The sequence below is a fragment of the Hevea brasiliensis genome, chromosome 4 (genome assembly GCF_030052815.1).
Source record: "Hevea brasiliensis isolate MT/VB/25A 57/8 chromosome 4, ASM3005281v1, whole genome shotgun sequence".
Taxonomy (NCBI): Eukaryota; Viridiplantae; Streptophyta; class Magnoliopsida; order Malpighiales; family Euphorbiaceae; genus Hevea; species Hevea brasiliensis.
Window position 1 is genome coordinate 103,957,862 of NC_079496.1, and position 72,089 is coordinate 104,029,950.

Consider the following 72,089-nt stretch of genomic DNA (forward strand, 5'->3'; position numbering starts at 1 on the left):
TTCTTGACTCACCCGACCTGTAATCACAGAATATATCCACTTGGGGAGCTCAGAATACTCAACACAATAATTTAATAAAATGGGAGCTTAGCTCCCTCATCCAAGATAAATACTCATTCCTTATATCCATACACACAATAATATTAGGTTTAAAATTTCAAAAATAAATAAACTATTATAGTCCCAAACTAATTAAAATACTTCTAATACATGCAGAGTTCTAGATTTGTAATCAATACGATATAATACTGATCTTTGCTAGTAATAGACCTGTGAGGAATGATGCAGGTTAAACAAAAAATGAATTCTCCTATATCCTGGAAAAAAATGGGGTGAACAAGAGTGAGCGTTCGACTCATAGAGTAAGATATTAATTTTAAATACAATTTCTATAACTATCTAGAGCTAATGCATCCCTAAGGATGAAATGCAGCATATATCAACACATTTAATCAAGTTCAAACAATATTCGTACTAAGAATAATTTGGAGCACTCACACACCCGTGTGTCACATCAATCAAATATATATATATATATATATATATATATATATATATATATATATATATATATATATATATCCCCTACACAGCTTTCTTAATTCCAACCTCTGCCAGGAAGATCAACTCAAGCCGGACTTCTCTTAATAATCTAAATGCGAGAGTCAGCAAGATCAACTCAAAGCTGTACTCACCCTGACTTATCACAAAAAGGATCGGGCCTCAAGCGAGACTAGCTCAAGCCGATCTGCCCTTCCTATCCATATCCAGTACCACATCTCATGCATGCTGACACATGCACACAGCTCTAAATTATCCTAAGGCGACACCCACATCAATTTCATCAAATAATAATGTAATACAAAGCATGCCTATAATAGCTATATACATATAATTATAAGTGAATGTATGACCATGCCTTGTATGTATAATAATATTGAAATTATAAATAAAATCAATATCTACTCACAGTCACCGAGAATCACTGTGGTGACTGAGTGGAGGAAGATAGCTGACCCTAATCATCTAAACAATTATATTATAAATTTATTAACACTAACTCAAAATAAGACTTTAAAGAGTTAAAAGATACCCTAATTTATGTAAGAAATCCGACAAAGTTTTTCCTACACCTAGGATTTACCCAACCTACAAAGTAGATCCTAGGTTTACACTTTTAAAGTCACAAGTCAACATCACCTAGCCCCTCCTGGGCCCTTCAATTTAGACAAATCTCACATAGTCCAACAATTCAATTATAAGGCTTAAAACTGATATTTTGCAAAAGTCATTCAAACTAAATCTAAAAATTCTAAAATTTTTGATTGGCAGACCTTAACAATGCTGTAACGATCGGGCTCTAACCACTAGAGGAATTGTCCGCTTTGACCATAAGCCTCACAGTTTTGTCCCATAGGAGGAATGGAGAACTTCCCAGGAGGTCACCCATCCTAGGATTTCTCTCAAGCGAGCACGCTTAACCTTGGAGTTCTTTCAACTCTCCAGGCTATTCCACCAAAAGGCGCTTCTAATGATTAGTTCTCCCATTTTATATATCATTACTTTTTGAGCCCAAGACCATCTCCGTGCTTTGTCGAAGTGGGATTTGCCTAAGGGACTTTTGGGCTCTAACCACTAGAGGAATTGTCCACTTTGGCCATAAGCCTCACGGTTTTGTCTCATAGGTGGAATGGAAAACTTCCCAAGAGGTCACTCATCCTAGGATTTCTCTCAAGCAAGCACGCTTAACCCTGGAGTTCTTCCAACTCTCCAGGCCATTCCACCAAAAGGCGCCTCTAGTGATTAGTTCCCCCATTTTATATATCATTACTTTTTGAACCAAAGACCATCTCCGTGCTTTGCAAATGTGGGATTTGCCTAAGGGACCTTTCTCCCCCCCTTTCGAGACTCAACATCCTCGCTGAGGTTTGCCCCACCATCGCCTAAGAGGACACGCGAGCGGCTCTGATACCAATTGTAATGATCGGGCTCCAACCACTAGAGGAATTGTCCGCTTTGGCCATAAGCCTCACGGTTTTGTCCCATAGATGGAATGAAAAACTTCCCAGGAGGTCACCCATCCTAAGATTTCTCTCAAGCGAGCACGCTTAACCCTGGAGTTCTTCCAACTCTCCAGGCTATTCCACCAAAAGGCTCCTCTACTGATTAGTTTCCCCATTTTATATATCATTACTTTTTGAACCAAAGACCATCTCTGTGCTTTGCCGATGTGGGATTTGCCTAAGGGACCTTTATTATCTAGCTAGCCACCTCCCTCATTGATTTCGATTAGTGGGGTGAGTTTACCTTGTCGTGGTGTACAACACGGCATATTTGGAAATTTTGTGTCATGGCCTAAGTTGTGTTATTGATTGGCAACACTATTATTATTAAATTGTTTGATCAAATTTGTGTTATATTAAGTTTTGAAATTTGTGAAATGTTTAAATTGTGATTTGTTATAAATGTGATTTGAAAAAAATTTGTGAAATAAAGGTCCCTTAAGTAAATCCCACATCGGTAAAGCACGGAGATGGTCTTAGGCTCAAAAAGTAATGATGTATAAAATGGGGGAACTAATCATCAGAGGCGCCTTTTATTGGAATGGCCTGGAAAATTGGAAAAACTCCAGGGTTAAGCGTGCTCGCTTGAGAGAAATCCTAGGATGGGTGACCTCCTGGGAAGTTCTCCATTCCACCTATGGGACAAAACCGTGAGGCTTATGGCCAAAGCGGACAATTTCTCTAGTGCTTGGAGCCCGATCGTTACAAATGCTATAAGACTATTGTAAAAGGAATCATAATTTTCTTACCACCATGAATATTTTAAGAATTTTTTTTCTAAACTCCGTATTAGGCAAAAATGAATAACTCGAAGTTCATATTTATCTACGCCAATTCTGACGCTTGGAATGCATAAGGAGCATCTGAAAATAGTTAACCCATTTTTGGGGTGGCTCCGGCAGCTCGTCTGTCCAGCCCGAAAATGCAGATCTAGGCACTGCTGGAATCTCCACGAAATAAAGGCGCGAATCCCACAATACCAAAGGCTAGAATATAATTTTTATTTAAAAAAAATTCAGGATGTTACATTCTTTCTTCCTTACAAAAAATTTATTCTCGAATTTTACATAAGGCAGAATAATAATACTAAGTTACATACTAAACAAATATGGGTACTTATTGCGCATATACGGCTTTGACTCCAAAATACATTCCTCCACAAAACTTTAACCATTAAGATTTATTTTGATCGAAGTTGTCTCATTTGATAGTCTACTATAGGTACTGGATGTTCCTCAAAGGTCAAGTTCTCATTCAATTTCACCGTGTCTGGTTGCAGCACATGAGAAGGATCGAGAATATATTTCCTAAGTATGGAGATATGAAACACTAGATGGACATGAAAAAGGTTTGATAGCAACTCTAACCAGTATGCAACTACTCTCACTCTGTCTTTGATCTCAAAAGGTCCTATGTAATGGAGTGCCAACTTGCCTTATATAATGGAGTGCCAACTTGCCTTTCTTTTTAAATCTCATAACCCCTTTCATGGGAGAAACCTTTAAGAACACATAGTTGCCCACTGCAAATTCTACATCTTTCAGTGTCAGATCTGCATAACTCTTCTGCTTGCTAAAAGTTGTCTTTTTTTTCCTAATTAAAGAAATCATCTCTAAAGTGTACTACACTAAATCTAAATTATGTGTTGTCGCCTCTCTAACTTCTGTCTAACACAGAGGGGACTTCCTGCCATATAATACCTCATATGCTGCCATTCCAATACTGGAATGATAGCTATTGTTATGAGCAAATTCTACCAATGATAACTGATCATCCTACTAACCTCCAAAATCCATGACACACATGTGAAGCATATCCTCTAATGTCTTTATTGTCCTCTCAGATTGCCCATCTGTCTGTCGGTGGAAAGTTGTACTAAAATTTAACTATGTGCAAAGTGCTTTCTTAAGCTTCTTCCAGAGCTGAGAAGTGAACTGGAACCCTCTGTCAGATATTATGAAAGCAGGAACCTCATATAATCTGACTATCTATTAGATGTGCAGCCTTATATACTGAGCAATAGTATAGGTGGTCCGTACAGGCAAAAATTGAGCTGACTTGGTCAAATGGTTCACAATCACCCATGTGGAACATACCCTTGGGTAGTATGAGGTAACCCAGTCACAAAATCCATAGTGATCATTTCCCACTTTCACTCTGGAATGGGAATCTCCTACAACTTCCCTAATGGCCTCTGATGCTCAAACTTTACCTTCTGACAAGTTAGGCACTTGGACACAAAATATGCTATGTCCCTCTTCATGCCATTCCATCAGTATCTATCTTTTACACTATAGTACATCTTCATGGAGCCTAGGTGGACACTGTAGGGTGTATAGTGTGCCTCCTACATAATTTCATTTATGAGGTGGTCCACATCTAGCACACATATCCTGGAGCCTTGCATAAGGATACCATCTCCACCAAACCCAAACTCATAGTCTTCTCCTTGCTGTACTCTTTCCATAATCCGCATTAATTATGGGTTCTTACGCTGGAAAACTCTAATCCTATCCTACAAGTGTGGCCTTACTCTGAAATGTGCCAAAAGTGCACCTGAATCAGTTATATCTAGGATCAAAGCCTGATCCAACAACTCATGCAACTCCCAAATCAATGTTCTCCTCTCTGCTGATATATGTGCCAGGCTACCAGAAGACTTCCTGCTTAAGGCATCTGCCACCACATTGGCTTTACCTGGGTGGTACTAAATGGTGTAATCATAGTCCTTTAGAAGCTCAATCCATCTCCTTTGTCTCATATTTAAATCCCTCTATTGAAAGACATACTTTAAACTTTTATGATCGATGTATATCTCACACATTTTACCATACAGATAGTGCCTCCAAATTTTTACTACAAAGACTACAGCCGCTATTTCTATATCATGAGTGGGGGAGTTTTGTTTGTGCTTCTTTAACTACCTTGAAGCATAAGCCACCACTTTACCATGTTGTATCAAGACACACCCCAACCCAACTATAGAAGCATTGCAGTACACCGTATATCCTTTTACACTCACAAGCAAAGTAAACACAAGAGCTACAGTTAAACAGTCCTTAAGCTTCTAGAAGCTTTCCTCACACTCATATGACTAGAAAAACGAGACATTCTTTTGAGTCAACCATGTTAGAGGAGTTGCTATCCTAGAGAAGTTCTGTATAAAGCGCCTGTAATAACCTACTAGGCCTAGAAAACTTCACACCTTGATGACTGTAGTAGGCCTCAGCCAATTAGTTACTACTTTAACCTTCTTGGGATACACTTGAATACCTTCACTAGAGACCACATGTCCCAAGAATGAAATACTCTCCAACCAGAACTCACACTTTAAAAACTTAACATACAGCTGATGCTCCCTCAAGGTCTACAACACTATCCTTAAATGCCAAACATGTTATTCTTTAGTCTGGGAATATACCAAAATGTCATCTATGAAAACAATGACAAAGTGATCTAGGAATGGCCTAAACACCCTATTCATTAGATCCATAAGGGCTACTGGTGCATTAGTGAGTCCAAATGAAATAACCAAGAACTTATAATGATCATACTTAGACCTGAATGATATTTTAGCACACCCTCACTCCTTATCCTCAGCTGATGATAGCCCCACCGTAGGTCTATCTTAGAAAAGTATCTTACTCCTTATAGCTGATCAAATAGGTTATCAATTTAAACGAGCGGATACTTATTCTTAACTATTACCTTTTTCAATTGTATATAGTTAATACATAACCTCAATAACTCATCTTTCTTCCTTATAAATAAAATAGGAGCACCCTAAGGTGATGTACTTGGCCAGATAAATTTGTTCTTTTAGTTCTTTTAACCTCTCTGGTGCCATCCTATAGGGTGGCATAAAATTAGGGTTTGTGCCCAGCACAATATCCATACAAAATTCAATCTCCCTATCAGGTGGCAACCTAGGAAGCTCCTTAAGAAACACATCTATAAATTCTCTAACAACTGGTACATTTTTCATACCAACCTTATTTTGCACTATTGTCTAACCTAATATACCATCTTTATCTTGTCCCTTGCCTTCTGGTGTATTTTGGAAGAAACCTCTTATTAACAAATTCTTCTAGAGCTAGCTTCAATCATACCTACTATCATTACTCTGATCCTCATACTTACCAGTGACTTATAACTACTTATACCTGTCTTTTCCTATTCTACCCCCTATACTACTCTGTCATTATTGCTTTACTGCAAAGTGGTTCTGTTGGTCACACTGAAGACATTAGCCTAACATTCATAACGAACCTTTAACTACCTTCTCATTATTTCAAAAGTCTAACCTAAAGCTTATGTGTCATTATTTATCACTCTCTTCTCACGTCACGCCTATTTGATTTATTAGATTGACTTTTATTCAACTTACAACTTACTAACTTCTTTTCTCTGTTTGATAAGATAATTCAGAACACCATTGCACACCTTCTAGCTTTTGCTCATTATTATTGTATTCCTTGCCTAACCTTCTCGATACAGTTAACAGGTTAAAGAAATCTTGCCCCATTGCTATCCACTTCACCTAAGGAATGGAGAGCAAGTAGAGGCTGATCCAATCTTATAACTTCAAGCTCCACATTTTGGCCCCTAACACTGCCCCAACTATGAACTGCTCTGAGTCTTGCAATGGTAGGTTATATATGTTGATAATTGTTCTCAGTGATGTGGTCCTATCCTAGGCTCTTTAATTTTACTTTTTAATTCACCTCATTTACCTTATCCATACTAACACTTTGACTATTGTATTTTTTTTTTTTTACTATCTTTATTGCATCATCTATGCTTCTATGTTACTTAGATTTGATCCTTTGACTATTTTGATTAGTACCCCACTAGTAACTGAGCTTTTCACCCTCCAATCAATAAACCTTAAATATCCTGCACCCATCTTGTAATGACTTTTCACCATTGTCTATTCTGATCCTGAAATTCAGACCCTTAACTACCTTGATGAAGAGATCTATATGAGTTCCATCTTCCATTCTACTTAATCAGTCGAAACTTAGGGTACTAGGTACCCAATTCCCATCCCTAAGTTCAAAAGACTCTACATCTGTCATGATTTGATCACTTATGACTCCTATTATGGAACTTGTATCCTCCCCAGGGTACTCAGGCCAACAACTTTCTATCATAATACAGTCGCATCCGGGACGTCATTCTGTAGGTCACTATACTAGTAGTAACCTTTTGTCTCTCTTGAAAAGACACTACCATATTCTACAGCACAACTAACTGTATGAGAGGTACTACATTTGTTATATTGCCACAATTATGTAAGGCCATATACTCTCTTATCACACTGCAAACTTTTCTAAAAAGTCATTTCATAGGCTATGAACATTATTCATAACCTTGGGTCTCCTTTAACGAGTAAAGCCATACTCTACACCTCCCTGCCACACCAAGGAGATGCTACCTCAATAAATTATAAGCAAAACATCCATCATAATGGCAAAATTATCCAAGATCCCATACAAGAAACTAGATGATCTGTTATACTGTAACCATACTAAAACTTTCAATCTCGTGGTAACTCAAGCTATAACATTGTGCTTAGGTTAGGATAACCAAGTCACTAACTCTAGTTATTGCTTAAAAGCATTAATTAATACTCTATCCTAAGGGTTTTAAACCATAATTAGGAGCTTCCTAACTCCTCTATAAGAATGAATTCTATTATGGCTCAACTGTACCAAAAAGAAGCTGTTTGCAAAGCCTTATCATAAAACACCATGGGTATGTACACAGCTCTACACAATAATCTCATGTCCGTATTGTAATCTGTAGTTTATAACACAAACAACAAGAGCACTATATAGGTTACTTTGGTACATCCCAATAAATTGTCATCTATAAAGCCTTACACCTCCATAAAAATCATATGGAAAATTATCCTGATAGAACACTTATTTAATATCATAAACTTGCCCTAACTAGGCAGTTCATAGTGGTACCCACACCCTCACTTAAGGCAACTACACTATCATGACTCATTCTATGTACTCATACCTTACATTAATTAGAGATGTCAAATGGCCCTATACTGACTAATCACATCATCTCTTAAGGCACTTTTCACTATGGTAGATATCGGCACATCCGCTAACTCCAATTATATCACTTGTAGTCCCATGAGAACCAATATATTGGACACACATCAAGAAATACTACTGAGAGAAACACTAAAACTAGAAGCAAGAAATTACAGAAAAGACAAAACAAGATCCTATTCTCCACATGTGCCAAACCTAAAACAATATTTCCCATGAATTTAGAGCCTAAGCTCTGATACCAACTTTGTCATGACCCAAATTATGGGCCGGACTGAAATTAGGACTTAAGTCAGCATAAGGCTCTCAAAGCTCGTAGTAAACCTAACTATCCTAGCCCAACCATGAAGTCCATACTCTAAGTCCCAATTCAAGAAACTAACTAAATAGAGTTCGTCCATAACCTAGACTATCCAACAAGGAGTTCTTAATTCACCTGACCTATAATTAAAAAAATATATCCATTTGGGGAGCTTAGCTCACCCTCATAATACTCAACATAATAATTTAATTAAATGAAAGCTCAGCTCCCTCATCCAAGACAAATACCCATTCCATATATCCATACACGCATAAATATTAGGTTTATAATTTCAAAAATAAATAAACTATTACAGTCCCAAACTAATTAAAATACTTCTAACACATGCAGAGTTCTAAATTTGTAATTAATACTATATAATACTAATAGACCTACGAGGAAGGAAGTAGGCGAATCACAAAATGAATTCTCCTGTATCCTGAAAAAAAGTGGGGTGAACAGAAGTGAGTATTCGACTCATAAAGTAAGATATTGATTTTAAATATAATTTCTATAACTATCTAGAGCTAATGTATCCCTAAGGATGAAATGCAACATATATCAACACATTCAACCAAGTTCAAATAATATTCACACTAAGAATAATTTAGAGCACTCACACACTTGTGTGTCACATCAATCAAATATATATATATATATATATATATATATATATATATATGAGAGCTAATCCCCTACACAGCTCTCTTAATTCTAACATCTGCTAGTGAAATCAACTTGAGCCAGACTTTTTTTTAATAATCCAAATGTGAGAGTCAGCAATATCAACTCAAAACCGTACTCACTCTGACTTATCACAGAAAGGATCGGGCCTTAAGCGAGACTAGCTCAAGCCAATCTGCCCTTCCTATCCATATCCAGTAACACACCTCACACACGTTGACACATACACACAGCTCTAAATTATCCTAAGGCGACACTCATATCAATTTCATCAAATAATAATGTAATACAAAACGTGCCTATAATAACTATATACATATAATAATAAGTGAATGCATGAGCATGCACTATATGTATAATAATATTGAAATTATAAATAAAATCAATATCTAATCACAGTCAACAAGAATCACTGTGACAACTGAGTGGAGGAAGATAGCTGAGCTTGATCACCTAAACAATTATATTATAAATTTATCAACACTAGCACAAAATAAAACTTTTAAGAGTCAAAAGTTACCCTAATTTATGTCAGAAATTTGGCAGTATTTTTCCTGTACCTAAGACCTACCCAACCTGCAAAGTAGCTTGAATTATACTTCTAAAGTCATAAGTCAACTCAATAGCATCACCTGGCCCCTCCTAGGCCCTCCAATTCAGACAAAACGCATACAGTTCAATAATTCAATTATAAGGCTTAAAACTGACATTTTGCAAAAGTCATTCAAACTAGCTTCAAAAATTCTAAAATTTTTGCTCCATAGTCCTTAACAATGCTATAAGACTATTGTAAAATGAATCATAATTTTCTAACCACCCATGAATATTTTATGAATTTTTTTTTCTAAACTCCATATTAGGCAAAAATGAATAACTTGAAGTTCGGGTTTACCTACTCCAATTCTGATGCTTGGAACGTGTCCGAAGCGTCTGAAAATGGTGGCAAGAACTCTAATTTCAATTTGTTTCCAGGGCAGCTCCAGCAGCTTGTCTGTTCGGCTCGAAAATGCAGATTTGGATATCGGTGAAATTTTCGCAAAACGAAAATACCTATGCAAAGCCCACAATACTAGAAGTTAGAATATAATTTTTATTTTAAAAAAAATTGAGATGTTACAATTCGTCTCATTGGGTATCACCTTAAATTCAATGGTAGGTCATTTCTATGGGGTTAGGTTAAATCGAGGATGTCAATCAGTGACTCAAGGCCTCAGATCTAAAGAAATTGTGATTGTCATATCTAAAAATCTCTCATTTTTTGTAATTAAAAAAAAAATAAGGATGAAGCAAAAAAAGAGTAAAAAATTTTACAAGATGTTTGCCCTTCTAACTTAAATTTTTTTAATTACAAAAAATGAGAGAAGCAAAAAAAGAGTAAAAAATTTTACAAGATGTTTGCCCTCCTAACTTAAATTTTTAGCTCTACTATTGGCAATGGAAGTGATGAAACTTTTTGTCAATGATAAATAATGGTAAATGAATTCTACATAAAGTGTCTTTTTCTCTTAATATAGTTGGCATAATATTAAATATGTAATTAAAAATATGATTCACACTTAAAATAAAAGTAGATAAAAAAAATAAAAAATAAAAATTCCATCCTATCTAGTACCCACTACACCTACTCATTTCTCTCTCTACACTTAAAATAAAATAGATAAAAACTGAAAAATAAAAATTCCATCCTGTCTGGTACCCGCTACACCTACTCATTTCTTTTTCTCTACTTCGACTTCTGTTCCATCATTGTTTTATGCAATGTAAAAAAATTTTGTTAAAAAAAATTAAGATAATTTGAGATAATTTTATAATTCATATCATGAGATTTTTTTTGTAAAATAATTTTTTTAAATATTTAATTATGAAGAATTTGTTAACTTAATACAAAAGTCAAAATTTTCAAGTAAAAAAAATATAATATTTTTTTTTTAAAAATCCAATAAGTAAATTACATGTGGTAAATTTTATTTAAAAATTATAAATATAAATTATATTTACCAACGCTAATAGATTACCTTTACTCATAATTATTAAAACATATTATGTGTTTCTTATTTACTTTATCATTTTCATTAAACTAATAATTTTTTATAATTAATTATTTTATAAAAAATATTATTTTATAAAAATCTCATGAGATTGAATTGTAAAATTTTTTAACTAATTTTATTTTTTTATAACAAGTAATTTTACTTTATATAAATCAAATAATCATTGAAAACATTTAAGAGAAGAAATGGACTCAAAATGGAATTCAAAAAGATGTTATGATTAATATTAGTGTCTGTTTGACGTTTCGTTTAAAGAATTAAAATTATTTTTTTAATAACAGTAGCACAGTACCATGTTGCTAGAAAAAATTAAAAAAATTATTTTATTATTTTATTATTTTTATAATTAAAATTTATTAAATTTAATTTTTAATTATTTTTTAATACTATGTAATGTGATTTTTTTAATAATAATTCTAATAGTAATGGTAAACAGACTCTTGAGAAGTTGACAAAACCACGTTGAAATTCAAGTTGACAAAGCTAGCAGGTCCTTACTGGGGAAATGAGTAAAATTAAAAATTCAAAGAATACCCAGCAAGGGGCTCAAAATCTCAAGAAATACCAAACAAATTCTTCAAAAATTTGAAGAATTCAACTTCTCTAATATCAATGCCCAAAAAGAAAACAGAGCAACTTCTCAAGCAGGACTTATTTTTGCAAAAAGGAAAGAAAGAATTATTTTTGCATTATAGACTTGTACCTAAAGCTTGAGATGGGAGATGAAAAAGAAGAAGCAGATTTTGAGAGATGGGAATTGTAAAAGGAATATGGCAAAAGCTGAAGAAAATAGTTGAATTGGATTATTCTAAAGAAAAGTTGAAAAAATAAATGGGGTTTGGTGCGATTAATTTGATATTTTTATTTTTTTTATTAAATTAAATATTTAATTATCATAAATAGAGATAATACCTATTAAAAATATTTTATAAGACGATTCGTACGAATAAGATTAGTCATAATCTATTGAAATATTCATAAAATAAATTGAAAAAAAAGGAAAAGAGAAAAAGGAAACGTCAGTGTTGGTACGACCCAGTTAAAATTTTCAAAATGCATTTATGTGTTTGCTTAATTGCATTTTATTATTATTATTATTATTATTATTATTATTATTATTAAGGCTTTTTATATGAGCCATTGAGAAATGAATTAAATTTCAAATGGGCCACTTGAACTTTTAAATTAAATAACGATGATTATTTAAGCCATTACGTAAAAGTAAAATAGTTATATAAGTTTTATTGAATAAATAAATTTAGTTTTAAATCTTTAATAATTAATTTTATTAATAAATTATGTTAATTTTATGTTATTAATAAATAAAAAATATATTTATAAAATCCATAAAATAAATGAAACATTATCAAAAATTTTATAAATATTTTAAATTTAAATTTATTTAAAATGTAAAATTCTTTTAATTCAGCGAAACACAAAAAAAAAAATTTTTAATTTTCTTTTCTCATCAATCAAAAAACAAAATTTTGAACATCAAAACCTCCTTTAAAAATTTTTAAAGTATTATTAAAAAATATATAAATATTATTAAATTTATATACAATATTCTATATAATAACAAAACTTTGATAAGTTTTAGATATTATTGAGCCATTTTCAAAAAATAAGAATTTAAGTGGCTCATTTAATTTGATCAAGACTTAAGTAACTTTTAGTCCATTTCTCAAGGATTTAAAAGATTCTTTTACCTTTTTTTTCTTTTTCACATTAGCTTTTTTACATAACACCAATATAAAATCTCTATTTAATTTTTTTTTTTTAATTCAATAGAGGTACTATGAGCCGAATATAATTGATGGACTATACAGTGGGTAGCCCTCTCTTTTACTTATTATAGCAGTGAAAAATCTTAAAATATACAAATAAGAAGACTCGAATTCAATACCTCTTTTGTTTTTGCGTCTTAAAGGTGGAGAAAAATTAGCTAGACTACTATTTATTAATAATATAAAAATATGAGATATTACTTTATCACAAAATTAACCATAAACTCTTAATTGAAAAAATGCCTAGATAATTCTCCCTAAATTTTTATATGGTCATGTATCAGAAAAAATTTCCAAAAAAGCATGTTATATGTACAATATGCCAATGAAAAGTGCTTGTTATTTTTTTTTAATGTTTAAAATATTTGATTGAGGCTTCAATTATTAATATCAAAATTGTCATTTTTAAGTTTAAATACCAATAAGAAGAAGAAAAAAAAAATATCCCTGAAGTTTGCTTGGTAGGAGTGCATTGGATTGGCCAAGTCCCAACTACATTGGTTTTAGGCTCAAAACTAGATTAGAATCGATGCAATCAATTTGAAAATCAGAACCGATCAACTTCGCAGGCCTAAATTGAATTAGAGTTACTTTGGAAAAGGTCAGTCTTGTTCTCTTTTCCTTTGAATCTTGAACTCAAATCAGAAATCAAAAGTTCCGTAAGATGGTTTAATCTAATTTGACTAACTAATTTATAAAAAAAAATTAAAATTTTATTTTGATAATTGAATTGACAAAACCTAAATTGAATAAAAATCATCTTTGAATCCAAATTACAATCGAACTAAAACAGTCAAAATCTGAAATATGTTGATAATCGATAATTAACCTACGGGCAAGTCTAGCCATTATTATTATTTTTTTTAATTTAAAAGTAAACTTTTTTTTAAATTTATTTCTGAAAATTTAATTTGTATAACTTTTCATAAAGTATAGCATTTCGAATTCTTTTTTAACAGAAAACGAGGCCAAAGTTTGAAAAAAAAAAGTAATTATCACAAACCGTTGATTTAATTTTATAAATATTTTTATACAAATTAATAAATTTAATTTTTTATATATTTTATTAAATTTTAATTTAATTTTATAAAAATTATTATAATAAAAAATTAAAAATTTTTAAGTGAATACGATTATTTATTAATTATTTTATAAATAAAATTATTTAATTATTAACTGTGGATAAAAAAAATTAAAAAGGGAGAATTTGTCAATGAAAAGATAGTTTAGCATAATTTATACATTTTATTTTTTAAAAAAAATTAATAAAATAAAATAATTTTATTTATAAAATAATTAATAAATTAATAAGTTAATTTAATAATTTTTTATTTTAATTATTTTTATAAAATTTAATTTATAAAATTAAATTAAAATTTAACGAGTTTTATAAAAATAAAATTGCAGGAATAAAAATCGAGTGACCACCTGATATATTTACAAAAAAAAGGTAAGGGGGTAAATTTATTTCTAGGACGTGCCATGTGCAGTTCAATAAATAATTGACGCGTCATATGATGCGTTCGATCTATTCAGAAGTTTGCTTGTCTGCTTGCCATAAATGCATCCCACCATTTTGGAAAACAGTCCAAGCCCTTGTCTCTTTCATAAGTTGTATCAATTTCTTGATTGCTCCCTCTGTTTGTTGTTCTTTCTTTCACTCCCTTGATGGCTGTGTTTGGAGCCAATCGATCGGTTTTCAAATGTACATTGATAATTCTCTTTAGCTTCCTGTTAGCTCCTTCTGTTTTAGTTTCTGCTAAAAGAAACATCCAACATGAACAAGTGACAAGATTGAGCAGAGAAGAAGCAGCAGCAGCTGAATCCAATTTCCTTGTCAAAGCTTCAAATTTCTTATGGCAGGCAGACCAATCTCGCTATCAACATGTTTGGCCAGTAAGTCTGAAACTCAGGTTTCATTTCTCCATATGTTGTGGAAAACTATATTAGTTTCTTTTGCTTGTCAATTTCTTCTTGCAGGACATGAAATTTGAATGGCAAGTTGTTATTGGAACCATAATTGGATTTTTTGGAGCTGCCTTTGGGAGTGTCGGTGGTGTTGGTGGCGGAGGCATATTTGTTCCCATGCTAACCATGATTATTGGGTTTGATCCAAAATCTGCAACAGCCATATCGAAGTGTAAGTGAGAAGCAGAAGTTGAAGAAGAGATATACTTTTAAATTCCCATATCATCTCTCTTTTGTTCAGGTATGATCATGGGTGCTGCAGCCTCCTCCGTGTATTATAACCTGAAACTGAGACATCCTACACTTGATTTGCCCATAGTAGACTATGACCTGGTGCTGCTTATTCAACCTGTGCTCCTCCTGGGCATCAGTATAGGAGTAACTTTAAATGTCATATTCCCTGATTGGGTGGTCACAGTTCTTCTAATTATTCTTCTTCTAGGTAAAGCCAGTTGAATAATTTCTGTTTGCTAGTGTAGATTTGCATGATTGATCCTTATGGTGGTTAATTTGCAGGAACATCTGTCAAAGCATACTTCAAGGGTGTTGATACCTGGAAGAAAGAAACCACATTGAAAGAGGTATCATTAAACGCACCTGAAATTACTTTCAAATGGGTCAACTGAGTTAAATCTCACTTGGTTTTGATTTCAGAAGGCTGCCGAGAGTCTAGTGCCAACAGGTGAGAGTTCATTTGTTATTCCCTTTTTGGGTTTCTGTAAAAAGACAGCAAGTGTAATTTGCCCAATTCTAGCAGGTGGTAATGAGCAAGTGGAATACAGCCAGCTTCCAGGAGGCCCAAGCAAGAGTCCTCATAAAAAAGACACCAAGGAACGAGAGGTTACCCAATTTTATATACTCTGGAAACTTTAGCACAACAGAGTTATGCAATATGTGTAGTTTAATGCAACACTTGCAGGTTACAGTTGTTCAAAACATGTATTGGAAGGAATTTGGACTTCTTGTTTTTGTTTGGATGGCATTCCTTGCATTGCAGATTGCCAAGGTTTTCTAATTTGCCTTCCCTTCTAGAAAATTATGCATTTTCTCTCTTTTCACATTATATCCAGGACAAGCTAATTACTCGAGTCTTCACCTTGGCAACAGAACTATACAGCCACTTGCTCCACAACATACTGGCTATTGAACCTGTCGCAGGTAATAGCATTGAAGCATGAGTTTTGATCTTGTTAGAAATCGCACAAATTTAATTCAAATATGATTAGAGCCAATTTTTTTTCTTTTATAGGTCCCTGTCTCCATTGGGGTGTTTCTGTACGAGGCAGTTGGACTTTACACAGGAAGGAAAAGAATTGCATCCAAGGGAGACGAAGGCATCAATTGGAAAGCACACAAGCTGCTTGGCTTTTTCGCTTGTGGTTTGCTGGCTGGAATAGTTGGTGGATTGCTTGGACTCGGTGGAGGATTTGTTATGGGTCCACTATTTTTGGAGCTGGGAATCCCTCCTCAGGTATGCTATCCTGCTGCCATTTTTGTTTGACTAAATTACAAATTAAGGATCTATTTGGCACTGCAGTCTAAGAGCCAAAAAGCTAGTTTCATCCCAAAAGCAGGTTAAGAATCTGTTTAGATAATTTTGAAACCCAAGTTTTGAGAGCTCGAAACCCCAATTTTAAAAAGTAGCAGGACCCTCCTTTTTTTTTTTTTTTTTTATGTCAATAAGACCCTCCTTTTGAAGAAACCACAGTATCAGCTATTTCTCAAACGCCAAGGTGATGAAACCTTTTGTAAATTTTGTTCTGTTCTCAGTTTTTTTCAAGGATTTATCTAAATTATTAAATTATTATTTTAAAAGTAAATTATTTTTTAATTATAATTTCTTTATGTAGAAACTATCTTTTATAATTTTTTATAATTCTATTTAAGTCAATATATAAATTATTTTTTATCAATAATTAAAATAAAAAATTAGAATAGATATTTATACTTTCTAATTAGGTAAGTGACGTATTAGTTTGATAATTCTTTTGAAAATATAGGTAAAATATTTTACTGTTGTTTATTAATGTTTAAAAAATAATAAATTTTTTAAAAAATATATTTTATTATATAAATTAAAAATAATTATAAAAATTCATAAGAATAAAATTAATAGTTAATCATAATCAATAAGGGAGTCAAAAATTTAGTTTAGAGGGTCTCAATTAAAATATATGATTTGTTAATAAATTACTTATTTAGATGTTGATTTAAAAGATTGATTGACTAATAATGATAATTCTATATAGTAATAATGTCATTTCATAATTATAAAATAAAAATATTTAATAAATATAATAATAAAAATAAACACTTTATTTTTTTTTTTTAAATTGATTTGCTAAAAATTAAATAAAATTACTATTAATTTAAAAATATAATGAATTATTAATTTCGTGAATTGCTAAATATTGATAGCCTAATATTAAAAAATTTGTCTAATTTATCTCAATTTTTTAAAAAAATTTATAAAAGTAAATTCAGTTAAAATTATAAATTCAATAAAATAAATGACCTGATTTAACTTATAATATTATGAAAGAAATTTTTTTTTCTTTTAACTTGAATATGGAGATATTTTAGCAAGGAAAAAAAATCTAAAATAGTAATGAAATTATAAGAAAAAAACTACTAATATTTTAAATTGATGAAAAAAAATGAAAACATTATATTAGACTTTCTTTTAATGATATTATCCAATAATTTAAATTTTAAAGAATAAAAATCATAATTGTGAATTTGTTAAATGAAAAAATGATAAAATAAAATCGATGAAGAATGCAAGGCCAAGAGACAATGATGATTTAGATTTTTTTTTTAGTACAAGAATTTGTATTTAACTGTTAGTATCATTCTTTTAATAAAAAAATTTAGAGTTTTTTTTTATATAAAATTACTATTAAACCCACTTAAAATTTTCAAAACTCTCAAGGGTCTATACTCATCAAAATTTAATATAAAAATAATTTTTTTTAAAAAAATTACTATTAAATCCTTGAAAGTTTTCAAAATTTAAGGGGCCAATGTCTTCCTTGGCTCAAACATAGCTCTGTCCATGATTATAATAAAATTAGAATAATATATTTATAATTTAGTCTTTTTGGTATTTTGTGCATTTTAAAACATAATTTTAACTAAACACATAACAAATAATTTTTTTTAATCAATTGGAATTTTTTATTTTATTACTAAACATGTAAATTGTTTTTTCAAAATAGTAGTTTTATAAACAGTAATTTCAAAACAACAATAATATAATTCAACGGCAATATCAAACAGGGTTTAAATCTTTGAGGTATAGCATGATTTATAGGTTAGAGATTCCTAATTTATTTTTGAGTACCTATTTATTACTCATTAACAAACTGGTTTCTATCATAAACTAATTTTTAATTTGAAACAATTTAATTCTGAAATTTTATTTTATTAATAAAATAATTCATATATATAAATTTTATATTTAAATAATTACATAATTTACAAAATATTAAATAGATAATAATTATATATATTATGATTTTTCAAACAATTAATATAAATGGAAATTTATTTTAAAATGTAATTTTTTTAGAATATATATATATATATATATATATATATATATATATATATATATATATATATATATATATATATATGTATATATTAGATCATGACCATGTATTATAAAAAAAAAAATTATATTAGATCATAAAAATAAACTTTTTATAAAATTTTTTCTTGAAAGTCATAAAAGAATTTTTATAATTATTTATTTATTAAAAATATTACTACAATTAAAATAATCTTTTTTTACCAAAAGTTATAGATCATAGTATAAAAATTTTAAGAATTTAATAATAAAACATATTGTCTGTATTAACTATTTTTTACTATTTTATATTTAAATAATTATAAATATAAAAATAAAAATATTTTATAAAATGTATAATTATTTTAAATAATTACTTATAGAGATTATTTTATTAATAAAATAAAATTTTAAGAATTAAATTATTACAAAAATTGAAAAATAATTAATAAATTTAATGGTCAATTTAAATAATAAAAACTAATTTATTAATGAAATTTAAATTTAAAAATCAAATAATTACTAAAAACAAATCAACATATGGATTTTGCTATACCTTATAGCTTTATTTTAATTTGCCCTTTGATTTTGTTCATGATGAATCAAATTATTTAACAATTATGCCACTGTCAATATTATATACACAGAACATGTGCAAGACCCGGCAATTGAGGGCAATCAGTCGGAGATTTTAGGATTTTTTTTTAATTAAATTTGTTTATTATAAATTAAAAAAAAAAAAAAAAAAAAAAAATATATATATATATATATATATATATATATATATATATATATATACACACGATTAGATTTAGATAATAATTTCACAAACTGCTGCAAAAGATTTTTTATTTTTAAAAAAATATATTTTATGGCTTTTTTAATATCTTTTGTGCAGGTGACAAGTGCCACAGCTACGTTTGGGATGACCTTCTCATCATCCATGTCTGTTGTAGAATATTACCTTCTAAATCGTTTTCCTATTCCCTATGGTAAGTTATTTGCAAAAACAATCAAAATTAAATGTTTATCTTGTTGTCCCAAAAACTTAAGGATTCATTCAGACAAAAAAAAAACCCAGATAATATATATATATATATATATATATATATATATATATATATATATATATATGTTCTCTAAATCTTGAAATACTAAAAACACATTTGCAACTGATTTTGCAGCTCTCTACTTCATTGTTGTGGCCACCATTGCAGCCTTTATGGGGCAGCAAATCATAAATAAGCTCATCGCCATGACTGGAAGGGCATCTCTCATCATTTGTGTACTAGCCTTCACAATATTTGTCAGTGCACTCTCACTTGGTGAGCATTAATAATTTTGCTTCTGCACTTTTTTTTTTTTTTTTTGAATGGGCATCAGAAGTTTTTTCCCGGTTTAAAAAAAAAAAAGTTCTTCAATAGTTCAATTTAACTGTGTTTTGGCAGGTGGGGTTGGCATCAGCAACATGATTGGGAAGATAGAGAGGGGTGAATCCATGGGATTTGAAAACCTATGCAACTATGAAGCATAGTAGCTAGTTGTGGTTCCTTCTATGGAAAAGAAAAATGCACAAAAAAATATCATTTCTTATTTGGGGAAATGTTGTGTTTGTAATTGTGGTTGCATCATTCCATTTCATAGGCAAAATGCATATGGGCACTCTGAACTTATGCCTTTTAATTTGGGTTCATAACGGTTCCTTTTAATAATGTTTTTTTTAATGATTATATTTAAATTTTTTTATTAAAAGTGTGTAAATTTCATTATTATATTCAAAAATAAGATAATAAATCAATTAGGTGAATTAAAAAAATAAAATTTTTAAAAATTTTGAAACTCTGAAAACCTCATTAAAAAAAAAAAAAAACAACTTTCTTTTAAGAGCCCCATTTCTCATTTCTAAATATTCTCCCATCATGTGAAGTTTAAGGGATACAATTTATAATAATTCAAAAATTAAAAATCCAATTGGGCTTATTTAAAATGTGCCATTAACATTATTAAATAGGGTGGATGGATGGAATAATAATATATAGTTACAACAATGCTTAATTATTTCCTCTAGTGGTCCACAGTCCACTGTGGGAACACATTGTGGAAAACAAAAAACTCAAATGCATACAAAGGGATTGTTAGTTTCTATTCATCTAGTACAAAGTTGACAGAAAAAGAAAAGGTATTCTCTTAATTAAAGTTGCCTTTGACCAATTAAAGAAATTGAATTGTTTTAGCTTTAATTTATTTTAATATTAATTGATTGGCAAGTAAATTACAGGAAGAGAAAAGAAAATAAATATAAATATGTGATTAGGAGGATAAATGAATCAAATTGCTCATTAATTACTCAAGATTAAACTTGATAAAAGGTTGGCCTAACTCATTTAAAAAATGAATCAAATTTGAACTTGAATTTTTAGCTTGTTTAATAAATAAGTCGAAGCTAAAGTTAGTAATATTCGACTTGAAATCAATTTCGAGCTTAACTAATTTATAGGCTTATGAGCTGATTCATTGAACATGTTTATGAGCTAACTCGTTCAATAGGCTCACGAGCTTACTCATTCAATAGGCTTGTGAATTGGCTCATTAAACAAATTTATAAATAAGTTCATGGGTAGCCTCGTAAGCTAGCTTATTTATAAAAAAAAATATTTATATTAGCTATTGTATTTTATAATATGTAAATATATTTTTTTATGATTGTTTGGAAAATAATAAATTATTTAAAATTATGATATAATAATATATAAAATATATTTATAAAATACAATTATTTGTATTTTAAATTTAATTTTTTTATAAAAAATAAGTTAATTTCTATATAAGATATAAAATTAAAATATTAGATAATAAATATATGCTTTCAATATAAAATAATACATTATTATTTAAAATTATGATGTGATCAAAATAAAATTTATATTAAAAATATAATTATTTGTAATTTAAATTTAATTTTTTAATGAAAATTAAATTAATTTTTATATGAAAAATAAATTTACAAAATTAGATAATAAATACGCTTATATATTTAACTTTAAGAATATATTTAAATCCTTTTAGACATATAACTTTGAATAAAAAATTTTAACTACAAAGAATTATTTTTAACTATTTTATCTAGTGTTATCAAGGCAAAAAGCGATACTAAGGCAACAGAATACCCTATGGCCTTAGGCGAAAGGTGAGAGTCGAGGCAATGGCCTTTTTGAAGTAACATGTCATAACCTTAATTGCCTAAATTATAAATATATATATGTGTGTGTGTGTGTGTGTGTGTGTGTGTGTACTTATAACATAAAAAATCATACTTTTAAATAGTTGATAAGTAAAAAAGCATATTAAAAAGAAAAAAAAAACATTATTTACACTATATCTATATGTAAAATAAGAGAAATTGAAAATAGTGCGTACCTGTATTTTCAGCTTAAGTATAAGATACAAGTGATGTGAATATATAGCATAAGTAACAATACATATAATAGTAAGAGATGTTAGAAAAAGAAATAGTTCATACCTGCATTTTCAGCTTATGTATATGATAAAAGTGATGCTATAAAATTATACATAATAAATAGAAAATTAGAAATAATTTATAAGTCATAGAATAGAAAATATAAATTATAGAAGTTCAGACTTTAATAAATAGAAATAAGTTATAAATTATAATAAACGAAATGTAAGAAGTACATACAAAACTTATAACTAAAATTACTCATCATCAATATTTTCAAAATCATCTTCATTTTCAATAGCAGCCATCACAAATTCTTCCTCCTCTTCATCATCTTCAACTTGTGAAGAGGATGCATCTCTTATTGAATAAGGCTTTCGAAATGATGGAGTTTCAACTAGCTTTGACCTTGTAGTCGATCTCGATTCATAACAAGATTCAAAAACTCCAGTTGCTCTGCCAACATCACCCTAGGTCAACATGTCATCCATGAAAACAAGAGAATCATCACCATCATCCCCATCGTCTTTTGCTAATTCACCAAGTAATCACTCATTACTTTCATTAATATTTGCCAAATCAATAGGTATTGTGATATCCCCAAAAGTGTGTTGGCTTGGTAATGCTCTATTATACTTTACATATACAAAATTGTCTAAGCATTCTTAAAATAGCCAATTTCTTTTCTTATTATGAAGCTATTATTAATTTTACAGTAACAAATAAACTAAACTTCAAACTCAAAAGGTTCAAAATAAAATAACATAGTACAACATACATACATACATACATACATACATATATATATATACTCAGAACCTTTATAGTAAACTTTTGTAGGTTTGGAGTTGAAGAACCTTATGTTTTCCACAAAGCAGCTATTAAAATATAGAACTAATGATTGTTAAATTTATAATATAAATTAATAAATGAGCAAAATGAAAAATTAATAACCTGGAGATTTGGTTGTTCTTCCTCTAACAGCAGAAGGAAAACCAAAGGTCTACGTAGCTGCCTTGTATCTCTCAATTTCATCAAGAATCACGTCAACTTTTGCTGAACCTTTTTCCATTTTATGAATGCACGAAAGCAATCCTGTATTGACCTCTTCATTATATTCAATTCTCATCTTATTTGGATAAAAAGATTCAGGATTCAGAAACTATCCGACAGCATGCAAAGGACGATGCAATTGAAGTGACCATCTTGCATCAATAATCTCAAAAATGCTCTTATATTTCTCTTCATTGCCATTGAGTGAGTTGGCAATGGCTTCTTTAGCCCTATCCATGGCTTTATAAATATATCCCATGGCTTTTTTTTTTTTTTTTCATTATCAACAAGTAGAAGCACATGAACAAGAGGATCAAAAACCTTAAGAGCATAAACACCATGATTCCAGAAGGCAGAATTCAAAACTGTCATTTCACACTTTTTGCCTTTCACCTCTTTAGCCCATTTACTAGTTGTCCAGCTTTCCGAAGTAACCATTTTTCTAATGTTGGCCTTTTGAAGATGAATCATTCCCAATGTAATAAAAGCAGTAGCAAATCTAGTTTGTCCTAGCCTTAGCAATTCTACTCCAATAGTAAACTTCCACAACATATTTAGAACTCTTGAAGAGCTATAAATGAAACTAGCAAGCTCAACAACTTTGCGGAATGTTTTTTTGAAAACACGGATCTTAAAAATGTCCTACAACATCAAATCTGTACAATGGGCTTCACATGGAGTCTAATATAGATGAGAAAAATTTGCTCCCAATATTCTCCCTATCCTAAACAAGTGGAAAAATTCATTTCATTAATAATAAAAATAAAATGATATTTTTTTTAGTAATAGAAAAAATTAAATAAAAATTTTACCTGCTACAACATTATTTGATGCATTATGTGTAACAACTTAAACCACTTTTTTAGGATCAATTTCCATCAATTCTTTCTCAATCAAATTAGCCAACAATACCGCTGTCTTTTATTCATCACTTGCATCAACTGATTTAATAAATACGCTTCCCTTTGGACTATTAACTAAGAAATTAATCAAGGTTCTCCCTTCTATATCCGTCCACCCATCACACATCAATGAACATCCATAATTTTCCCATTCTTCTTTACGAGACTCAAGAAAATCATTTATGGTTTGCACTTTCTTATTAAGTAACCAAACTCTAACCTCATGAAAACTTAGAGGTTTCATTTCCCTCCCATAATTTCCAATTGCTTGAATCATTTCCTCGAAGCTATCATAATTCGTAGCATTAAAAGCTATTCCCACATCATACATCCATCATGCTATGGCAATACAAGCACGCTCCCTTAACTCTTTCTTAGCTAGACTATTTTCATCAATAGTAGTTTGCCTCATATTTTTTCCTATAACAGCTAGTCTAGGGGAAAAATAACAGTTAATAGGCCCTCTACTTCTTTGTGGTGGTAAAACTTTTAGTTTTTTTGAAGTACTAGTATCGGTGCGACTAACATTAATTATTTGCCTTCGTTTTTCACTATCAATTTCCTGCATCAACTCTTCCTCTTCCTCATTTTCATCTAATCCCAGTACTTCAACATCATCAAATTTAGATAGTCTTTCCATATTCATAGTTGATTTATGCTCTCTTTTTTTAGCAAAGAATTCCTGTATTTGATTTCTTATATCTTCTAGACATTTTGGACACCGAACTACATTTTTGTAACCTCCAGCAAGGTGTTGCTTGATTCTATTAACTCCTCCTTTATAGACAGTACATGTGTTGAAGATTATTGGTATTATTTTCACTAACTTGAATTACATGTGCCCATTATGGGTCTATTCTTCTACTGCTAGTAGAAGATCCAGATATATTATTCTTATCACCTATCTATAATCTAACAAAAAAAAAAACAAGAATAAAAAATAAATAAATTAACAACAAATTAACAATATTCAATGTAAATTAAATAACTAATTAACAAGAATGATAAGTAAAAAGTAAAGCAGTAAACTAATTAACAACAAATTAACAATGCCCATTTAATTAAACAATTAACTAACAACAACAAAAAGTAAAATAATCAAATTAATAATAAATTAATAATATCCATATAAAATAAACAACTAATGTCTAACTGGCAAGACAAAAGTAAAACTAATTAAACTAACAACTAATTAACAATAATAACAAGTAAAAAGTAAACTAATTAACAAAAAATTAACAATGTCCATATAAATTACACAATTAATTAACAAGAACAAAAAGTAAAATAATCAAAATAACAATAAATTAATAATACCCATATAAAATAAACAATTAATTAGCAACTAATATCTAATTAACAAGAAAAAAAGCAAAATTAATCAAACTAAAACTAATTAACAAGAATAACAAGTAAAAGGTAAACTAATTAACAACAAATTAATAATGCCCATATAAATTAAACAATTAATTAACAAGAACAAAAAGTAAAATAATCAAATTAATAAGAATAACAAGTAAAAATTAAACTAATTACCAACAAATTAATAATACCCATGTTAATTAATCAACTAATTAAACAAGAATACAAAGTAAAATAATCAATTTAACAATGCCCATAAAATTTAAAAAATTAATTAACAAGAATAAAAAGTAAAATAATTAAATTAACAATAAATAAATAACTAATTAATTGTAACACCCCCGTTTGCATAGCCTGGTAGATTTCACTGTTCCGGTGACCGGTGTCGGTCCAAACAATTAAGGGGATTAGAACCACACTTAAGACAACTAGAGAAACCATAAACACAAATAATTAGTAATGTTCAATTAGTTAAGTATAAATAAGAAAAACAGAACATATGAAGTTAAACGAGCCGAGAGTCACAGCGATGGGTGACCTCCTCGGGAACGACTGCGAAGTCATTTTAAACTCAAATTTCGAACCGTAAAATGTGACGCCGCGGTCCTTAGGACCCTTATGAACACAGTGGAAAAGAGAAAATCATGAAAAGGAACTGTTAAGCCAGTCAAATAATTAGGTCAGGGAGCCGGAAGAAATATTGGATTATTTGCAAATCGAGATGAACCGACGAGGGGCAATTTGGTCAATTGACCCCGAGACCTGACTCCTGACCTAACTGTCAAATAAAATCGGGAAAAAAAAATTTCAGAATCGAGAATTAAATTAAAGAACTAATACAAAAATAGAAAAAAAAAGAGGAAAATGAAAAAGTAAAAATGGTGATGACATCATGCATGACCTCATGCATGATGTCATAAAAGAATTAATTAATAAAAAAATTAATTAGGTTTTTGTTGTCTTCCATAACCTAAAATAAACAAAGAAAACAAAAGAAAAAAAAAATAGAAAATCTCTTCTTCTTTCTTCTTCCTTGCCGCCCCACTTTCCTCCCAAATTCCTCCATGAATGGTCCTCCATTTAAGCTTACATTTAAGCTTAATTTTCTTCACTTAATCCAAATAACTCTCTTAAAAACCTCCCTAGAGCTTGTTATTGCAACTTAAGAAGAAGATTACAAGAAGAAAGAAGAGTTAAAGATAGGGTTTTGAAGCTTTAAGAAAGGTTAGTGTGCTAACTTACCATTTTACTTCTTTAAATGCATATGTAATGGTTGAAATGAGTTTAGAATTTATGAAATGAAATAAAAATATGTGAAGAGGACTAAACTGAAATTTTGTTCAGCTTGGAGGGAGTATGATTTTGTATGGTTTGAGGGTTTTGAATGAGTATAGAATCCTTAATTAGTTGAATGATTAGCATTAAAACCATTAAATGTAGTTAAATACAATGATTTAGTGAGATTAGGGTTTAAATGTTAGGGTTTGTGAACCAAAATTTGGATAAATGCATAAATGATGACTTTGACCTATTGTGAGCTGAAAAATGGTCAATAATGACCAAAGGAGATGTGTTTGAATTGTTGGAAGTGAAGCCAAATTCGGAGGTTGAATGCAGCATGACCAAGCCAACTTTGAATGACCAAAACGGAAATTTTACAAGTCCAATTGATATGCCATCAATTGGAGATAAAAATAGACATAAAATGCCATAATTTTCATTAAGGAACCATGGCCAAAAACTGACTAAAACTTAGTGAACCAATTGACCAAAGTGAAATGAGAGCAGGCTGCCACTGTACAAGCTGACCAAATGAACAGTATCTGTTCATTTGGTCATAACTTGAGCTAGGCAGGTCAAATTGACCTGAAATTTACCAGTAGTTAGATCACATATAGACCTAAAACTTTCATGAAGAACACAAGTCCAAATTCTGCCAGCAACTAAGTCATTTGGCCACCCCAAGTTAGTGACTCAAATCTGCCAGCACCAAAACTGCCTTGAAAATCTGGGTTATTTTCCATCTGGCAGCCCTGATTCAAAGGGCCATAACTTGAGCTACAAAACTCCAATTGAGGTGATCCAAAAATGAGAATAAACTTAAGACATTAAGGAACATTTTATGTGAAGGAAGTTTTGCCAAATTCTAACAGTAAAATTGCCAATGAAACAGTGCAACTAGGAGCACCAAAACTGAAAATTTGACAATTTAGCCAAAAGGATTTAAGCTTTGAGAAAATGACCAAAACCAACAAATTTAATGACCAAAATGTGGTATGTGGGTGAAGTTGGAGTTCCCATACCTATTAAGCCTTAAAAAGTCAACAATTTGACTTGAATAGTGTAGTGAATAGTAACCCGAAACACAAAAACTTCGAGAACGTCGAAATTAGTACATTAAAGCTAGGTAAAAATGAAGTGAAATTTATTTTTGGATTTATGCTAAGTTATGGTACTGAAATACTGTGAAACTGTGTGTTTCAGCTGAAAAAGACTTGGAAATTCGAAGAGACTGAGTCAAGGCTTCAAGGCGACTCAAGTTAGGTTTGTGCACAATAATAATTGTTTAAATATTTTAAATCTCAAAAATTTGACTTCTTTGATTAATTATGTATTGTGTTGCCATTTTATAATCGTAAATGTGACTTTGAAAAGTGATCAGATTTCTCATAAATTATTTGCATAAATTGTTTTGAATGGATTTTATGTTCACACTTAGCATGACAGTACCACATTATTCCTCCTCCATTCATGGGGTTGAGATCGTTTATTTTCCTCCCTCTCTGGCTTGCCAGTTGAGGTTGTAGATCGGATGAGTACTCATTAGCTAGCTAGCCACCTCCCTCATTGATTTCGATTAATGGGGTTGAGATTGCTTTGTCGTGGTGTACAACGCGGCATTGATCGGAAATTTTGTGTCATGGCTTAAGTTGTGTATGACTTTGGCAACACTGTGTTTATGAAACTATTTGACTAAACTGTGTTTAATAGATTATTTGACAAAATGATGTTATTATGAACTTTAATATTTGTGAAATGCGATTGACAAATATTTAAATTGTGTTTGGCAATAAATGATTTATTTATTGCATTTTAAATTTTTATTGTGCACCACTGAGTATTTTTATACTCAGCGATAGCTTATTTTGCTGTCGCAGATAAGAGCAAGGAGAAAGCAGCAGAGTGAGTCATTAAATCGAGGACTACTCTGACCATTTTTTACGGGTATTATTTTATACCCTTGTAGATAATCTTGATGTAAATATAAAAATGTTGTATGTATCAATGTAGTTGAGCAGTTGTAAATAAATTGTAATAATATTATTTTGGATTTTCTTCTGAAAATTTAATATTTGTACATATAAATTTCCTGCTTTATGCTTTGTGAATGGAAATATTCAATATTTTGAGATGAGAAATCTTGAATTGTATTGTGAAATTATTTTGAAGTGTGTTGAACTGAGTTGATTGAGTTATTGAAGGTTGGGAGTTGTGAAATATTTTTGGAAGTGTTTTTTTTAGGTAATTGAAGAACTGTTTTCTCCAGTTTTCAAACGGAACTCTGTTAAAATTTTTATAAAATTTGCCGCAAAATTTAAAATGGACAAAAATTTTACTAGTATTTAAGTTTTGAATAAATGGTTTTTAATTCTCACTAAAATGCTCATCACTTTCAAAATGTAAGAAAATCGTTTTAAAATCCCTTGTAGAGTACTTAATGGGTTATCGGTAGGTGAAGTTCGGTAGTTCATTAAGTATTCTACGGGATCATGTTATGCCTTACGGAGGGGTAAGGTGTGACATGTTTTAGTGGTATCAGAGCATGGTTTTTCAATAAATTTTGACTATGTGTATGAACACTTTATTGATAAGTACAACTGCTCAAGTGTCTTTTATTGATACATATGACGTATTTACATCATGAATATGCATTAACGGAGGTCAACCTCCTTGTGTTTGATCTCAGGAAGTAAAAAATTTGAGAAAACGGAATGGAAGGAGGAGATCATTCCGAAGAACAATCTGTTGAGGCTGAGGTTCAAGGGGAAGCCCCAGCACTCCAGAACGTGAGTGGGTCAGCCACTCCAGCTCCTGCTCCAGCACCGCAGTTCCCTGCTCAATTTGTACAGCAGATGGCTGCGTTCTTCCAGCAAATGGCGGGAAATGTGCCACCCCAAGCTCAAATGCCAGTACCTGTAGCACAACGACAGCCCTCAGCTCGGCAATACGAAAAGTTGATGAAATTTGGGGCCACTGAGTTTAAAGGCACTGTGGATCCACTGGAGGCAGAACAGTGGTTGGAAAGAATGGAACTAGTTTACAGAAAACTGCAGTGTACAGAAGAGATGAAGTTTGAGTATTCAGTATCTCTTCTTCAAGGGGATGCATATGGATGGTGGAAGACCATCCCCCACAGCCTGTTTAAGCCACCTGTGCTGACATGGGCAGACTTCCTGAGGGAATTCAGGCAGAAATGGATTCCTGATGCATATGTAGATAAGAATTGCAAGAATTCCTGAGTTTGAAACAAGGGGACCGAACCATAGCAGAGTATGAGAGAGACTTCTCAAGGCTAAGCCACTATGCTGGAAGCTTAATCTCTACCCCCAGAGACAGATGCAAGAGGTTTGAGTTCGGGCTAAGGCCAAGTCTGAGGATGCAAGTTGTGGGTTTCAGACATCAGAATTTCGCTGAATTGATCTCACAAGCCTTGGAACTAGAAAGGATAGAATCTGAAGGGGCAATGAAGAAGGGTTCACAAGAGAAAGAGAAAACTGAAAAGACTACGGGGCAAGCATCTGAAAGTGGTTATGGGAAGAGGAAACAGTTTGGGGGATCTAGCTCCCGTAAATCTGGTAGAGGCAGATTTTCTGGCCAAAGACCACCCCGGTCTGGTCAGCCGACCCAACAAGCTTCGCGAGGATCTCTATCAGTACGACAGTGTGAAACTTGTGGGAAAACTCATGGCGGGGTTTGTTTCAAAGCTACTAGCGCATGTTTTAACTGTGGAGGGAGCGGACATTTCGCGAAGGATTGCACTAGTCCGCGCCAGCCTGGATCTTTTGCTACATCGGAAGGATCAGGCCAAGTCTCTGCACCTAGAGGGTCACCATCAGCTGCTAGAGGTAGAGGCAGAGGTAGGGGTCCTGGTAGCACTCCTGGGAGTCAGAGCACTATTAACCACCAAGATCGATGGCGCACTGATCCAGAGTGTATACTATACGTCAGAGGGAGGAAGCTGAAACATCAGATATAGTAGCTGGTATTTTCTCCATCCTTGACCAAGATGTGTATGTGTTATTTGATCCTGGCTCCACACATTCGTATGTTAGTGCTAGTGTGATGTATTCTACTGCTATTCAGTGTGTACCAATGGACTATGATGTGCTAGTACCTAGTCCATTAGGCCAGGAGGTCAGGGTAAATAGGCTATATAGGGATTGTCCTTTGGTGATCCAAGGACACACTTTTTTGTCTGATTTAATTGAAATGCCCTTCAGAGATTATGACATTATCTTGGGCATGGATTGGTTAGCCAGGCATCATGCGATGATTGACTGTAGACTGAAGACAGTCACTTTTGGTCTCCCTCAGTATGGTGATGTAGTAATACATGGGGAGAGGCAGTTATTGCCTTCAAACATCATTTCAGCTGCACTGGCCAGAAAAATGATTAGAAAAGGTGTGAGGCATACTTGGCACATGTGATAGACATCCAAGTGGGGAGTACAGCACTGAAGGACATTCCTACTGTATGTGACTTTCTGGATGTATTTCCTAAAAAATTGCCAGGATTACCTCCAGAAAGAGAAGTGCAGTTTGAAATTGACGTTATGCCTGGTGTGGACCCAATCTCCATAACACCATACAGAATGGCACCAGCAGAACTAAAGGAATTGAAAGTGCAGTTGCAAGAGTTGCTTGACAAGGGCTTCATCCGCCCTAGTGTGTCACCTTGGGGAGCGCCAGTATTGTTTGTAAAGAAGAAGGATGGCACTCTCCGGTTATGCATTGACTATCGGCAGTTGAATAAGGTAACAATAAAGAACAGATACCCATTGCCCCGCATCGATGACTTATTTGATCAGTTAAGGGGTGCAGCTGTGTTCTCCGAAATTGACTTGAGGTCAGGCTATTATCAGCTGAAAGTACAAGAGCAGAGTATTTCTAAAACTGCTTTCAGAACCCGTTATGGCCATTATGAGTTCTTGGTCATGCCATTCGGGTTAACTAATGCTCTAGCTGCTTTTATGGATCTGATGAACACTATCTTCAGACCATACCTCGATCAGTTTGTTGTGGTATTTATTGATGATATATTGGTCTATTCGAGGAATGCAGAAGAGCATGATAGACATCTGTGGATTGTACTACAGACTTTGAGGGAGAAACAGCTATACGCCAAATTATAGAAATGTGAATTTTGGCTAAAGGAGATATCCTTTTTGGGGCACATAGTATCAGCAGAGGGTATTAAGGTAGATCCTAGCAAGATTGAAGCTGTCCTTAATTGGAAGCCACCCAGAAATGTCACAGAGATTCGCGATTTTAGGGTTAATGGATACTACCGTCGATTTGTGAAGGGATTCTCCATGTTGGCATCTCCATTGACCAAGTTACTTAGAAAGGATGTGAAATTTCAGTGGACGGACAAATGCCAGCAAAGTTTTGATGAATTGAAGAGATGTTTGACAGAGGCTCCAGTCCTGACTTTACCTACACCGGGTAAAGAATATATAGTTTACAGCGATGCTTCTCACAATGGGTTAGGTTGTGTGTTGATGCAAGATCGAAATGTCTTTGCCTATGCATCACGCCAGCTAAAACCGCATGAGAGGAATTATCCGACACATGACTTGGAGCTTGCAGCCATTGTGTTTGCTCTTAAGATTTGGAGACATTATTTGTATGGGGAGAAAAGTTACATTTACACAGATCATAAGAGTTTGAAGTATTTGGGCACCCAAAAAGAGTTGAATTTGAGACAGAGGAGATGGTTAGAGTTGATAAAAGACTATGATTGTCTGATAGACTATCAGCTAGGGAAAGCTAATGTTGTGGCTGACGCCCTAAGTCGCAAGACTATGGCAAGTCTACAGGTTACTCCTTTGTCTTTGGTACATGAGTTGAGATCATTACATGCCAGTTTAGAGATTAATGATGAAGGGCAGACAGCAGTTGTATGACATGTACAGCCAGTGTTGATTGATCAGATTAGAATGGCTGCTCAAAATGATCAGAAGTATCAGAAGTTGATGGAAGAAGTCCGACAAGGCAAGAAACCAGAATTCTCAATCAGAGATGATGGTCTACTGCTACACCAGGGCAGAATGTGTGTTCCTAATGATGTTGATTTGAGGCAGATTATTTTGAAGGAAGCACATGAGTCTCCTTTTGCAATGCACCCTGGTGGTACAAAAATGTATAGAGGGCTAAAGGAGCATTACTGGTGGATGGGTATGAAGAGAGATGTGGCAGAGTTTGTATCCAAATGCCTAACTTGTCAATAAGTAAAGGCAGAGAATCAAGTACCAACTGGGTTATTACATCCACTGTCAGTGCCAGAATGGAAATGGGAAAGAATAACTATGGATTTTGTAATGGGACTTCCGAGGACACAGAAGAGTCATGATGCAGTATGGGTCATTATCGCATGATCGACTAAGTCCGCTCATTTTCTGCCGATCGAATGGACTACGCTTTGACAGATTGGCCAGGTTGTACATTGATGAGATTGTGAGACTGCATGGAGTGCCAGTATCCATTGTATTAGACAGAGATCCTAGGTTCACTTCTAGATTCTGGGGTAGTCTTCAGAGAGCCCTAGGAACTAGATTGAACTTCAGTACTGCATTCCACCCACAGACAGATGGCCAGTCTGAGAGGGTAATTCAGATCTTGGAGGATATGCTACGGGCTTGTGTGATTGAATTTGAGGGTAGTTGGGATACACACTTGCCTTTAATTGAGTTTGCTTATAACAACAGCTACCAATCAAGCATTGGGATGCCTCCATATGAAGCTTTGTATGGCAGAAAATGTAGAACCCCGTTGTGTTGGGATGACGTGGGTGAAAGAAAAATGATTGGACTCGAAATAGTTCAACAGACTGAAGAGAAGATCAGGGTAATCAGAGATCGACTTAAAGCTGCATCAGACCGTCAGAAGTCCTATATTGATTTGAAAAGAAGGGATATTCAGTATGCAGTGGGTGAGAAAGTTTTCCTCAAGGTTTCTCCTTGGAAGAGGATTATGAGATTCGGCAGGAAGGGGAAACTAAGTCCTCGTTTTATCGGACCATATGAGGTATTGGAAAGAGTAGGTCCTTTGGCACTACCTCCAGAGTTGGAGAAGATACATAATGTCTTCCATGTGTCTATGTTGAGGAGGTATCGATCAGACCCATCTCATGTACTACCAGTAGAAGAAATTGAAGTAAATCCAGACCTCTCGTATGAAGAAGAACCCATAATGATTCTAGCTCATGAGGTGAAGCAGCTACGGAACAAGCAGATACCATTGGTAAAAGTGCTGTGGAACCATCATTCGGGCCAAGAAGCTACTTGGGAACGAGAGGAGGACATGAGGAGACAACACCCACAGCTGTTCTGAGATTGATACTAGGTAAAATTTCGAGACAAAATTTATTTTAAGGGGGGGAGAATTGTAACACCCCCGTTTGCATAGCCTAATAGATTTCATTGTTCCGGTGACCGGTGTCAGTCCGGACAATTAAGGGGATTAAAACAACACTTAAGACAACTAGAGAAACCATAAACACAAATAATTAGTAATGTTCAATTAGTTAAGTATAAATAAGAAAAATAGAACATATGAAGTTAAACGAGCCGAGAGTCACAGCGATGGGTGACCTCCTTGGGAACGACTGCGAAGTCATTTTAAACTCAAATTTCGAACCGTAAAATGTGACGCCGCGTCCTTAGGACCCTTATGAACACAGTGGAAAAGAGAAAATCATGAAAAGGAACTGTTAAGCCAGTCAAATAATTAGGTCAGGGAGTCGGAAGAAATATTAGATTATTTGCAAACCGAGATGAACCGACGAGGGGCAATTTGGTCAATTGACCCCGAGACCTGACTCCTGACCTAACTGTCAAATAAAATCGGGGAAAAGAAAATTTCAGAATTGAGAATTAAATTAAAGAACTAATATAAAAATAGAAAAAAAAAGAGGAAAATGAAAAAGTAAAAAGGGTGATGACATCATGCATGACCTCATGCATGATGTCATAAAAGAATTAATTAATAAAAAAATTAATTAGGTTTTTGTGGTCTTCCATAACCTAAAATAAATAAAGAAAACAAAAGAAAAAAAAAATAGAAAATCTCTTCTTCTTTCTTCTTCCTTGCCGCCCCACTTTCCTCCCAAATTCCTCCATGAATGGTCCTCCATTTAAGCTTACATTTAAGCTTAATTTTCTTCACTTAATCCAAATAACTCCCTTAAAAACCTCCCTAGAGCTTGTTATTGCAACTTAAGAAGAAGATTACAAGAAGAAAGAAGAGTTAAAGATAGGGTTTTGAAGCTTTAAGAAATGTTAGTGTGCTAACTTACCATTTTACTTCTTTAAATGCATATGTAATGGTTGAAATGAGTTTAGAATTTATGAAATGAAATAAAAATATGTGAAGAGGACTAAACTGAAATTTCGTTCAGCTTGGAGGGAGTATGATTTTGTATGGTTTGAGGGTTTTGAATGAGTATAGAAACCTTAATTAGTTGAATGATTAGCATTAAAACCATTAAATGTAGTTAAATACAATGATTTAGTGAGATTAGGGTTTGAATGTTAGGGTTTGTGAACCAAAATTTGGATAAATGCATAAATGATGACTTTGACCTATTGTGAGCTGAAAAATGGTCAATAATGACCAAAGGAGATGTGTTTGCATTGTTGGAAGTGAAGCCAAATTCAGAGGTTGAGCAGCATGACCAAGCCAACTTTGAAGGACCAAAACGGAAATTTTACAAGTCCAATTGATATGCCATCAATTGGAGATAAAAATAGACATAAAATGCCACAATTTTCATTAAGGAACCATGGCCAAAAACTAACAAAAACTTAGTGAACCAATTGACCAAAGTGAAATGAGAGCAGTCACATCAGATAAACCGACCAAATGAACAGTGTTTGTTCATTTGGTCATAACTCGAGCTAGGCAGGTCAAATTGACCTGAAATTTACCAGTAGTTAGATCACATATAGACCTAAAACTTTCATAAAGAACACAAGTCCAAATTCTGCCAGCAACTAAGTCATTTGGCCACCCCAAGTTAGTGACTCAAATCACAAAGACCAAACCGCTCGTAAAAATCTGGGTTATTTTCCATCTGACAGCCCTGATTCAAAGGGCCATAACTTGAGCTACAAAACTCCAATTGAGGTGATCCAAAAATGAGAATAAACTTAAGACATTAAGGAACATTTTCTATGAAGGAAGTTTTGCCAAATTCTAACAGTAAAATTGCCAATGGAACAGTGCAACTAGGAGCACTAAAACTGAAAATTTGACAATTTAGCCAAAAGGATTTAAGCATTGAGAAAATGACCAAAACCAACAAATTTAATGACCAAAATGTGGTATGTGGGTGAAGTTGGAGTTCCCATACCTATTAAGCCTTAAAAAGTCAACAATTTAACTTGAATAGTGTAGTGAATAGTAACCCGAAACACAAAAACTTCGAGAACGTCGAAATTAGTACATTAAAGCTAGGTAAAAATGAAGTGAAATTTATTTTTGGATTTATGCTAAGTTATGGTACTGAAACACTGTGAAACTGTGTGTTTCAGCTGAAAAAGACTTGGAAATTCGAAGAGACTGAGTCAAGGCTTCAAGGCGACTCAAGTCAGGTTTGTGCACAATAATAATTGTTTAAATATTTTAAATCTCAAAAATTTGACTTCTTTGATTAATTATGTATTGTGTTGCCATTTTATAATCGTAAATGTGACTTTGGAAAGTGATCAGATTTCTCATAAATTGTTTGCATAAATTGTTTTGAATGGATTTTATGTTCACACTTAGCATGACAGTACCACATTATTCCTCCTCCATTCATGGGGTTGAGATCGTTTATTTTCCTCCCTCTCTGGCTTGCCAGTTGAGGTTGTAGATCGGATGAGTACTCATTAGCTAGCTAGCCACCTCCCTCATTGATTTCGATTAATGGGGTTGAGATTGCTTTGTCGTGGTGTACAACGCGGCATTGATCGTAAATTTTGTGTCATGGCTTAAGTTGTGTATGACTTTGGCAACACTGTGTTTATGAAACTATTTGACTAAACTGTGTTTAATAGATTATTTGACAAAATGATGTTATTATGAACTTTAACATTTGTGAAATGCGATTGAGAAACATTTAAATTGTGTTTGGCAATGAATGATTTATTTATTGCATTTTAAATTTTTATTGTGCACCACTGAGTATTTTTATACTCAGTGATAGCTTATTTTGTCATCAGATAAGAGCAGGAGAAAGCCAGAGTGAGTCTTTGTTAAATCGAGGACTACTCTGACCATTTTGTATGGGTATTATTTTATACCCTTGTAGATAATCTTGATGTAAATATAAAAATGTTGTATGTATCAATGTAGTTGAGCAGTTGTAAATAAATTGTAATAATATTATTTTGGATTTTCTTCTGAAAATTTAATATTTGTACATATAAATTTCCTACTTTATGCTTTGTGAATGGAAATATTAAATATTTTGAGATGAGAAATCTTGAATTGTATTGTGAAATTATTTTGAAGTGTGTTGAACTGAGTTGATTGAGTTATTAAAGGTTGGGAGTTGTGAAATATTTTTGGAAGTGTTTTTTTTAGGTAATTGAAGAACTGTTTTCACCAGTTTTCAAACGGAACTCTGTTAAAATTTTTATAAAATTTGCCGCAAAATTTAAAATGGACAAAATTTTTATTAGTATTTAAGCTTTGAATAAATGGTTTTTAATTCTCACTAAAATGCTCACCACTTTCAAAATGTAAGAAAATCGTTTTAAAATCCCTTGTAGAATACTTAATGGGTTATCGGTAGATGAAGTTCGGTAGTTCATTAAGTATTCTACGGGATCATGTTATGCCTTACGGATGGGTAAGGTGTGACATTAATAATAACTAATTAATAATGAGGAGGAGAGGGAAAAAAAGAAAAAATAAGAAGGGAAAACAACTGCTGTTGTACACCTATACCGAGGAAAGAAGAAGAAAAAGAGGAGAGGGAGAAAGCCAAGAAAATGTACGAGGAAAGAAGAAGAAGAGGAGAGGGAGAAAGCCAAGATAATATAATCGAAGAGAGGGAAGTAGCAGAAGATGAGAGAGAGAGAGAGAGGAGTACCTATTCTGTCTCTATTGCGAGGGGGAGGAGTGTCGTCTGCTATCTGTCTCTATCATCGTGAGGAATGGTGCGGCTCCCTGTTATTGTGAGGAAGAGAGGTGTGGCTCCTGCTGTAGTCGTGAAGAAGTGGTGCGGCTCCTTTTTTCGCGTGAGGTAAGTGGCAGGTTTTATTGATTTTTCTTTTAAAAAATAAAAACAATAAATAAAAAAACTTACCATTGCGTTGATGAGGCGTCGCCTCTTGCCTGCATCACGTCTCGCCTCGTCGACCTGAGGCGTTGCCTCCCCAAAGCCTAGCTAGGCGTTCCAGTCAAGGTGACAGATGGGCGCCTCGCCTGGGTGCCTCTCACGCCTTTGATAACACTAATTTTATCTGTATTAAATTATTAAATAAATTAAAACTGCATTCTATTGGTTGTGATTAAATTTGAAATATAAATTCATTTCTCTTTCCCTTTAAATTTACCAATTAGCTATCTAATTATTATTATTATCATCATCATTTTATTCTCTTTCTCCACCCTCCCTCTTTCTCACTAAATTTTAAACTTTGAAAGATTAATTTTCAACTATTACTATTATTATAACTCTCTTTCTCAACTTTGAAGGATAAGATTCAGTTTTAACACTGAACTTTCTAATTATTACCATTACTCTCTATTCCTTCCCATCCCTCCTTCACCCCCTCTCTCCTTCTAAATTTTGAAGATTTATAAGATTAAGATTTAAGTTTAACACTAAAATGATTACTATTACTAACATATTCTTGAAATCTTAAAAATAAATATGACTTTTAGTTCAATTTAAAACTTAAAAATTTGTAAATATTATAATAAATATGATAAAATTTTGCATATACATTATAATATAAATGCCTTTACTTTGATAAATTATTTACATAAAATAAAAATTCAATTAAAAATTATTAATTTTAAAAAATTAATCTATTTACAACATAATAAAATATAATCTATTATTTATATAATATATAAATGTATGAAGTAGGAGGAACATTAAGATTTCCCAAAATACCCTGCTTTATTTTATTATTTACAACTATATTGTTTTTTATTATCTAACTAATTTGAGAATTTATATAAATTTAAAATTCTTAATCCTATTTATTTTTAAATTCTACTTAATTAATTTTTTATAATTAAAATATATATATATATATATACTTATAATTCAAAAAATCATGAGAGTTCAAATTCCATTTACAATTTGCTAAGCATAGAAAAATATTAAACTCTAATTTACTATGTACTATATTCTTTTTTCTAAAAAATAATTATTTAATAATTAGAATTTTATTAAAATTCTTTTTTAACAAATTCTAATTAAAATTCTTTATACCCTTATAAAAGTTAATTGATTACTTATAATGATTTTTATTATATTTATTTGTTATTTAATATTAATTATTTATAACAATTATTACTATATTTATTTGCTCAAATTGATTTATGATTGAAAATTATGTCAGAAAATTATCAATAGCAAAATATTCATATATAAAATTATAATTCTATAACTATAATTCTAATATAATTAAAATTTAAAATTTAAAAGTTTAAAATTTAATATGACGCATTGATGAGAAAAAAAAGTTAAATAAATTATACATATATTAAATTGGCATAAAATTATAGTACTATTAGAATTCTTATTTCAGTTTGACAATTTATCTAAATTGAGATTACATTGTTATAATTGGTATTTTTATTTATTTATTACATATTAATAATTAAATTTTAGTTATAACAAATAACTTCTTATAAAAATACAATCTATTACACATATAATAAATTTTAATCTAATAGATATTTTATAAAATTTTAATTTAATAAATATTTTTATTTATAAAATTAATTGTATTAACATTAATATTATTATTTTAATTTAAGTAATGAAATTTAATATTTTATATTTATATGTAAATTATAAAAGGAATAATTGAAAATGTGTAAAGATAAAATTATTATTGTTATTATTAGGAGATAGAGTTTTTAGCTAAAAATTGTTTCTAATTTTCATGATAAAATTTAATATTTTAAGATACTATAATTTTAAAAAATTTTATATTTAATGAACCATTTATTTTTTTAATTAAGTGATATTATTTTGATATAATATATTAAAATTATTAAAAAAAATTATATATGAATAAAATTAAATTACAAATACTAGTAATGAGCATAAATAATATGTATTGAACATCAAATAAAAAAAATAGCTAATAATAAATGCAATGCTCATTGAATTTATTTCATTTAAAATTTATTATTTTACTTTTTTTAAGTTAGATTCGCATATTTTTTATTTTAATTTTTCATAATTTAAAATAATGTTAACTTGCAAAATGAAATTACATATCTAGATTAATGTGAAAAAAAAATATTTCTTGTAAAATTAGAAAATAGAATAATTTTTGAAATGTATTTTTGTTAGTTTAATACATTATCATTATAAAATTTACATTTTTATTATATTAATATTTTAAAATTTTATAATTGTCGTGTGGTTTAATTCAAAAAATTTTAAAATCTATTTAATAAATTAATTATATATTACTTTAAAAAGTTGGTCCCTTATTCATACTTGTATCTATATTATAGTGCATATAATCTATATAATTTATTATTATAAATACACTATATGTATTACATATTTAAAAAATATATTATGTTTCTAAAAAAATCATAAAAATATTTTTATAAAATTAATTTCAACTTTAATTATTTATTTAATTGTTATTCAGTATAATTTGGTATAATATGATTCTTAATTTAATTATTAATATAAAATTAAAACTATATCAATACAATAAAATAAATTTAGTCCAGTATGGTTTGATTTTTACAATATATTTTTTATTTCAAATCTTATCAATTATTGTTGTTTCATTCAAAAGAATAAAAACCATGACTACTAATATTTTCAATACTAAAAAGAATAAAAATAAAAAAGCATTAATAATGTAATAATATAAATATAAATTTAATTAATTAATATGTTATTAATATTACTCCTTTATTTATTATTAATACAAGAGATAATATTTTATAAGTGGTATAATGCTAGCTCTATCATATTAATTTTTAAGAAATCATACTTGTAATAATACTGATATATGTAGGAATAAATTAATTAGGTTTACGTTGAATTGTCTTAAATGATTTTTTTGGTTAGTATTGATTTTTAATTAAAATTAAATAAAATTCTTTTTAAGTTATTCATTTAACAAATTTTAAAATTAATAATAATTTTTAGATGATTTATATTATTTTTATTTTCCTTTTTATATAAACTTTAAAATTAAGAATTTTAAATTTATACAAATATTAAAATTAATTTAAATAATAAAACTATAATTATAATTAATTTGAAGAATGAATGGCATTTTTGGCAAGGCTAATATTCTCCTCCCCTCTTTCCCACATTTATATATAGCATAGATATAGATAAACATATAAATTATGAAAGTATTTCTATAAAATTTTATTTTAAATTATATTATAATAAAAATTCAATTAAGCATAATTTAAATATAAGTAGAACTAAAAATTTTAGATTTATATAAACTCTAAAATTATATAAATAAATAAATTTTAAGTTTTAAAAATTTTAAATTTATATAAATTTTAAAATTAAATTAAATAATAAAAAATATAATTGAAAATATTATAAATAATGAAGGGTAATTTGACTAAAGCTAATGTTTCCTCCCTCCTTCACACACACACACACACACACATATATATATATATATATAAAATAAAAATTTATTCGATCATTAATCTAAATTTTTACTTATAGTATTGCATTCTTTTCTAATAATTAATTAACAAATGTAACAATATAATGGAAAAATTTATGAAATGATCAAATTATTTTTATAATTTTTAATTTACAATAAATAATAACTAATATGTTAAATTTTTTTCTTATTATAAATTTTATTTCAAAATTATTTATATAAATAAAAATCCTAACTCATAAACAATTCTATTAATAGTAAATAATAATATGTAATTTAAAGGCTTAATATTAAAAAAATATTTTTTAAAAAAATTATAATTATAGATTTTTTCTTTTACAATTTTAGAATGGTTTTAAAATATATTTTTTTTAACATGTAGTCAAAATTTGATAAGAAAGAACTTTGGGTTCTTCCCTTATATTGCAATTATAACTATAAAAAAAATTACAAAAAATAAAGCACTACCAAAAAATAATTTATTAATTACTTTATAATAAAATTAGATAACTTACTCTTCTCGAAGTTCATCTGCCTCAAAAATGTTTGAATTAATTACTATTTTGCTTGTTCAAATAGTTTGTAATTGTAGTTCATCTAAGTTAAGAAAATAAAATAAAATAAAATAAAATAATAATATTGTAACAAAAGTACTTGACATCCTTTATACAATTAAAACATCTCTAAATTTGATATTAATTCGATAGAAAAAATTAACAAAATTTAATTTTTAATGTAAGGCTAATAAAGAAATGATTTTGTTCAAAAACAAAGGTTAAATTGCACATTTAATTTCAAGAAATAGCAAAAAAAATTCAACAAAAAAGAAAACAACTAGAAACTTCATGTATTTAAGTTTAATTATTTGTTTATCTAACATCCCTAAGTTTCAAATAATTATTTTATATATATATATATATATATATATATATATATATATATATATATATTATTCCAACTCTGGTATTGTGGACTTCGCGTATGTACTTTCATTTCGTGGAAGTTCGATCGTCGCCCGGATCTGCAATTTCGGGCCGAGCAGATAAGCTGCTGGAACCATTTTAGAACCGGGTTAAGATTATAGGCTATTCCACCGTTTTCAGACGTTCTGGACGCGTTCCAGTTGTCAGATTTGGCATAGGTAAGCTCGAACTCTACATTACTCAATTTTTGCCTTGTATTGGGTTAGAATAAAATTTATAAAATATTCGTGAATGATAAGAAAATTACGATTCCTATTGCAATAGCCTTATAATATTGTTAAGGACAGCGGCCCTGGTTTATAGAATTTTTAAAGTTAGTTTGGATAGTTTTTGAAAAATATTAGTTTTGAAGTCTTATAATTTAGTTGTCTGATGTTGTGATTATTGCTTGGTTTAGAGGGCCCAGGAGGGGCCATATAATAATGATGAGATATGGGTTGAGTTTAAAAGTGTTATTTGAACCATTTTGCAAGTTGGGTAGGTCATAGGTATAGGGAAAACTCTGTCGGATTTTCATCACAACTTGGGGTGTCCTTGGTCTTTTCTAAACTTGTATTGAGTCAAATATATTAAATAATTGTAATGAAATTGTCAGGTGAGCCGAGACAGCCTTCCTCCTCCGCCCAGCAGCCGCAGTGACCTCGGTTCAAATTTGTGAGTAAAATATTAATTTTAATTATAATTTTGATATTATTATATGTTCAAGCATGCCCATGCATCACTTATAAATATGTATCTATGTAGTTAAACACTAGGCACGTTTTATATTGCATTCATAATTATTGAAATATCATGGATGTTGTTTGTGATAATTTGGAGTAGTGTGTGCGTGTGGCGTGCGTGTGGTATGGTATTATGGACAGGACGGGTAGACACAGCTTGAGAGATACTCGTTGGGACCCAGTCCTTCGGGTAGACACGGCTTGAGAGACACTCACTAGCAGAGGTTGGATTAAGAGGGCTGTATAGGGGATCAGCTCCCATATATGTATTACTTAACAGTGTTGAGTGTGTGAGTGCTCCAAATCACCTTTTTGCTGTTATGGTATGAAAATTATGATGATGTTGCATTTCACTCTACAGGGTGCATTAGCTTTAGATAGTTATAGAGATTATGATTAAAATTGGTATTTTACTCTCTGAGTTGAACGCTCACTCCTGTTCATCTATTTTTCCAGGCTACAGGAGAATTATTTATTGTGGCTAACTTGCTCTTCTTCTTCGCAGGTCCATTAATAGTATTTAATGTATTTTGTACAATTGAGTTAAATTTTAGACTCCGCATGTGTTAGAAGCACTTATTTTTATTTTGGGCCTGTGTTATATAAGTTATGTTGGACCTATAAAATTATTAACTATATGCATGATGGGATTAAATGAGGGAGCTGAGCTTCTATTTGAGTTATGACATTTTGATTATGTGGAGGGTGAGCTGAGCTCCCCAATTTATTATATATTGTGTTTACAGGTCGGGCGAGTCAAAAACTCTCCGTTGAATGATCCATTTTATGGTCGGACTCTGTCCAGTTGAATTCTTGAAATTGAGCCCAAATGGGCCTTAGAGTTGGGTTGAGGAATAGTTAGGCTTACTACGGGCCTCGGGGGCTTTAGGCTAGCCCAGGTCCTAGTGCCGGTCCAGCCCATAGGTTGGGTCGTGACAAAAGTGGTATCAGAGCTTAGGCTTTAGATTCATGGAAAAGTGTGCACTTAGAGTTGTCACATGCGGAGTATAGGATTCTGTTTCATCTTTTTTCCTGTAATTCTTCGTTTCTAGATTCTGCATTATTCCTCAGTTAATATAAGAGTGCTTCAGTTTAGCACCTCAGTTTTGTGAAGTATATAAAAGTGTGAAATAGAGTTAGCAGACATATTGAGGTCTGCCATGGAAATACGTTCTCCAAGAAACACTATATTTCTATCAGTATGGGTCTAGGTGTTGTGCCTATCTGGTGCTAAGCATGAGTACATAAAAGTGAGTTTTGATAGTATAATTACACTAGATAAGGGTGAGATACCACTGCTGGCAGTCGTCAGTGGATGACCCAATCAGAGTAAGTTTATGATAATAGTAGATTCAAGAGAGATAAGAGATTAGGAGACCTAGTCTATCAGGACTTATCGTAGTAACTATACAATGTTCTCAATGTCTGCTCTATAAGCTGCAGATTACAGTACCGACATGAGATTATTGTGTACAGCTGCGTGCATCCTCATGGTGCTCCATAATGAGGGTGTTTGCGGATGGCCTCTGTTTTGGTGCAATTATGCCAGAACAGAGTTCTATATCTGCAGAGGAGTTGGGAACTCCTGGTTAGGGATCTAGAGCTAGAATATCGAAAGGTCACAGTTGGGTGATAACTAGAGTCAGTAACTCGGTTACCGTAGCATGAGCTGGAGTTACATCAAGAGTTTCCATCAGACCAGAAGTTGTGGATTAGTTGCAAAGTAAAGGTGACATTTATAAAGTGAGACCATCTGGTCTTCAGTATGAAATTTTGGATGGTTTTTGCAGTACGACAGACGTTTTGCTTAGAGCTTAGTGGGACTAGTATATCTTGTGTGTATCAGCAAGGTGTAAAGTAGAACCCTACTACCTAAGGAAGGTCGAAACTATGAATTGATGATTTACAGAGCTATGATATGATAAAAGAGTCATTAATTTGACATGGTTTTGGCAAGGTGGTAAATGTAGTACCTTTGTTGCAATAAGTTAGGGTATAGTCCCATCTTTTCAGAAGGGATCGAAGGTTATTACTGATAATGATGACTTATGGAGTAGTGTCCCAGATGGGATTGTAGCGTGAGATAGAGAATTGTTAGCTCAGGTGTTCTGGAAAGGGTACAAGTTCCATGTAGGAATTATAAGATGTAAGATCAAGATGTATGTAAGCCTTTAAATTGAATGATGGGTTTGGATACCTAGTATTTTAAGTTTCAGCTAATTAAATGGATATGAAAAATTAGAGTTGCCACAGATCCCCTCCCTAAGGTAGTAGGGGGTAGTATGTAGTCCAAAAGGGTAAGAATAGAGATCACGCAGGAGAAGTATGACTATTATTCCCTAAGTTTATCCTTAGCTTCTTAATGCTTAAGACTAAAGTATACTCCAAATAAAGTAAAAGAAAAAGGACAAAAGTTAGCATCGATAAATAATAGAATATATATATATATAGAGAGAGAGAGATTGAGTGCGATTCAAATGCAGTAGGAGAGATAGCCTGAATGCCAGTAGAAGTATAACTAAGATATTTAGAGGATCAATTCTGACTAACATTGAGGTATAGATGACGTGGTAGGGATAGTGGAAAGGTATAAGTTTCTGATATGACAATCAAGTTCAAAAAGAAAATAGAGCTAAAGGATGGAAGAGTGAAAGTTCGGATTTGGGTAAGATAAAAAGAGTTGGCTAAAGAATAAACCGGAAAAACAAATTAGGGTAAGATTAGGAAGAATAAAGCCAAAATACCGAGGAGGTGAATGTGGTTCTAGGAAGGGTAAACGAGATAAATAAAAAAAAAATAAATAAATAGGGATAGAGAGCATAGAAAAGGATGGCATTAGGAAGAACATTGTTAAGTTATGGAACCTTGAAGTATAAGACTTAGAGCAAGTAATAATTGATGTAGTGTTAGGAGCTTGAGCCTTGAGCTTAGAGTTACAGGATCTAGATTAGACCTTATCTGTTTTCTACCCCCAAGGTAGGATAATGGGGCAATGACATAAGAACCCTTTTGGTTGTTGATAGTATAATGGAAATTAGATGAGGTGTGCGACCAAAGTAGGTAGTAATTGTTGAGCATGCTGTGGTAACTTGAATTGTATTGTCAGATAAAGAAGCAAGATTGGTCCCTTAAGAAAATTTGTCCTCGAATTTTAAATAGAAAGGGCCAAGGAAAAGAAGATGGTTGGTCATTACTTCTCAAACTCTACTTATGCTGTTGAACCTGTTCTACTATTCTCTAACTTTGTTGTAGTGTCTGAGCCATCATCATCCCCTCGTAGTCAAACTCTTACCTTAAACCACTCTTTAATCTTTTTCTGGCATCTTTGGTAGTATTTATTCTTCCATTGCACTCTGATATAGTAGCTTGAAAATTTAGTCTCTATTCCCTTCTATTACCAATCTTTATGGCATACAAAAGTGACTCATATAGCTTGCTTTACAATGTCTCATGAAGCGCCCTTCTGAAAAAGAAAAAAAAAACTACCTTTGCATGCACCTTACCCGAGATCATCGCTGATCCTATTGGCTATTGAAGCTTTAGCAATACTTTTCTCCATGCTTAAAGTGCTTGTACTTCTTAATTCTATGATATTGTGAACTTCCCATTTATTTCGTGCCATTAACAAGGTCTTTGTACCAACTCCTATCCATCTTAAGTAACCCATTATTCTTGAGCCTTTCTCCTATCCTTCAGTGTCATTTATTCTCTCTTTCCTGTTCCTGCTACTATTGATATCTTCACTAACAATTGCACTTCCACTCTAACCCTTACCTGGAGTTTTAAGGTTATTGTACCAATAATACTTAGTAGTCCATCTTATCTATCTTCAACTTTATCTTTTCTCACCCTTGAGCCTCTTCCCTTAAAGATATCCATTCCATCAACATTAACTTTAACCTTCTTTTTATTTCTTAGTTTTAGATTGATTGCTAGCTCCATTGCCTTTGGAATTTTAACTCTACAATTAGCTCCTACCAACACATCTTTCATATAGTATCACACTATGATACCAACCTATTATTCATATTATGAAACATAGGCAATTCACCATGGATGATTTTTCTTGAACCACCTTCCCTAACATGACCATCAAAACATTATCATTCCCTACTACCTGTTGTAAAAAAATTACTCATCATGGTTAGATAGATGTCCTTGAACCTATCGATTCTACATGAACTGACGAGGTAGTGGTAAACGCGTGTTCTGCCACAATCCTCGATTAAATACTTTATGAGTTCATTCTCCTTGATATATCCACATCTACTGCTTATAGCTTTCCAAACTTCAACCTAAAATTTACCCATATCTCTTGATCATTCTCTTTAAACTTCATCATCTATGCAATTATTATTATTATTATTATTATTATTATTATTATTATTATTATTATTATTATTATTATTATTATTATTATTTTATTGTTGTTGTTGTTGTTGTTGTTATTGTTATTGTTATTGTTGTTATTTAGATATCAGATGCACTTACCATTTGTTGTACTGTTGTCCCACCTAAAATATCATGTTGTAATTTACTACCTCTGCTTACACTATTCGTCTTCCTTATTATGATCATTTTGTCTTGTGCCCCTTATTTCTTACCATATTCTGGAAGATACCTCTCACAAACAATTTCTCCTAGAACTAACTCGAATTTTACCAATAATCATTCCTTTGATCCTTGTTCTTCCTAATAACTTGTGGGTAATGTCTATACCTCTCTTGTCTTCTACTAGTGTTCTGCTACCTATTATCATCCTATCACTTATGTTTTCTTACAAAGTTAACCTATTGGTCATATTGAAAATGCCTGCCTAACCTCCAATTACAGACTCTATAACTACTTTCTCGCCATTCTGAATTCTAACATCAAACCTCTATGCCATTTATCCCTTATTCTTTTTCTCTCATCATGCATATTTGAATCTATTAGGTTGACTTTTATTCAACTTACTTCCTACTGACTTTTCTTTTTTGTCTGATAAGACAGTTCAAGTTATTGTTGCATATCCTTTATCTACTACCTACTTTGGTTGCATACCTCACCTAACTTTCCTCACACTATCAACAAACTGAAAGATTTTTGTCCCATTGCCCCTTATTCGACCTTGGGGACAGAAAATAGACAAAGTCTAATCCAGATCTTGCAACTCTGAGCTCCATGTTCTGGTTCCTAATACTACACTAATTGCGACTTGCTTTGAGCTCTACTCTTTTGGATTATATACCTTGACAAACGTTCTCCCTAATGCTGTCCTTTTCTAAGCTCTTTATCCTTGCTTTTCTATTTATCTGATTTATCTTTCCTAGAACCACACTTTGCCTCCTTTATATCTTGACTCTATTATTCCTAATCTTATTCTAATTTGGGCCTTTCAGTTTGTTCTTTAGCCAACTTCTTTCATCTTAACCAAATTTAAACTTTGACTATTTTATTCTTTAGCTCTATTTTCTTTTTTAAACTGACTATCATATCAAAAACTTGTACCTTTTCACTGTCTCTACCAAGTCATCTACACCTTGATGTTACTCAAAATTAGTCTTTTGACCACTCTAGCTAGTACTTTCACTGGTATTCAGGTTATCTCTCCTGTTACATTTGAACTGACTGTTTTAACCTTCCTTTTTGCACTTCTTCTATCTATTAATATCCTATAATTTATCTCTACTGACCTACTGTGCTTAACCTTTCCTCTGCTTAGAGTATACTCTTATTTTGAGAAGTAAGAAGTTGAAAAGGAACTCAGGGAATAGCAATCATGCATTCACTGTGGAATCTTTGTTCCTGTCCATTAGACTATAGACCACCCTCTACTACCTCGAAGAGAAGATCTACAAGGACACTATTTTCCCATTTCCACCCAATTCGCTAAAACTTAAGATACTAGGTACCTAAACTCGTCATTAAATTCAAAGGCTTTACATCTATCATGATTTGATCACTTATGGTTCTTGCAGTGAAACTTATACTGCTCTAAGATTCCTGAGCCAACAACTCTCTATCACATACTATAGTCCCATCTGAGATGTCATTAAGTAGGTCACTAATACTAGTAGCAATCTGCTATCTCTCTTAAAGGATATTACCATACTCTATAACACAACTGACAGTAAGAGAGGTACTACATCTACTATATTGCCACAACTATGTGAGACTATAAGCTCTCTTATCATGCTATAAACTTTCCTAAAACATCTTTTCATAGGCTATAAACATTATTCGTAACCTTTGATCTACTTTAGGAAGCAGAACCTCACTCTGCATTTTACTGTCACACAAGGAGTACTATCTTTATCAAACTCTAGGCAAAAAGTACACTGTAATGCCAAAATTATCTAAGATCCCATACCTGAGACCAAATGGTCCCACTTGTAGGTGCTATTTTTACTTTGTGACTATACTGAAATCCCTAATCTTATGGAAACTCCTGATATAACTCTAGCTCAGGTAAGGGTGACAGACTCATTACTTTAGTTACCGCCCAGTTGTGATCTTTAGTACTCTAACTAAGAGTTCCAAACTCCTTTGTAAAAATAGAACTCTATTTTGGTATATCCATACCCAAATAAAAGCTAGCTACAAATATCCACATAGAACACATTAGGGATGCAAGTAGTTCTACATAATAATCCCATGTCGGTACTATAATTTGTAGCTTACAGCACAAATAATGAGAGTATTATGTAGGTCACTATGGTACGTCCCTATAGACCTAGCTTCTTAACCTCTTATCTCTCTTTAACCCATTGATACCATAAACTTGCCCTGACTAGGTTGTCCACTGATAACTGCCAGCAATGGTACCCTTACCTCCATTTAGGGCAGCTATATTGCCATAACTCACCTTTATATACTCGCGCCTTACACTAGAGAGAAACATCAATTTGCCCCATTATGACTCTGCTAGCTCAAGTCCACATCACCATGTACTTCATAAAAATCGCAACACTAAACTAAAGCATTCTTACACTACCTAAGGAATAACGCAGAATCTAAAAATAAGGAATTACAGAAGAAGATGAAATAGGATCTTATACTCCGTATGTGACCACTCTAAGTACATACTTTCCTATAAATCTAGAGCTTAAGCTCTGATACCATAATTGTCATGACCCAATCCCACAGGCAAGACTTGCACTAGGACCTAGGCTAGTATAAAGCCCCCAAGGCTCGTAGTAAACTTTATTATTCCCAAACTCATAACCAAGACTAAAATCAAGACCCAACATATGAATAAAATAAAATAAACTATTATAAATTTGTTTAGGCCAACTCAACCCGATTACTATCAAAAACCCACTACTAGGGGTGTCTAGCTCAACCCTGATACACAACATGTATAAACCACTTAATATCATAAATTTTTCATTAGTTAATACAATATATTTATGAACCAATGTCACAGCGGAGTGCTAGTAATTAAACAAATAGATAAATAAATAAATAGACATAATAAAACTATTAAACTAAGAAGCATCACAGCCTGTGGAGGAAAATATAAGTTAGACTTGAAAAATAAACTTCCTCCTCCTGCAACCTAGGAAAAAAATTTGAACAGGAATGAGCGTTCGACTCAAAGAGTTTAGATATTGATTATAGGTGTAATTTTTATAACTACCTAAAAACTAGTGCAATTCTACTATGAAATGCATATACAATCAGTGACAAAGCTAGAAATTTAGTTTAAGGGGGCCCAATTAAAATATATAATTTGTTAATAAATCTCTTGTTTAGATGTTGATTTGCTAAAAATTAAATGGAATTGATATTATTTTAAAAATATAATGAATTATTAATATCGTGAATTGCTAAACTTAAAATATATTGATCGCCTAATATTAAAAAAATTATCCAATTTATCTCAAATCTTTTTTAAAAAAAAATTATAAAAAGCAAATTCAGTTAAAATTATAGATTTAATAAAATAAATGACATGGTTTAACTTCTAATATTATGAAAAAAAAATTTTTTTCTAACTTGAGTATGAAGACATTTTAGCAAGAAAAAAAATCTAAATAGTAATAAGATTATAAGAAAAAAGCTACTAATATTTTAAATTAATAAAAAAAATTATATTAGACTTTCCTTTAATTATATTATTCAATAATTTAAATTTTAAAGAATAGAAATTGTAATTGTAGATTTGTGGAATGAGAAAATAAAATTGATGAAGAATTCAGGGCCAAGAGACAATAATGATTTAGATTTTTTTTTTTAGTACGAGGATTTATATTTAATTGTTAGTATCATTTTTTTAATAAAGACTTTAGAGTTTTTTTTATAAAATTACTATTAAACCCACTTAAAATTTAAAAATCCTCAAGTGTCTATACTCATCAAAATTTAATATAAAAATATAAAATTTTCTTTTAAAAAATTACCATTAAATCCTTGAAAGTTTTCAAAATTTTAGGGCGGCCCAATGCCCCTCTTGGTTCCAACATGGCTCCGTCCATGCATACAATATATATAACAAACAATTCACTCAGTATTTGCACGAGAAGATAATTTGGAGCTACTCACACACCCAATGTATCACATTAATATATAAATCTGGGAGCTGATCCCCTATACAGCTCTCTCAATCCAAATCCTGCCAATGAGCTCAACTCAAGTTGGACTTTCTTTTAAATCCAAGTGCGGGAGCCAGCGAGATCAACTTGAAGCCATGCCTCACCCTATCTTCCCATATCCATAAAGACCGACTTCCAACCAGCGAGATCAACTTGAAGCCATGCCTCACCCTGTCTTCCCATATCCATAAAGACCGACTTCCAACGAGACTAGCTCAAGTCGTGACTACTCGTCTAATCCCTATATATATATATATATAATCCATTCAACTTCAAATTATCCTTAGGGCGACAATCACAAATAAATAACAATAATTAAATATGCAACAACCAAAATGCTCCTAATATATTAACTATTTATGTGCATAATTAAATATTTATAAAATACATAAACATGTCATATTTAATTAATATTGAAATTACAAAAAGAATCAATATTCAACTCACGGACTAATTGACCCAATTGCAGATGGTCCGGCTAAAGAGAAGAAAGGCTAGCCAGCACCAATCACCTATACAGACACACTGACCTCTGTCAATTTACTAACATAATTAATTAATTAATTTAATTAAAAAAGCAAGAATAATTTCTAAGATCTCACCGAAATTTCAGCAGAGTCTTTTCTATAATTGGATCTAATCCCTCTGTAAGAAAAATGCAACAATAGCAACACATAGGGCCTCAAACTTACAACAATAATTATAGTGCCCATCCGGGGCCTACAGGAATCCTAATCTAGGTCAAATCCTCTAAATTTTAGCTCTAGTCTTTAATTCCTCTATAGTCTAAATAATTATTTTTAGCACTTCAAAAATTATGAAAACATTCCTGGAGGTCCGTTACATCATTGTTATATTAATTTAACTCATTTTACTTGATTTTACTAAGCTAAGAATTTTTTACAAATTTAACTACTAGCTTAAATAAGAAGCAAACTATACAATTAGAGTTATGGACTGCCTTTGCAAATTTTCCTACTTGGAATGCATCCGAAACGTTTGAAAATGCTAAAAATGACTGTAAACAAGACTCCTTTTTGGGATAGCCCATCGGACACCTAGACTGGGTCTAAAACTCAATCCTGAGCATCAGTGAGCTATCGCTGATTCAATCGTACCTAAACGAAGCCCATAAATTATTAATAATTATCATGTAATTATTTTTAATTTATAGGAATCAAAAAGGCTCAAATCACTAATCGATTTAGGTTATCCGATGATCGCCTTTTTCAAATGGTATCAGATCAAAGTGGGATTGATCTCATCTTGAAGATTTCGGCATGGTGAGTTTAACAGTGGTCTCGGATCACCAATCCAATGATTGAATTAGCCGAAATCCTGCTAGAAAATGGCAAAAACCTATTTTTCTCTCTTTTTGCCAGCATTAGAGATAGCCACCAAATCCAGCATGATTGGTCCTATCTGAAAGAGCTCTCCACTAGGAGTCTGTAGCCACTTAAATCACTTTAATTGGATGTCGGGATCATCTCATATGAGCATACAAAGTTTGAAACCCAATTTTCTCCTTATTTTCTCCCTCTTCGTGCAACCACAACACCTGCTGCTGCTCCTCACCACTGGATGGTCACTAGACCTCTCCTGGAGTTGCTTGGTCGTTCGTCATCGGCAGTTGCTCCTTTGCCAACCAAGAAAACATGAAGAAAACGAGAGAAGAGATGTGGTTGGGGGGGGGGGGGGTGTGTTGCGGGGCTGTGGTGAGAGAGTTGCGTGAGGGAGTGAGGAAGAAGATGGTCTGATGGGTTTTTTTTTTTAATCTAAGAATGAATCTGGACATGCATTTGTCTAGATTCATTCCTAGAAAGTTTCAATTCTTTCTTTTTTTTTTGTACTTTTAATTATATAATAAATCCTTAATCTTTTCTTTGTTTTTCAAATAAGTCCAAAATTCCTTTCAATTGGGCCTCAAAATACAAATATATATATAATTAAATAATAAAAATATACAATAATAATAATAATAATAATAATAATAATAATAATAATAATAATAATAATAATAATAATAATAATCAAATTAATAATAACTAAATCAAATCTTAAAACCAAGGTTAACAATAATGAAATAATATATTTTTGTTAATTGATTTAATATTGATATCTAAAACTAATCATTTATATTAAAATTGGACTATTAAATAATTCATAAAGTATGTTTAGAAATAACATTAAAAATATATAAATGAAAGTATTACAAAATTATAAATTGGTTAGACAACATTAAAATAATATTTAAATACTATAAAAAATATAATTTATATTTTAAAATTCAGATTATTACATTTATAAACATTTTTAATTTATTAATTTATATCCATAAAATTTAAAAATTATATATTTTATATACATTCTTATTTCACCCATAATTTTTCTTAGGCCATCTATAAGTAGTTTTCCCTCTAATTTTTTAAAATTATGTATTTATTTCTTTTATACAAAATATTGAATTCATTAATATTAATACTTAAAACTAATCATTTAAATTAAAATTGGACTATTAAATAATTCATAAAATATGTTTAAAAATAACATTTAAAATATATAAATGAAAGTATTACAAAATTATAAATTAGTTAGACAACATTAAAATAATATTTAAATACTATAAAAAATATAAAATTTATATTTTAAAATTCAGATTATTACATTTATGAATATTTTTTAATTTATTAATTTATATCCATAAAATTTAAAAATTATATATTTTATATACATTCTTATTTCACCCATAATTATTTTTAGGTCATCTATAACTAGTTTTCCCTCTAATCTTTTTAAAATTATGTATTTATTTTTTTTATACAAAATATTGTATTCATTAATATTAATACTTAAAACTAATCATTTAAATTAAAATTAGACAATTAAATAATTCATAAAATATGTTTAGAAATAACATTAAAAATATATAAATGAAAGTATTATAAAATTATAAATTGGTTAGACAACATTAAAATAATATTTAAATACTATAAAAAAATATAAAATTTATATTTTAAAATTCAGATTATTACATTTATGAACATTTTCTAATTTATTAATTTATATCCATAAAATTTAAAAATTATATATTTTATATACAGACTCATTTCACCCATAATTTTTTTTAGGTCATCTATAAGTAGTTTTCCCTATAATCTTTTTAAAATTATGTATTTATTTTTTTATACAAAATATTATATTCATTGCACTACATTGAACAAAATATTCATGCTAAAATTATTAAAAAGAAAAAATAAATATTAATAATAAGTAAAGTTATATAATGTAATCATAATAAACATGGATGTTTTCAATAATAATAATGAGTTAATAAATAGAAATACATAAGTTATTCCACAATTTTAAAATTGCTAATAAAAGACTATGCAAACGGGAAACAACTAATTAAAAAAAATTACTATAAAAACTTGCAAATAATAATTTACTTCCTGTTTTGATAAAAATTATGCTATTCAATGCCGTCAAAGAGACAATGATGAATGTGTAAGAATTTATTATATGGGCCACTATTAATTGTGGGCTATTTTAGTTGTGAAAATGGATTAAATAAATACAGTTTAAGAATATATGCATGGAGTCTAATTTGTGTTATTTTTTGTGATCATTTTTCTTTAAAATTATTATGTATAATGGCTTGCCCAAAGGAGGTTATTATATATACTAATTTGAAATTTGTGTGTGATATGGAGTATTTGTGTTTAGAGATACCAGCCTAGAGGGTCTATCTGCCAAAGTGGATGGATTTTTCAAAGTTAGAATAATCTCATTTGTAGGGGATGGATTTTTCAAAGTTAGAATAATCTCATTTGTTAACTCCATATAAAAAAAATTTATTGCATATACATATTCTATCCAAAGGGGAATGTGTAGTGATGCTCAAAATTTTCAAATAATTTATTAATATCCTACTTACTAATACATGCTTTTGTATTGTCTTGAAATCAATTTGCATTAGTATGAACAACAATAATGCCACTGTTGAAATGTTAACTACCACAAATTTTAAACAGTGGAAAGAAGAAATTGAGTTTGCCTTGGCAATGGGAGAAATAGATTTAGCCTTGCGAGAGGATGAAACTGCTAAAGCTACTGCTGAGAGTAGTCTGAACAAAAGGAACAATATGCTAAGTGGGAGAGATCTAATCATCTAAGTCTCATTGCTATAAGAAGAACTATTCTTGACTATCTCAAAAGTGGAATACCAAGTAATTTTAATGCAAAAGTTTATGTTGCTATTGTAGAACAAAGGTACTTTGTATCTAATAAGGTTGAGGTTGGGACCCTACTGACCCAATTAACCAATATGAAATACAATCATGTTAGAAGTGTGAGAGATTATATCCTTAGCATGGTTCATATCCAAACTAAACTTAGGGGTCTTAAACTTGAGGTTTCTGATGATTTTATTGTCCACCTTGCCACCTGATTTTAGTCAAATCAAGACTTCTTATAACACCTAAAATTAGACTTGGAGTGTTAATTACCTTATATCTAAATGTGATGCTAAGGAAAAGAAACTTGAGAGTGAGAAAAAACTTAAGAGTGAGACTACCTTGTTTGTTTCCTAATCCAAACCTTGCCCCAGAAAGGATAAATCTATGATTAGACCTAATCATCATGTTCCTAAGAAATATCAAAAATTCAAAAGGCATGGGTATGCTTAGGTTAGAAAGGTGGATGGTAATGATGTTGCCCAGAAGAGTGGTTTGAAATGTTTCTTTTGTAAAAAGAGTGGTCGTAAGAGGAGCGAGTGTCATGAGTTTACAGTTTGGCTAAGGAACAAAAACAAGGGAGAAGGTAAATCCTTAGCTCTTGTTTGCTTTAAATCTAATTTGGTTGATGTGCCATAAAATTCTTGGTGGCTTGATAGTGGTGCAACTATTCATTATGCTATTACCTTGCAGGGGTTCATAAGCAAACGGAAGCCAAGGGAGCATGAAGCCAAGCTTAGAGTTGGAAATTACATGGAAGTAGATGTTGAGCTAGTAGGAGTAGTTAGTTTGATTTTAGAGTCTAATTTTGAGCTCATTTTAGAGGATACTTTATATGTTCCAACTTTTAGGAGAAATTTAATTTCTATTTTGCTTTGGATAAGATTAGATATTTTAATAATTTTAGTGATGAAAAGACTGATATGTTTTTTTATTCTAAATTGGTTGGTCTCGGTCGTTGTGTTTTATTTGATAAATTATATAGACTATGTTTGGCTTCAGATTGTGAAAATAGATTTCATTATGATATCTAAGAGACCTTTGACCATAGAGAAATCTTACTCATTATGGCATAAGCATTTAGGTCATATATCTAAGTAAAGAATAGAGAGATTGATAAAGGACAATATTCTTCCTTGTCTGGATTTTGGAGACTTAGACACTTGTGTGGATTGCATTGGGGGTAAATTGACCAAAATTAAAAAGAGAGGTGCTAATAGGAGTTTGGACCTTTTAGAGATCATTCACATTGATATTAGTGGACCTTATTCACCTAATATTTGTGGCAACAAATATTTTATCACATTTATTGATGATTTTTCCCAATATGGTTATTTGTTTCTAATTAAAGAAAAATCAGATGCACTTGAGAAATTTAAAGTTTTTAAAACTGAGGTTGAAAAGCAGTTAGGAAAAGTCATAAAAATTGTGAGGTCTAACCATGGGGGAGAATATTATGGCAAACATGATGAGACTGGGCAATGTATGGGACCATTTACCAAATATTTGCAAGAGTGTGGAATAGTTGCTCAATATACCATGCCTGGTAGTCCTGAGCAAAATGGGGTGTCTGAGAGGCGCAATCGTACTCTCAAAGATATGATGAGAAGCATGATGAGTAGGTCTAATTTGATTGAATTCCTTTGGGGTGAAGCCATTAAAACTGCCTTGTATATCCTCAATCGTGTTCCTAGCAAATCTGTTCCCAAAACACCTTTTGAGTTGTGGACGGGTAGGAAACCGAGTGTGAATCACTTTCGTGTTTGGGGTTGTCTAGCTGAGGCTAGAATTTGTAATCCCAATGAGAAAAAGACAGACCCTAGAACTACCCATTGTTTCTTTGTAAGATACCCAGATCATTCTAAAGGATGCAAGTTTATTATCCTACACATGGCACAAGAATAGTAGAATCTATGATAGCTAAATTCTTAGAGTTTGATGTTGCTAATGTTGATTGTTCTCCACAACCTATTGAGAATGTGCAAAATAAAACAGTTTCTCTTCCTTTGCCTGTTTTGCATAAAAAGATAGTAAAGGTACCTGTTGAGAGGGAAGGTGATATACAAGAGGGTGTTGTTGATAATCCAGTTCCAGTTGACCATCCTCCATAGCTTGAGATAACTGAAGAGCCACCTTTTAGAAGGTCTTCTAGGGAAAGAAGGTTTGCTATTCCTAATGATTATGTTGTGTATCTTAGTGAGAGTGATTATGATATAGTCATGTTGTTGATCCAGTAACCTTTGAAGAGGCTGTCAATGGCACTCATTCACATTTATGAGTTAATGCTATGAAAGATGAAATAGTATCCATGGCTCATAATGGAGTATGGGAATTAGTGGAGCTTCCACCTGGTTATAAGCCTATAGGGTGTAAATGGGTGTTTAAAACTAAGAAGGACTCTAAAGGGAAAATTGAGAGGTTTAAGGCAAGATTAGTTGTGAAGGGTTTTACTTAATGTGAGGGTGTTGATTATAATGAGACTTTCGCACCAATTTCCACTAAAGATTCATTCAGGATTATTATGGCTTTAGTGGCTCATTTTAACTTAGAGCTTCACCAAATAGATGTGAAAACTGCATTCTTAAATGGAGATCTTAATGCAGATGTGTTTATGATGCAACCTGAATGTTTTCAGGGGAGTGGTAAGGAACATTTGGTATGTAGATTGAAGAATCTATGTATGAGCTTAAGCAAGCCTCACGCTAATGGTATCTCAAATTTGATGAAATAGTAACCTCACTTGGTTTTATAGAGAATAAGACTGACTATTGCATTTATCTAAAAGTTAGTGAGAGTAAATTTATATTTCTTGTTCTCTATGTTGATGATATTTTGTTGGATAATAGTGATATGGGACTGCTTTGTGAGACTAAACAATTGCTCTCTAAGACCTTTGACATGAAAGAACTTGGAGAGGCATCTTTTGTCTTGGGTATTGAGATTCATTATGATCAATCTTGTCATGTGCTGGGACTTTCTCAAAGAGCCTACATTAATCGTGTGCTTAATAGATTTAATATGCAACATTGTAAAGGTGGTGATATTCCTATTGTAAAAGGGGACAAATTTAGTAAGGAACAGTGTCTTAAAAATAACATTGAGAAAGATTCCATGATTGGTGTACCTTTAGCTGGTTCTGTTGGTAGCTTGATGTATGCTCAAGTGTGTACAGACCTAATACTGCATATGTTGTTGGTGTTCTTGATTGATATTTGTCTAACCCTGGGCTAATGCTTTGGGTTGCTGTTAAGAAAGTTTTAAGGTACTTGCAAAAGACAAAAGATTATATGTTGGTTTATAGACAAGTTAATCACCTTAAGATAGTTGGATATTTAGACTCAGATTTTGCAGGTTGTTATGATTATTTGAAATCTACATTGGGGTATGTGTTTATGCTTACTAGTGGAGCTATTTCATGGAAAAGTGCTAAACAAACACTAATTGCTTCTTCTACTATGCAAGCTAAATTTGTTGCTTATTATGGAGCTGCAACACAGGTAGTGTGGCTTAAAAATTTTATTTTTGAGTTTCTTGTGGTGGACTTCATTTCTAAACCACTTCCAATTTATTGTGATAATAGTGTTGCTATGTTCTTTTCAAAGAATAATAAGAGTAATAGTGGTTCTAAATATTTAGAGATCAAATATCTCACTATTAGAGATTTAGTGAAAAAAAGGGATATAGAAATAAAGCATATTGATACTGAGTTAATGTTTGCTAATCCACTAACCAAGGGTCTTAAACCTATAGTCTTTAAGGGACATGTTAGTAACATGGGTGTTATGGAGTCTTTTGATGTTTTTGGTTAGTGGGAGCTTGGTTTTGTAATCAACTCTTTTGAGCAATTATATACATGATTTTATCCATATAATCAATATTTGTTTGAGATGGAAATATGTGATTGTTTGATGATCATCATTTGTGATATTATATTTGTTTATGTTTGCTCATTAATTAATGGTATGTCATGAGATATGTGTTAAATTCTTAAGAAATATGTGGTTTAGTCTTAAATGTTGTTTATAGCCAATATGCACGTTTCCATTGGTGTTTCTGAAAATAAGTGGCTTATTGTGTATTTCTCTTGCTTATTCCTAAGGTTTTGTGTTAAAAAAGAAATCATTGAGGACTGATAATAAAATAGCAAATTAATCACATTTGAGTGTTATTTTCTTGCTACACTGTCATACTGTAATCTATGTCAATTAAATCATTTATATTTATAACCATGGATTGGTCTTATGTCAATAAAGAGCATAATTACTGTCATGATTTGATATTAGTGATTTAATATGGATGAAATTTATAGAGGTGTTATTTTTTAAACGGTATGTTTTCAAAATTGGTGACCACATTTGTGTTTTACTATTCAGTCTGAGAGTCATTTTTAAAATTGTTTTAAAAAAAAAAACCACAATTAATATTGCCCAAGTGGGAGATATAAGAATTTATTATATGGGCTACTATTAATTATGGATTATTTTAATTTGTGAAAATAGATCTAATAAATACAGTTTAGAGTATGTGCATGGAGCCCAATTTATGTTTTTTTTTTTGTGATCACTTGCGTAATTGTCTTGAGCACCTCTATTGGATCAGTATGGTAAAGTAGTTAAAAGTGTAGACCTAATCCTTTAAATACATGTGATGGGAAGGTCCATAGGATTCTCTATAAAAATAGGCTAGGTCCCTTCTCCGTCCTTAAAGAGATAACAAATTGATTGGCTAGTCCTATTGAAAAGCCACTATGAGAGGAAGATCTAATTTTATTTGGATAGTTGTGATTGCAGAAATACAATGAGTCAAATCGCTAACTCTACTTCAAATCTAAAATAAGGTACATAAAATTGTTTTCGCTTAATTTTGTATATATATATATACTTTGTGTTTTAAATTTATGTACTAGATCCTAATTATTAATTTTTACATAATGCAGCTAGACTTACATTTGTCACTCTCTTTTTCACTCCCTTCATTGTTTGTTATCTTTTCCCTTTTAAACTCTCATCTTCTCTCAGGACTTGCTTAACCTTCTCTGTCAAAGCAACCATTATATGACTTCCTCTGCTAAGAAGGCAACTTAGGGAACAAATTGACATTCAATTCATCCAAAATAATGACAACATCTTGAAATTTTTTTTCCTGAAAAAGAAATTGGTGAAAAGAGGAGAATTAGGGTACATGACATATTTTTAATGCCCTTATATCTCATCTATATCTATGTCATATATCAATTTCAGATTAATTATAACAATAATTATATAATATGTAAATGAAAATACGCATTAACCTATACATAAGATTATTTTATTATAATTAAATAAAAATAATAATAATGATAAATACTAAATATATTAAATTTTTTTTCAATTTGAATATGACTAAAAGGTATTTACTATTTTAAATATAAAGAATTATACTTTAATATACTCCAAATATAAGGCATAACAAAAATAAATTTAAGAAAATTTAAATATATAAAAATATTGTGTCATGATAATTTCATAGTATGATAATAAATAACTAAATTTAATTGACTATTCAAAATTAAAAAATTATAATCATAACATATCATATAAAAAAATAAAATTTTACGTATACAAAAGTAAAACATGAAAATGTAAAATAAGTAAAGACAACGTACAGTGCACATTAATAACAAAAAACTAGTCTATCTATCTATATCTATATTTATACTATATAAATGTGAGAAGAGAGAGGGAGAACATTAATTTTACAAAAAGTATCCTTTATTTTTTAAATTAATTATAATTATATTTTTATTATTTAAATTAATTTTAATATTTGAATAAATTTAAAATTCTTAATTTTACTGTTTATATAAATTTAAAATTTTGAATTCCACTTATATTATAATTTCAATTAAATATAAAATTTTAGAAGAATTAATTAATTAAAATAAAAAATTAATAAGTAAAAAATAAAAAAATATAATTAATTTCTAATCGATTTATGATAATATATTTATTAGGGCTGAGCACAATACGGTTCAAACCGAAAAACTGAACCGAACCAATTCAATTCGGTTCAATCGGTTCGGTTTTAAAAGTTAATCGGTTCGGTTCGGTTTTAATTTATAAAAATTTCAGTTATTTCGGTTCGGTTCGGTTTTGAAGAGAAAAAACCGAACCGAACCGAATAGTGATTTATATAGTCAAATCGAACTAAATCGAACCGAATCGATTTTTGAATTAATTTATTTTTATGAAAAATTTATGAATTATATTTAATTTTATATATATTAATTATTTAATTTCATTGATTAATGGTTATTAGGTTCAAACCAAAGTTAAAATTAGACCAAATAACTTGAAAATCAAGTCTAAATTAAAAAATCAATCAAAAATCAAACTGATCGGTTTAAACCGAACCGAATCGAATTAAAGCGATTCGATTTGATTCGGTTTTTCACTAATTTCGGTTCGGTTCGGTTTCTAAAATTGGCGGTTCGGTTTTGATAATTTAATTCGGTTCGGTTCGGTTCGGTTCGGTTTGAACCGATTGCTCACCCCTAATATTTATAATGTATACAAATGTGAGAGGGGAGATATTGGTTTTGTCAAAAATACTCATAGTGATTTGTTAATATGACAACAAAAAACAAAATTTAATTAGTCATTAAAAATTAATTTATTTTAAATTTTTATTATTTAAATTAATTTTAAAATTTATATAAATATAAAATTCTTAATTCTATTTATATTTAAATTGTATTAGTTAAGTTTTTAAATTATAATTCAAAATAAAATTTTATAAAAAATAACTAAAATCATAAATTTATTTTTTTCAAAATCGTTACTTTATATTTTTTTTCAAAAGTTTTAGTTTGTTTCGTATAAAAATTAAATAAAAATAAGAAATTCACTACTATTATCAAATTTAATGAAAATAAATTAGAAATTTATTTTTTTAACTTGATAATAGAAAATTGGAATTTAAAATAATTTTAAGTTTCTTTTTTTGACTTTTTTCTTTTCTGTATGATTTTTAATTAATCAACAAAATTTATTACTTTATTTTAATATATATAAACAATAAGACGATAGAAAAAAATTATACTTAAATATTATGTCAACAAAAATATACTCAGTTGCTGCTTGTTGACAAATTGCAAATATATCTATGTTTATATATATATATTCTAAATAATGATGATAGATCAAAAATAAAATAGTGATATTTGCTTGCATGATGGAATGATTGATGATCTTTGCTGCTATGACTGTTCACATACATATTCACTATTATTTTTTATTTTAATTTTTTTCTTAATTCTCTGAGTTTTATGAATATTGATAACTAATTCTCTATTTAATTATTGATATAAAAAAATTGATTTAATAATTTACATTTTCGATGTAAACAAAATTATATTTTATATTTTCATTGATATGTCCTAGATAATTTCTACTATTTTAATTTGTGTTGGTTTTATTATATAGAATATATACAATAAATAAAGAATTAAAAGTAAATTCATAGAACATATACATTATTAGAATCTAGAACAATTATATTTGTATATATATTTATAGTCACAATCTAAAATTGATGGCATGTAAATGGCTATATTTATAATTTTCAATAATTCATGAGAGATATCTTATTTTTTTTATGATATATATTCTTAAGTAATGAGTATGAAAATTTTCTAAAATTACATATAAAAAAATTAAATTATAAATATAAATAAATATAAATGAGTACAACGATGCAATGCACATTGTCAAAAAATTAATATATAAATGTATGAACTGGAGGGAGATATTAGCATTATCCAAAATGTCCTTAATTATTTATATTATTTATAATTATTTTATTTTATTATTATTTAAATTAATTTAATTTTTACATAAATTTAAAATTTTGAATCTAATTATACTTAACTTCCACTTAATTGACATTATTTATAAAAGATTAATTAATACAAATATTAAAAAATTATAATTCTAATGAAATTAAAAAAAAAAACCATAGGAATAGCTTTTTTTCACAATTTTTGTCCTAATTTAATTATATTAATAATTTAATTTAATTAAATGATTCTTAATTGCGGACATATTTAGTAATTCGTACTTTACTCACACGGGCAAACAAAGAAAGTGGCCGTACACACTTCAAATTTCAAAGCGTCGTCGTTTTGAGGTCGACGTTAGGCGTTAGCTTGACCAAAACAGCGTTTGGATTACGCCCAGTGTTGTCCAGTTTCGCTTTCTGCGATTCTCAAAATTAAAAGAGAGAAAACCCTAACGAAACAGCACACACAGATTTTGAATTTTGATTTTGAGAAAGAATCAGAGAGAGAGAGAGAGAGGAGGAAGAGGAGGCGGAGGTGGAGGTGAAGAAAACAAAAAATGGTGTTCTATTTCAAAGCCCGTCCAGAGGTAGGAGATTACACCATTTTTATGGGTCTCGATAAATACGAGAACGAGGAGCTTATCAAATACGGTTTCCCTGAAGACATTTGGTACTTTTATTTAACAGTTTAATTTTATTTATTTTTGTTAAATATTAATTGCAATTTGTTGATTTTACTTCTCAATTGCCCTTTCTTTTGAGTAAATTTTTATGCTTGATGATGTACTAGTCTTGATTAAATTATCAAGTGTGATGTTTTGATTCAATTTAACAAGGTATTGAGGTAATTGCCTAGAGGGTGACTTTGGTGTAATGGTAAATTATAGTCCGATTGTGACTCTGGAGATCATGTGTTCGTGTTACTAAAATAGCCTTTCTGCAAAGCAGGAGTGAGACTGCCTACGTTAACCCTCTTCAAAGCCCTTAACTAGGATGCTTCGTGTATTGGTTCACTTGCCTATTTGTTTTTGTATGATAGTGAACTATAATTGATTACCGGTTAATCCTTTATCGTAATTATTAAAAAAAATTCTGGTTCTAATAAATGGCTGTTGTCTTTTAACAAGTGATAAGATCATATCAGATGGTTAAAGGGCCATACTTTAAGGGAAAGTGATAACTCTATCAAGTCAATTTCATGCCTTGCACTGCAAAGCATCCAGTAATTGGAAGGGAAAGTGATTGAGTTAAGGAATCAAGGGGAAGAGATTACAAAATTTCCAAAAGCACGAAAACAAATAGGAAAAATTTTGGCTTATAATTAGAAAACGAAAAACCTTAAAAGCTTTAACTGTCTTGAGAAACACATGGGCTTGGATCTCTGATGCATTTTGAACTATGGAACACATGCCTGCGCTCATGTTCAAATTGCTGTGTAAGAGTTGTATGGTGGGTTCCCATCATCTATTTGTTTTCAAGACTGTTTTTTGAGAACCTTTCAGTAATTATTTATTCATTATTTCATTCATGATCTTCCCCTTTTTTCTGTTCCTCTAGCTAAAAGAGTAAAGACCTCTTCTTGGTGGTGTTTATTTGTTTCAGGTTCCATGTGGACAAAATGTCTTCTGCTCATGTTTATCTGCGACTGCACAAAGGGCAGACAATTGATGATATTAGTGAAGGTTTACTGGAGGATTGCGCTCAGCTTGTCAAGGCAAATTCAATCCAAGGCAAAATTTCTAAAGTGTCTTCTCATTTTACTGTGACTTAAATAATTGACTTCTACGCTTAGAGTCTGCCAAATAGCTTCTACTTCAACCTGGATTTTTCTGCTTTATATTATAGTATAACAGGCATACTGTCTTTTATCATCCATACCATGTTTGTAGCAAATAAGCTTATCTTACTAGCATGAGTTAGAAAGACTGTTATTACCTATTCCATTTAACAATGTATTTGTCTTTCCATTTAAGAATAAGAGCAATGCTATAGCCTACAGAATTATAATGACTTTGAAGTGGTTTACCTTTCACATTGCAGGCAACAAGGTGAATAACATTGATGTTGTTTACACTCCTTGGTCCAATTTAAAGAAAACTGCTTCCATGGATGTTGGCCAAGTCGGCTTCCACAATCCGAAGATGGTGAGTCATTTTGAGTTAATTCTTATGCTTTCTAGAATAATATTGTGTAGATATGTGAATGATAGATTTGTCTTATATTTTGGTGCTATTTTAGGTTCGAACTGTGAAAGTGGAGAAGCGTATAAATGAGCTAGTTAATAGATTGAACAGAACAAAAGTTGAAAGAAAGCCTGATTTGAAAGGTGAATTTATTAGCTCAGCCTCCTTTGTTTGCATAGCTTAAAGTCTAAAATAGTGCACCTTTAAAAAAAATTTGTTCTGTTTTTTAAGGAGAATTGAGAATGGTGAGTGATTACTATTTCTATTATTATTAATGTTTTATGCATCCTATTTCCTTCATTTGCTACACAAATTCTATTTGTTTGTCTCAATGTTGCTCACATTATTGTTATTCACCACATATCATTGCAGCTGAGAGGGAAGCAGTAAATTCAGCAGAAAGAGCAGAGAGAAAGCTTCAACTAAGGGATAAAGTGAGTCTTATATATTAATAGATGTGTGTGTGTGTGTGTGTGTGTGTGTGTGTGTGTGTTGTTTTTTTCCTTCTTTGGTCAATTTTATATCATCAGGATAAGAGATTCTTAATGTATGACACAAACTGGTTGTACTCTCTCTAGCATTGAATGGCGACAATGCTAGTGGACTGGCTTTTGGTACATGAGATATTAATTTTAATTATACCTGGTAAAAGAGACTGCTTATGAACCTCATCTTGCTGTTGATCTTAAGTTAGGTTGACTTTGCATTAAAAATTTGGACATAGGGTTCCATTTGGATCCATAGGTTGAGATCTCAATATCACTCGCCTAATTTCATGATTAATGTGCTTGAATCAAGTTGCTGACATTTGAAATTCTAGATACGCAGTTTCAGTTTTGTTATGCATTTCTTAAATATTTTCATGCTTTCTTTCTACTTTACAAGAACTAGCATCAGAAATTAGATGCCTGAATTTTTAAATGAGATTGCAATAGATAACTTCCAGAACTCTCAAAAAATCGAATAGAGTTTGTTTAAAATATTCCAAGCATACGCTTCCAGCAATCTCTTAGCTCAATTAAGCTGTGAATGAAATTCTCCTAACATTTCTTGCAATCTTTAAATTTTCGGGATATGTTGTGACGATGATTGAAAATTCAGAAATGCAGAATTTTGGTGCTATATCATCAGTTCAATGTTCTACTACCTAGCATTTATATGTAAGTTGCTAGTTTTCCACTTGTTCCGTTTGTTTTGCCCCTTTCATATTTTCTTAGTATTCATACACCTGGCAGAGTGCACAGATGTCGCAAGGTATTTTGCGGTCGCCTGGACGGAAGCTCTTCATTGAAGTGGGAAAAGTGATGAGTCGTCACTTTAATTTTGAGGGAAATTAAAGAAAACCATTTGTGAAAATAAATTTAAAAAAAAACCACTTCAAAAACAGAGATTCTAGGTTCGGGGTCCGCATATGGGCGGGGAAGGTGTTAGGCACCCCGCCTCGTCCCTCAATGAAGGTAAACAGATTTAATGTTATGCTCTTTCATAAATTAAAAGGATAATTAGGGGATTGGGATAGTGATGATGTTAATCCTTTGTGCAAAATAAAGAAATGTTTGATATTTCACTTATCTTGGGTTGCCCAGGAACACAAGTTCGTGAGGTGGCCCTTTAGTGAATAAGTGTTTGAGTGAGATTGTCTTGTGTATTGGGGTCATGTCATTTAGTTTGAATTTTATCAAGAGAGCTCGGGCAGGGAACTTCTCCCGATCTCTAGGCATATTTTATTAAGAGTTTTGAACGGGAGATTTCAGATAAGAACTCTCCTCCGATCTTCCTGTTTTAATTTAGGCGAGAATCAGGTAAGAACTCTCCCCTGATCTCTTAAGGTGTTTGATTTAAAATTTGATGAAGGATCTCGGATAAGAACTCTCCTGCAATCTCCGCGTTTTTATTTGAATGAGGATCAGGTAAAAACTCTTCCTCGACCTCTTTGGTTCAAAATTTTAAATGGAGGATCTCGGATAAGAACTTTCCTCCGATCTCCGCGTTTTTATTTGAATGAGGATCAGGTAAGAACTCTCCCCCGACCTCTTTGGTTTAAAATTTTAAATGGAGGATCTCGGGTAAGAACTCTCCTCCGAGTTCTGTGTTTTTGCTTGAATGAAGATTAGGTAAGAACTCTCCCCTGACCTCTTAAAGTATTCGGCTTAAAGTTTTAATGAAGGATCTCGGATAAGAACTCTCCTTCGATCTCCGTGTTTTTGTTTGAATGAGGATCAGGTAAGAACTCTCCCCCGACCTCTTAAAGTGTTATCAAGGCGAAAGGCGACAGAGCACCTTATGGCCTTAGGGGAGAGGCGAGAGGCGAGGCAAGAGCCTTTTTGAAGAAAAGCGCTATAATCTTAATTGCCAAAATTACATATATATATGACACACACACACACACACACATATATATATGTAATTTTGGCAATTATGATTATAGCGCTTTGCTTTGTGCACGCGCACACACACACACACACACACACACACATATATATATATGTAATTTTGGCAATTAAGATTATAGCGCTTTGCTTTGTGTACTTATAACAATGCCTATATAAATTAAACAATTAATTAATAAAAATAAAAAGTAAAATAATCAAATTAATAATAAATTAATAATTCCTATATAAAATGAACAACTAATTAACAAAAAAAAAAGTAAAACTAATTAAATTAACAAGAATAACAATTAAAAAGTAAATTAATTACAAACAAATTGACAATACTCATATTAATTAAACAATAAATTAATAAGAACAAAAAGTGAAATAATCACATTAACAATAGAATAATAATTACTATATAAAATAAACAACTAATGAGAATTAATATCTAATTAACAAGATAAAAAGCAAAATTAATCAAATTAACAAGAATAATAAGTAAAAAGTAAATTAATTACCATAAATTAACAATACCCATATTAAATAATCAACCAATCAATAAGTAAAATAATTAATTTAACAATATTCATGTTAAATAATTAAATAATTAACAAGTAAAATAATTAATTTAACAATATCTATAAAATTTAAATAATTAATTAATAAAAATAAAAGGTAGAATAATTAAATTAATAGCAAGTAATTAACTTATTAATAAAATCAAGCACAGAGAAGGAGAAGGAAAGGAAAAAAAAAAAAGAGAGGGCAGACTGCTTACATCGACAGCGTAACAGGGTAAGAAGAACCGAAGAACCCAACCAGGAAGGAGGAGGAGGAGGAGAAGGAAAGGAAAAAAAAAAAAAATTTGCAGTGCTGCTGCGTTTTCCAAAGAAAGTGCAGGAGAGGGAGAAAGATAGGATGACAGAGGAGAAAGAAGATAGTAGAAACAGAGGAGAGAGAGAGACAGACAGACATACCTTGACTTGCAGCTCTGGAGGTGGAGGCGACACTGTCTTCCTTTTCTTTGTTGGCAATAGGTAAGTGTATAGGGTTTTATATATTTGTCTTAAAAAATTAAAAAAAAAAAGGGATTCTGCCTGTTTTAAAGAGGCGACGCCTCTCGCTCGCTTGGTTTCTCGTCTCACTGGCATGAGGCGTCGACTCTGGAGGTGCCAAGAGGGGCGACCCAGTCGAGGCGGCAGAGGGGCGCCTCGCCACGCCTCTCGCCTCGCCTGGGCGCCTCCCACGCCTTTAATAACACTGGTGTTCGTGACATAAGACCGAACTTTTCACTGATCTCGTATGTGACTACCTTGTCCGAACTCTTTGGCTGGCTACATCCGTTCTCTCTCGGTTACTAGTCTGGGTTCTTATCTCGATTCCTGCTCTATTATGCTATTTTCTAGACTCGCTTAGTAGCCCGACCTCATGACTTTTCTCCTGATTCCCTATTCATTCTTTGATTATTTTTACTTATTCAAAAGAAACTATCACGTGAGGATATTGCTACTAAATTACCTATAAGTTACCCGCAACCGAAACAACTATATTCGAAGGAAATAAAAACTAAGAACAAATAAATAACGTGAACTTATAAAGGGAAAAAGTAGACTCAAGAGAATAAATATCGGCCTGGGGGATCTACGTGGGATCTTTAGTATGATTGGATTTAATGAAAATTTCGAGAATAAAAGCAAAGAAAGTAAAACGTGAGCGTTCGGCAAAATGACAGTCTAGGCACTTACCTGTGTGAGGTCGAGGCTATCAAATTGACTATGGAGATCACAAGTATTGTAGAGTTGAAAGCTGGTGATACAAGGACCAATGCTTACTTCGAGATTGCAAAAACCAGGTTAAAATGCAGTTGAATCGAAGCGACAGAAACTGGGTCAGAATGAGATCAAGCTGAAAGAATAATGTGTTGATGTTGGGGTGATGAAGACGAGACTGAACAGAAATGGTGTGGTAGAGTGACGAACAAACTGAAAATGAAGGATTTCAGGGTTCGAAAACTCTATCAATTGAGATACTCGAGAAAACTAGTTTCTGAAATTTCTCAATTTTTATGCAAGCTTAGAATGGCAAAGCAACAATACTGAATTAAATTTCAGAGCCTTTCCACTATAATCACCACCACCCTTTTTTTGTCCGTCCCTCTACAGTATTGCATGCAGGTATTTATAGGGAACGGGTGTTCCTAATGAAGGTCAGGATCTCTTCTGGGGAGATGGAAGGTTTGGATTTAAAAGGACATAATCCGATGTCTGAGAATTGAAGGGAATCAAAATGGATGGTTGAGATCCTATTCAGAATATCTATCCTTTCTTTTTTTTAATCCAACGGCTCAGGGTCTTTTCTGTCAAGACGGATTCGAAGGCCGGGAATAAAAGGCGCCGGTCCTGTCGTCTACTTTTTGATCCAAGGGTTCTGGGTTTGTCTTTACAAGTAAGATCAACGTTGGAGATTGAGATGTACAGGACTGCCATAACTGTCTTGGCGTCTGTCAGCAATGTGGGCGATTCTGCAAATGAGGCGTGCGGTGAAGATTTGATCACGCCTGCAACGCTTTAACTATCTCGGCCCTGATTATGAAGAAAGTTATTGGAAGTCTTTTGTCCTCTTGTTGCTTTCTGATCTCTATTCCTTCCGATCTCTCTATTATAACTCTTTTCCAATCTCTCTCACATCGGGTCCCTCATCGCTTCCTAATTTGAGATCGCCCAAACGATGAAATTTGATCTTTGAAGATTCTCTCAAGGGTGTAATCCGATCTTTTGGGATCGCTCAAATGATGTAATCTGACCTTATGGAAATGAAATGAAATTTTGTTTGAAGGTCATTATTTAATTATCGCATTGGTTAATTTTCCGATCTCTGGTGTGCATATCCGATCTGGTCTCTAATTAAATCGTCCTTAGCCGATCAGTGACTCTGAACATTTGCCCTAATCCGACAGTCTTAGCTAACCGATCTCATTTTATTTTACTCATTGCGTTTTTGGAACCTTCCCGCAACGTGTCAGGAAAGCGGGCGGATTCCGCTAACCGATTCGTTACTTGGGACTTTGTGAGCATTGAATGCTCAAACGGGTATAAATAGGAGGAGGGTCCATCAGTTGCTCCTCTATGTCACTTTCAACACTCTGCTAGCAACTTCAATTTTCTCTCGTTTCTTCAAGTTTTTCCGGCACTGACCACATTCTGGTAAGGGTTTTAATCATTCTCTTAGTTAAACTTCTTTTATTTCTTTGAAAATGAGCGGCGCCGAGGGTCAGAGAGCGGCGAGCCTCCCTTCCGTCCATATCTCTTGGACGTCGGACGAAGTTGATGTGGTCAGGCTAAGTGGGCGACCTGAGCCTCCTACGACCTCTGCTTCAGCCCATGGTCAAGCGGCACAATCAAGACGGACAGCTTCCTCTGGGAGAAAATCTTTCCGTGAATGAGTTGCCGTCAGTCCTTCAAGAAACCGATCTGCAACTCATTAGTCAGGAGTACAACCTTCGGACCGACTCGTACGAGCTTATCAGATGTCATGGCGATCTCCGAGCCGATCACTTCTTTGAAGAAAATGATGCGATCATGGTGTATGAGGAGCAATTAAAAGCCGGGCTTCGGTTTCCCCTTAACGACTTCTTCAAGGACGTTCTGAAGTTCCACCACGTATGTATAGTCCAAGTACATCCGAATTCTAGTGGCTTTTAGAGGCTTATGCCGGGCTAAGAAGCTCGAGCATACAGCGAAGGTTTTTGCCGAGCTGCATAGGCTTATTCGTCGAAAGGACAACGAGTATTGGTTCTTCCAAGCCAAACT

At 31.5% G+C, this 72,089-nt stretch overlaps 2 protein-coding genes across 7 annotated transcripts in view; both read left to right on the plus strand.

Annotated features, from left to right (window-relative positions):
• The first annotated feature begins 14,497 nt into the window (after window positions 1-14,497).
• Window positions 14,498-20,226, plus strand: LOC110649833 (sulfite exporter TauE/SafE family protein 3). 6 transcript variants are annotated; one of them, XM_058145786.1, is made up of 12 exons: window positions 14,500-14,853; window positions 14,938-15,097; window positions 15,167-15,367; window positions 15,442-15,506; window positions 15,583-15,607; window positions 15,683-15,765; window positions 15,845-15,931; window positions 16,033-16,083; window positions 16,175-16,396; window positions 19,395-19,488; window positions 19,681-19,821; window positions 19,945-20,226. In XM_058145786.1, exons 1-12 carry the CDS (start codon window positions 14,626-14,628, stop codon window positions 20,028-20,030), a joined length of 1,443 nt encoding a protein of 480 aa, XP_058001769.1. In that variant the 5' UTR covers window positions 14,500-14,625; the 3' UTR covers window positions 20,031-20,226. The 6 variants fall into 6 exon arrangements, 3 of the variants coding, with proteins under 3 accessions (XP_058001769.1, XP_058001768.1, XP_058001770.1); XM_058145785.1 differs by having other exon boundaries at window positions 14,501-14,853; window positions 15,580-15,607; XM_058145787.1 differs by having other exon boundaries at window positions 14,501-14,853; window positions 15,580-15,607; window positions 19,681-19,802.
• A 43,878-nt stretch (window positions 20,227-64,104) lies between these two features.
• LOC110651310 (uncharacterized) overlaps window positions 64,105-72,089 on the plus strand; it is a 10,883-nt gene continuing 2,898 nt past the window's right edge. The window contains exons 1-5 of the mRNA XM_058145788.1: window positions 64,105-64,392; window positions 65,325-65,452; window positions 65,763-65,866; window positions 65,961-66,048; window positions 66,278-66,339. Of these exons, the coding sequence (XP_058001771.1) occupies window positions 64,280-64,392; window positions 65,325-65,452; window positions 65,763-65,866; window positions 65,961-66,048; window positions 66,278-66,339 (495 nt within the window). The 5' untranslated portion in view covers window positions 64,105-64,279. The remainder of the gene's footprint in view (window positions 64,393-65,324; window positions 65,453-65,762; window positions 65,867-65,960; window positions 66,049-66,277; window positions 66,340-72,089) is intronic.

Coding starts and splice junctions, on each gene's coding strand:
- LOC110649833 (XM_058145785.1), top strand. CDS start 14,626: ATGGCTGTGTTTGGAGCCAATCGATCGGTTTTCAAATGTACATTGATA. Junction 15,098..15,166: donor TGCAACAGCCATATCGAAGT/GTAAGTGAGAAG, acceptor TCTTTTGTTCAG/GTATGATCATGGGTGCTGCA. Junction 15,507..15,579: donor AAGAAACCACATTGAAAGAG/GTATCATTAAAC, acceptor TTTTGATTTCAG/AAGGCTGCCGAGAGTCTAGT.